Here is a 72089-nt window from a genome sequence, read left to right on the forward strand (position 1 = left end):
AGATCCACCATAACATATGAAGATTAACTAAAACAATGCAAATCACATGAAATCACAAAGATTATACCATCACATGTCCAATAGAGTTTTGATCTCCATTCTTCCTATCTCCATTGATCTTGCTTGATATATTTGCTCTCAGATTTTATGTGCATAAGAGCTCAATAAAGAACGGAATGTGGTTGCAAGTAAGATCGTAGTGTAGTCAAGTCCTTAAGATGATTCATTAGAATGATTGATTAGGGTTGATAATGAAGAAGGCATCTCCTTAAATAGAAGACACAATATGAAATGGAGGGATAAGATTGTTAGGTGTAAAAAGGAGGTCGGCTATGATTAGAGGGCAGGTAAAAGAAATAGTAAAATAATGAAAGAGGTAGGTAGTGTAGGAATTAAGAGATGAATGACATGTGTCATGTGTAGAAAAAGCTAATGAATTAATTAAATAAATAAAGATTTATTTAATTAATAGAAGAAGTAGGATAATTAAATAAATAAGATATTTATTTAATTTAGGAAAAGGATAAATTAAATAAATAAATGTATTTATTTAAATGAGAAATAAGGCTAGAAGAGGATAAATGAATTAATTAAATAAATAAGGATTTATTTAATCAATAGAAGAATTAGGCTTAGATAATTAAACAAATATAGACTAGACAATTTTAGGTGTCTACATTTTGCCCCTCTTTGAGACAATGCGGCTTGTCGCGTTGTTTCAAAGAAGATAAGATGAACTAATACAGAGTTGCCCCAGGATGGGAATGATATGCCCCCTCGAGAGATTGGATGAAAATGTCTAGAAAGATCCCAGACAATCTCTCGATAAGAAAGAAAGGCTAGAATGGACTGACCGGATAAAGTGACAAAGTCACGGGATAAAGAAGACTGACTCGGGAAATGAATGCGAGGCTAGGGTAGGCTATAAGATAGACCACTGGGGAAAAGACATCCTCATTGTCATCTACACCCTCACGAGATCACAGTGCAGAGCGAGAAAAAGAGCAGCAGCAGTCAGCAGCGATGGCTTTCGCTCACAGATTCGACCGCGTTTGCCGATTTCAGAGACCAGCAGAGGCAGGAGAGCCGGTAAGTACCACCAAACCTCCTCGTACTTTGACGCATTTGCTTTTGTCATTAATGCATGTCGAATAGAGCAATAAATGCGCCTAGGAATAGTGTACAAAAAAGTGCAAAAATGTGAAATCGCGTCTGCGTCAATGCCAGGCGCGTCTGTGTCGGACAGGCGCGTCTACGTCTTTCAGGGGCGTTTATGTGCCAAAGTCGCGTTTATGAATAATGTAGGCACGTTTATGTCAAACAGGCGCGTCTGTGTTTTTTAGGCGCGCTTGTGCAGTCAATAGGCGCATTTGTGAGTTAGAAACGCGTTTATGTCTGAAAATGCAAGGTTTTGGTCTTCCAGGTCAAATCGGCAGTTCTGTGATGAACATACGCTGTCGATTGGATAAGCTACTGAGAGGATACACTCAAGCAGGTCCTCTAGGAAGACTAGGATAGATCAAGGCACTTTGTGATGAACAGGGAGCACCAAGATAGAGTACTTTGTGATGAACAGGGAGTACCCAAAGTATGAGCAGCACTTTGTGATGAACAGGGAGTGCAAAATGTGAGTAACACTTTGTGATGAACAGGGAATGTCACACACGTAGTACTTTGTGATGAACAGGGAGCACTACTAGGATAGATGGCAACACTTTGTGATGAACAGTGAGTGTCACTGAGATAGATGACCATATGCATTTAGATAGCGAGTAGCATTTTGTGATGAACAGTGAATGCCACCATGACTAACATGATTGATTTGTTTGACTGCAGGAGTATTTGCCTATGCTAGAGTCACGGGAGAGATTCCCGTCCACACAGAGGTTGCGACCGGAGTTGTCTTTTCAGGATAGAGCTGCCATCGAGGAGATGGGTTTGAGACACGTATTGTATGTGCCTGAGTTTCGGGCAAACATGGGTTTGCTGACTGCGCTGGCCGAGAGATGGCATTTAGAGACATGCACATTTCATTTGCCGATGGGTGAGATGACAGTCACCCTTGAGGATGTCTACAGGATTTTGCGGATACCGATCGATGGAGAGTTGATTCCATACGATCGGGACGGAGACAGAGAGGCTTTGAGATGGGTGTTTCAGGATCCCGGCCTAGAGATGAGAGCAGGACATGTGGCATGGGATACCATGACTGCGACAGGGTTAGCTTTGCCAGCTGTGATTGGAGGAGCTATCAGTGGGTTCCTATGTCCGGACAGAGCGACACGGGGGTTGGCAGTGGGCTGGGGAGGAGCACTGGAGATATTGGTGACACAGCACACTAGATATGCATGGGGTCCATGTGTTTTGGCCCACCTATATTATGAGCTTCACCAGTTTGTCTACCATGGATCAGTGGGACTGGGTTGTGGAGTGACACTACTACACGTTTGGGCATACGAGCATCTACCTATCACGTGGCCGATACATTTCAGAGGCAGGGGTCATGGACGGAGTTTTGTTCATCTGTACGACATGATCACTTCACAGCCTCGGATTGGCAGGTTAGAGTATTGGCGGCGAGTGATAGATGACATTGATGTCGTCATCTGGAGGCCGTATCTGGGATGCAAGGAGTGGGAGGATGATGCAGTGGAGCTGCCTTACACCTTCCGGAGTAGGTATTTTATTGGGTGGACGCCCTATATACTGGAGAGGTAGCTGGTAGACAGGATTGGCCGACAGTTTGGCCGGATCCAGAGGATGCCACGAGGCTCAGGTATGTATACCCGTACAGTTAGGGATCAGGTGCAGTTCGGGCCTTTATTGTCATATGATCAGGCAGTCACACAGCTGGCAGAGATGATACCTCTTCCTTGGGACATGTGGCCTGAGATTGAGGACGCCAGAATGGATGCAGAGTATACAGCGTATTGGGTAAAGCATCCATTCCCCCGATTGACAGATCCAGGAGAGCTACTGGATAGAGATGGAGGAGGAGATGATGATGATGATGGTGGGGGGGATGGGGGTAGAGGCCGACGACGATGGAGGGGAGTAGTTGGGGAGAGGAGGGTGGCACCTCGGAGAGAGGGTGGACAGGAGGGATAGGCCCAGGTGGTGAGGGGTCGCGGTGGAGTGCCCCTGCAGGTACCAGCAGCACAGGGTCCTAGAGCACAGGGACAGAGACAGGTGCAGGGATAGGTGCCAGTACAGGCACAGGGATAGAGACAGGTACAGGGACCTAGGCATGTACCGAGACAGGTACCCGTTCAGGCACTAGTACAGGTACAGGGACAAGTATAGGGGCAGGCACCCGCAGAGGGAGAGCCACGGGCAGAGGCAGAGGGTGGGGATCCAGAGGAGGATGAGCTGATTGAGCTCAGGGAGATCTGCCAGGGCCAGGCAGACGAGATCCAGGAGCTGGAGAGGGAGAGGGAGCGACTCAGGATCAGGCTCAGGGATACTGAGCGGGAGAGGGATCAGACGATTCAGCGCTACACTGAGGCTGAGACAGCGCTGAGGGCAGGGAGGCAGGCGACGGAGAACACAGGAGCAGGCTACGCATATGTCCTGCGAGCCGGAGAGGAGATTGCCTACTGGAGGGACCTATATTATGGTGTCGTGCCAGCAGATCAGCGGGCGAGGAGCTTCCATAGACCATCGCGGACAGCGACAGCTACGGGAGGGAGCCGGAGGAGACAGGCATCGAGTGGTGGGGTCATGGGTCCTCCACCACCACCAGACAGGCAGGGTGATCCTGGAGCGGGTCCTTCTAGGGCTCAGATTCCATCGAAGCCAGGCAGATCCGAGGGAGGGAGTTCATCATAGCCATAGAGGGCTCCCTTGTATCAGTATTTGTACCATTTTTTGTATTGTAGACACCTGCGGGTGATTGTAGCCATATGATTTTTTGACATCATTGTATCATGACATTTTTGATTATATATATGAGAGATGATTCATTTTTGCGGCAGCTATATGCATGTGTACCTATGTGATGAGATGTTCTTATGTGATGCTTATGATATGGATGCAAATATGTACATGATGCAATGCACTGTATATTTTTGTTCTTTTATGTTGTATATGCAAATGTGAATATAAGTAATGAAAATGAATATGATAATGCAAATGTAAATTGTGCTAACAGGTGTTGTGTGCAGGATGTGATGCAGTTGTGATATCTATATGTATGTATGAAATGCTTATATGTGGTAATGCAGGTGCAGCTACATGAAATGCAAATGTTTTTTGTGTGTCATTATACTCAGTCATGTGATAGCAGGCTATGCGGACTCGAGAAGGACGATGGAAGTCAATCAAGAAAGGGGGGATGAAAGATAGAAGATATGAAAGTGAAAGAACTTCTTGTGCATTATCATCATTGAGCTTTATTATGGCAAAATAGGTTATGACAATCGAGGCATATGTTCGACCCAGAAAGTCATTGTACCTGTTTGCATGGAGATAAGACAGTCACAAACAAGGAATGCCCCAGTTCACACTAGACTCACAGTGTCCTCATATCCTTGGACAAGTCATAGCATTACTAAGAGACAATCCACAGACAGCAAAGAAAAATAGGTGACGATACCCCATCCTCGCCTTTCTAGTCAAAGACATCCTGGAGATAGAATCTCTAGTCAGAGACATCCCGGAAAAGCTAAAAGACATGTCACCAAAAAAAAAAAAATGAAATCAAAAGAAAACCAAGACTCGACACCAACATCCACTGTAGTCCTCAAGTTTAGTGTCTCTTGTCACTTGTATAAGTCTTATTTGATTGTGGTCACAATGTTTACTTTCACAGAAAGGATAGATAGCACTGAACCATATTGTTGTCTGAGTCTGTTGAAAGATTTGATTTGTTGAAGCCCATTGTTACTGCTGTGTCTCATCTGAAACTGACTGAATCCATGAAACTGATACTTTATTGCGGAGATGATGAAACTTTATTGCGAATCTGTGATGCAAATGTTGCTTTATTGCGGATTACGGGCGAATAGACTGGAGAAAGCTGGAAGAAACTGTACTCCTCGAAACATGTGGTGTTCTCAGTTCCACACCCATCACTAGATGTAGGATTTGCCTTAGCCACAGATAGGATTTGATTTATTATGGATGGAAAGGGAGGTGAAAAGGGAGGTTTATTATGAATGGCTAACCAATCTTGGGTAGATTAATAACAAGCCATGATGGGAATGGGTAAGTTTATTATGAACGAATAGGTTGTGAGTGTGTGCAAAGTGAAGCGATGAAAGTGAATCCTGAAGGAGGGAGGAGCAATGTCTCTACGCATGGCGCTGGTGACCCAGTTTTCACCATGGTACTTGCCCAGGGCGCCACTGAAGTGGTTTTCACCGTTGGACGAAATTATTTCTCTTTACTCTTTTCGAATTTTTTTTTTTTTGTGTCACAAGGCGCCTGTTTGCCAGGTTTTCACCAAGTAACGATTTTTTTGTTTTATAATTTTTTTGTATTTTTGAATTTTTTGATTTTTTTTGTGATTTTAAATTAGGATATTCCGAAGAGCTATGTGTAGAACCTACGAAGGTGCATGCTATTGATAGGATCCTCCAAAGGTTCACCTTCTGTAGTTGAGAGCTAATATGCACCAGATCCATATATTGCTGTGATGATGTAAGGACCAAGCGAGTTTGGTTCGAACTTGCCCTTCTCTCTGTCTTGCTGATTTTTGGGATTTTCTCTGAGAACCAAGTCACCTACCTCAAATGTGCGAGGCTTGACCTTGTGATTGTAGATGCACTGTTCCTTGACTGAATGATGTGTAGCTTGAGTGTCTGTCTTCCTTGATGAAGGAATTGAGATAGAATTACTAGTGTGTGGACTACACAGGCCCGTATGCGTGTCACCTTAAGAAGTTTGGGCATCACTGATAGCAAAGTCCTTCGAGGAAGCTCCATTAAAGGTCCGTGATGTATCACCAAAAGGGGATGGATGTGTGGAACAAGTGGAAGAGTTATGAAGGCTTATGATTGTAAAAAGAAGTGAAAGTAGGATAGCATGATGGAGACTTAGGATCAACAAGTATGCTTTTTGACTTAAAATTTTAGAACTTTTGCCCCAGTTATTTTGACATTAAGGGAGATCAACTCTTGCTCTTTTTGCTTCATAGGATTTTTATCCTTGACTTTGATTTTTGCAGAGTCCAATAGCTTTTGATTTTGATTTGGACTAAAGGATTTTTCTTTATTTTTGACTTTTAGATTTTTCCTTTCAAAGCTTGATTTTTGATCCCCAATTAGTAAGGGCTTTTGTAATTCTTGTTGATCCAAGTCTGGAAGCGGAGTGGAAATGGAACGAGTGGATGAAATGGTAAGGCTATGTGAGTTATCAAGAGGGATGGCGATATGCTCAATAGATTCTTCGCTAGAACCGCTCTCAGGACTATTGATATCAAGAGTTGCTTGCACTACTAGAGGAGATTTGCATTCGGACTTAGTAGCCACAACACTAGGTGGTTCACACCCAATTCCTTGGCATTGCAATTTTTTTGTAGGATGTTCTTGTTGACTGAATACCTTAGGAGATAGTGGGAGTTGATCAACATGAAAGATATACTCACCACATCCCATGTCTTTAATCTTGAACTTTTCTTTGATCTCTGCTTGTTTTGATGTAGAAGCTTTCAATGATTCTGGATCCACATATGCTGATGAAGGAATAGCTTCTCGATTAGCTGGAATTGTTATTTCAGATCGAAGTTGCAGATTGTTGCAATATATGAATGGATTTGGATCCGCTTTGATGGTCACTTCAACTCCATTGTGTGGAAACTTGATACATCGATGGTATGTAGATGGGACTGCGCTCATTTCATGAATCCATGGGCGTCCTAGCAATATGTTGTATGTGAGATCTAGGTCTAGGACTTGACAAACCACATCCTTTGTAACTGGCCCAACTCTGAGAGGTAAGGTGACTGTACCCTTGGATGAACGCTCTTCATCATCATATGCTTTGATGGTGATTTTGTTTGTAGAATTCACAGCTTTGTCGGAATATCCCAATTGTTTAATAGTGCTCAATGTACAAATGTTCAGACCTGCTCCTCCATCTATCAGGACTCGTTTTATTCGATGCTTGTGTATGAAGGCTTCAATATGTAATGGTGCATTATGAGGCTGACTTATGGAGGCGTCATCAGCTTTTGTGAATGTAAGGGAATGTGGAATGGAAAGGTATCCCACCATGGCTTGAAACTGGTCCACGTTCAGATCAGTAGGAACGGCGGTGTCTCTCAAGATTTTGTCAAGAATAGCTTTATGAGCAGGGGATATGCGTAAGAGCTCAAGGATGGAGATGAGCGCGGGTGTCTTCCCTAACTGTTCTACAAGGTCATACTCAGGTTTGGTTGATGAAGAAGCCGTATTTTTAGTGGAGGCACCTGGCAACGTAATCTTACCTCGACGAGTTGTAACATGACATTCAGAGGTAGGTTCGGAAGAAGATCCAACACCTCTTAGAACAATCTTGGGTCGCTAAGGATGATTCTCAGGGTTTTTGTTCTTGATGGTAATAGTAGAGATATGATTGTCCATTGAGATGTGATTGATAGTTGAATCATAGTTGTAAGGTGCTCTAGTATAGTTGGCTTGATCATCTGTGACTTTGGCTTTTCCCTTGTCATGCTTTGGGAATGGTTCCTTAAACATCTCATGTTCTTGATTGGATGAATGTCCTTCAATCTCAATGTCACCTCTATCAATGAGATCTTGCACAATGTTCTTCAGTCGATGGCAATTTCCTGTCTTATGACCCTTGCTCTTATGAAACTCACAATACTCATCATCATTCCACCAATTTGGTTTGACCTTTGGTTCATATGGAGGAAAATCTGGAACTGTGATCACTTTGTTTGCCACTAGCTTTTTGAAGACTGATTCAAGTGGTTCTCCCAATGGGGTGTACTTCCTTCGTAATCTAGAAGTTGTTTGAGTATTCACTTGATTGTTTGTAGAACTTGATCCCGAAAAGATGAATTTGGGTCTCACTGTATTGGCATCAACAACACCATCATTGACTGTGTTCTTGTTTTTATTCCAAAATCTTGGCTTGTCTTTTCCTTTAAAGTCATCTTTGTTTTCCTTGAATAGCTTGATGACTCCTTGTTCAATTAAGACCTTTTCTGTTGCTAAGCCCTTTTCAATAACATCCTTGAAGGTGGACAAACAAGCTTTCCTTAGATCATAGCCAATATCCTTGTTAACGTTTTGAGTGAACATTTCTACCATTTGTTTCTGTGGAATTTTATAGGAGCATCTGCTAGCTAGATTTCTCCATCTTTGTAAAAATGACGCAAAAGATTCTCCCTCCTTTTGCTTAGTATTGCACAAAGTAGTGACTGATATGTCTGTTTCTATGTTGTAGGAGAAATGTTGAATAAATGCCTCTGCTAAGTCACCCCATGACTTAATACCAGGAGGTAATTGAGAGAACCATTCCATAGCTTGATCGCCTAAGCTTTGCTGGAACAACCTCATCAAATATGTTTCTTCTGCGGCTACCTCAATGCAAGCTGTGAAAAATTGTCTTATGTGTGCCTTGAGGTCTCCTTTTCCTCTATACTTGTGAAATTTTGGCGTCACAAAGGGTGCCGGAAATGGAGGCATTGGAATGCTCTTATCAAATGGATAAGGACATATGTCTCTCATAGTGTATGTTGGTTTTGGTGTACTCATGTCCTCCATTTTCTTTTGTAAATCTCTGATTTGTTGCTCCAAATTATTCTTAGGTGGCGATCGATTTCTTGTAGCATACCCCATGTTTGGGACACCAATTTGAGGAGGAGCTTGTTGCATGTATGGATGATATTGATCATAGACATGTTCATATGGAGGAGGCTTATATTGATGCGGCATATAGGGAGCACTTGATATAGCTTCATGTTGAGGAACCCCATATCTATTTTGTGCATATATACCATATTCCATAGGCACGTCGGGTTCTATTGTGTTGCCCCCAAATTTGACATGAGGTTTCCTTATGTCCAAATTTTGAGCATGCCTTTGAGTGTCCAATTGTTTTGATTGATCCATAGCTTGAGCATGTGATTGAACATATCTATCTGCATAAGGCTTCCATAATGGTCTTCGAAGGTAAGTATCATATGTTTGACCATGTGTATGTGGGACTTCTAGTTTTTGAAGCAAAGCTGATGGTGATTCAGGTACCATATGCGGTCCTCTATTTCCTCCACTATTGGGTCTCCTTTGATCCATGTTGGAGTGAGTTTGTTGCGAGGGTCGGTTTTCCATAAGTTGAGACATGTCAAAGTCATGAGGTATTTTAGCTCCACTTTGTGCCATCATGTGTAAGAAGTATTGTCTATCCCTCTTCATTATCTCTTCAACCAATCTATTGAAATGAGGATTCATTATGGATTCTTCTATATCTGCTGATTGTATTGAAAAGTTGTCCACATTGTCATTGTGTGTAGCCTTGTTGTTTGTAGTGTCTGTGTTTTCCACTTTTGGAATGTGTCTATAAACATCCATGTCAGGCAATGTAGTGTGCTCAGGATTGAAAAATAAATCATTGTCATACTTATAAGAACTCATGTTGGTGGACTCTTGAGCTTCTTTAGCTTTTCTCCTAGATTTTTGAAGACGGGTTTCAACCATGAACTAGGTGTTTGACCAAGATGTGTAACACTAGATGAAAAATGGAAAGAGTATGGAAGACCAAGAGTTGTATGGAGTGTAAATGAATCTGAAGTTTACTTGCAATGTCCAAAGTGTAAGACCAAGTATGTAAGTAGTGGAGTAGGTGTGACTTCCAAAGAGAGGATAGTTTCTCTTGATGAGGTAAGCTGACCTTGACTCTAAGTAAAACCAAATGAGACCCAAAGGTAAGAAACCTTGATGAGGGACCACTTAGCAAAGTGTAGTTGTATGTAGTATGTTGACAAAGTATGATGAGGACAAGCAAGTGACCTTTTGACTCAAGTTTAGACAAATGTGAATGTAAAATGAGATGTGAAGCAATGATGGACTGTATGAGACCCAGAGACAGGTTGAATGCTAGATGAAACCTGAAGAAACAACCTAGGAAGCTCAAGTATTCCGAAACTGATTTCTCTTGTTTGCCGGACTGTAAAAATTTTCAATCCTGGACACAGACGCTTCTGTATACTTCACAGACGCGATTCCCAGACACAGACGTGTCTCTGTTCGACACAGACGCTGCTAGACACACAGACGCGCTTAGATGACTCAGACGCGGTTAAAACAGACACAGACGCGTTTCTGTAAACTTCGTGCAATTTTTCCAATCTGTGAAGTTGTTTTGTTGTGACCAAATCTGACTGTTTGACTGTTTTTCGTGACAAGAGGACACAATGCTGATGAGGACTCAATGTTTGCAAGTGTTTAGACTCCAAAAGTGTGTTGTTTGATGTAAAATGTTTTGCATACACTTGAAGACACAAAAGACACAATGTTTTGTTGTTTGGTCTTGAATGTTTGAATGTTTAACATAAGACAAGCACAATTCTTATGGCTGGCCAAGACAATAGTTGTTGATCCCACATAGGGTTTTACCCCCGAGGCTACGCTATTCATAGCGGATACTTAGATGCTTGACCTCACTGGCTCCACCCTCGGCACTCACTTCTCGGGTCAGCCAAGCATCAGTCCCCATGAAAACTCCCCATGGCGAACTTTGTATCTCTACTAAGAACCGTATGTGTGTGGGCCGCTACCAGAGGTCCGACCTCCTGCCTCAACAACTAGAAGGATTTGGGCTTCTAAAACAAAAAGGTGCTAGTAAGGGCATCCGCTCGTGTGGCCATACATGTGGCACTTTCAGCTCTGTAAATACAGAAGGCTCCCAGCTGGTAGGGGTTACGCCCTACAAATGATCAAATAAATTTGATCAAACGGGTTTGTGGGGAGACATAGTGTCGGTATGAACTAATCAGCACACGTTATTCATAGTTTTCACCATGAATACATTTGATTATAGTGGTTTGGATGAGGTGGGTTTTCCTCGCTACCACTTGGGTCGTTCTCTTCTCACTAGTAGTCCTAATGACCACACAGGAAGACAGGCCCTCTAAAGATTAAACAAAAAGAGCCTATTGCTCAAGACACAAAAGACAATGATTCAATTTTAGTGCACCGATTGAAGTGTTTGCTAGTCTATGAAAACAAGGCACACAATAAAAATCAAAAACCTTTGCCAAGGACCTACACCACAGATTTGTTAGTAGTTTGGGTTGTTTGAAATAATCACCCCTCCCTGCAAGCACACAAGTTAGGTAAATTTTTAAAACCCAAAAAACTTTGTGAAAATAGGGGCCTTCAACCAAACGATTTTGCTTTCAAGACAAGCTGCACCAATTTTGTTAGCTAGATTTGAAAATGTTAGCTCGAAATAAACCAGATCTGAAACATTAAATGCAAGACAAAATGGCGAAAAAATGAAAACCTAAATTTTTTTATTTTTTTTTATTTTTATTTTTATTTTATTTTTACATAGACGTGATTTTACCTTACATAGACGCGATTCTGCCCTACACAGACGCGATTCCACAACACAGACGCGATTTAACACCTCACAGACGCGTTTCTGCAAAAAAATGTAAAACAGAAAATCCTGCAAAGCACAAACGCGATTAAAATGATCACAGACGCGACTTCGTGACACAGACGCGGTTCTGTGAGGCACAGACGCGCTTCACAGACACAGACGCGGTTAAAAATGACACAGACGTGTTTCCGTAACACAGACGCGCCTTTCGGAAACCTGCAAAATAAAATTTTGTCGAAAACACGGACGCACTTCAAGATGTCATAGACGCGCCAAAAAATAAAAAACGCGATCCGAAAGTATGCAGACGTGAAAATGTCAAAAATGTTGTCGGAAATGCCAGATCTGCAACTTCAAACACAAAATCTGCAACCAAAGGTTAAATGCAAAAGAGACAAGAGTCCCACCGGGCGTGCCAAAATGTATATGGTGATAATGGATAACAATAATAACAATATTGAAAGGCTAAATGAATCCAACCACAAAACCCTAGCCTAACAATCAACAAAGATCCACCATAACATATGAAGATTACCTAAAACAATGCAAATCACATGAAATCACAAAGATTATACCATCACATGTCCAATAGGGTTTTGATCTCCATTCTTCCTATCTCCATTGATCTTGCTTGATATATTTGCTCTCAGATTTTATGTGCACAAGAGCTCAATAAAGAACGGAATGTGGTTGCAAGTAGGATCGTAGTGTAGTCAGGTCCTTAAGATGATTCATTAGAATGATTGATTAGGGTTGATAATGAAGAAGGCATCTCCTTAAACAGAAGACACAATATGAAATGGAGGGATAAGATTGAGAGGTGTAAAAAGGAGGTCGGCTATGATTAGAGGATAGGTAAAAGAAATAGTAAAATAATGAAAGAGGTAGGTAGTGTAGGAATTAAGAGATGAATGACATGTGTCATGTGTAGAAAAAGCTAATGAATTAATTAAATAAATAAAGATTTATTTAATTAATAGAAGAAGTAGGATTAAGAGATGAATGACATGTGTCATGTGTAGAAAAAGCTAATGAATTAATTAAATAAATAAAGATTTATTTAATTAATAGAGGAAGTAGGATAATTAAATAAATAAGATATTTATTTAATTTAGGAAAAGGATAATTTAAATAAATAAATGTATTTATTTAAATGAGAAATAAGGCTAGAAGAGGATAAATGAATTAATTAAATAAATAAGGATTTATTTAATCAATAGAAGAATTAGGCTTAGATAATTAAATAAATATAGACTAGACAATTTTAGGTGTCTACACCATGTATAACATATATTAAACCTATAACATCTAATGTTATTAAATTAATCATGACACCCAAAGATCCACAATTATTTAGTAGTATACCCTAAATGCCACCATAAACTACTAAAAAGACCATTAATAAACTATATTAAAATGGAAAACAAATATGAATGTATTTTATCATAAGATAATACTAAAATAACCACAATATTTTTCCTTGCAAGCATATAGAGAAAGGAGAAAGACTATGATTGCTAATCTAAAGAAAGCTAAACACCTAAACAACTAAAAAATGCATGCCAATCCCTCCACTTTGTCAATGCCACCATGTAATCTATACATGTCTCAGAGGATAATTTAATACAACTCTAGATTTTTCTTTAAGCTATATGGGAATACTGCACATCAAAGAAAACACAAAAAAGACAATAAATGACATTTGCCAACACCAAACCTTTCTAGAAAAATATGAGCTTTGGAATAGACCATGGACATCTACTATAACATAATGATTTTTGGTGGGTTTTTATAATACCATAATAAGACGAGAATGCTTAGACAAAATAAACATGTAGCAACAATTCTTTGCACTAAATCCAATCTAGTCACACAAATCTAACAAAGTAGATTGTGTTGCTTAACTAAAATTTATTGCCATCATCTATTGGGATTTGCACAATGCAACATGCATCAATACATACCCCACACAAAGCTTGAGCGATGACCATTTGTAGCAATACATGCCTTACAATTGATTGGTCCACTCCGCGAGCCATGTACCTAACAATAATTAGAAATAAAACATTTATTGTGTTAAAGTTTGTGTATTTTTTCACATGCTTTGTGATTGTTTGAGAGGGAAAAAAATTACAAATGACCCATACATTGTTATTGATTGGGGATAATCTATTTGTCCTTTTATTTAAAATGAAAAAATAGAAATCTCCTTATGAAAAAATTAACAACCAATATTTTTGTAGCTCCTATTTCATAAATTTTAAATCCCTTTAAATGAAAAATATCATGAAGTTATTGAAATGTTTCTATTGGTACAAATTTTAACCAAAAACAAAAACTAATATCAACAGTGATAACATGAAAACATAAGTTCACCACTTTATAGGGGATTAAAAATAAACTATTTAAAATTCATAATTCTTATTAGTGATTAAATGTATTGTTATTCCATAGGTGAGAGTAAAGTAATGCAGTGTTTGTCCAAGATAATGCCACTCTTTATGTAAAAATTATCTACATGACATTAACAAAATAGGTGGCCATAAATTTTTTAAGGGATAATGAATTTAAATTTATTTAAGAAATTGCTTCAACAAAACTCAATCTTATCAACGAACTCATAAATCCTTCTTAACAAAAGATCCCACTCAAATTTCAATCAATTGAAGATAGTTACTAATAAGCAATAAAAAATGACTGTATGCGGGAAAAGCAGGTCGATAGAACTCAATATGTGGAAAACAGAGTCTAAGGAGCCTTGCTCACACACCCACAGGACTTCCTGGTGCAAGCTATGGAGTCATGAAGTATGGTTCAACTTCCCAAGGTTGGTTCCATGGTTCTCTATCTCACAAGGTCTCTCAAACCAATGTCTTTGTTCTCAGATCACTGAGCAAAGTGGTTTAGGGATGACAAATGCAAGAACGAGAGATGTTTTTGTTGATTTTAAGATGAAATGCATCCTAAGTTATACATGGTCCTATAAATGCAATAAACTAGTTATAAGATGACAAGATTAGTAACAAGACTATCCTAGCATGCTATATTAGTTTATGATTAAGCTAAATGATAAGGAAAATACTCTAAACATGCATATTTAGATTAATTCCTATTGAAAAGAGAGGCTAAATGATGAGCACAAATGATATATTAAAGCTTGCATGGATTTGAGTATAAGTGTGATGCTAAAGACTTGGATCCTGAAAATGGAGGAATGAGAGCTCTATTTATAGCAAAAATAGGGCAATGGATGGTCAGTATTGAAAGAGTTAATCAAGGGTTGAGTTTGAAAGTTGGGAATCCATGTTTGCAATTGGCACTAATGAAATGGTGACAAATGTCAACATAAGGTTGGTTGAGAGAAGATGTAAGAAACATTAAATGCTTGAGAAGACCTCATGGTTACCCTAGGGGTTAAGGGTTAAGGTTAAGTTAGGGTTATCCATTGGATAAAGCTTTTACCCAAAGGATAAACTCTTGTGCAAAAGATTAAGGATAACCATGGTCAAAGCAATAAATGCTTGATGAGACCCTTGGGTTACATGGAGGTTGAGTTTAGGGAAATTCTTTGATCATGCTAGAGGGTTGAGTTAACCATTAATGGTTTGGGAGACTTTCAAAGTTAAGTGGTTGAAGCCTTTAAGGGTTTTCAAAGACTTTGAGGGTTTGAGAAGTGACTTGCCTTTGTTTAGGGATGTGACAAAGTTTAGGAAATGGGTTAGGTTAATTTAGAAGTGATTAGAAGAGTCTAGAAGGGGTTAGGAATAGGGTTTAAGAAGCAAGTGGGAGATGTAGGATTTTGCAAGTGGATGAAGGGATAATAGGATTTAATTGAATAAAATTAATTTAATTCAATTTGGTTGCAATTTGGGGAAATCAAATAAATTAGATTTATTCAATTTAGGGTAAAATATTTAATTAAATTTGAATTTAATTAAAAGTGGATATAAGGGATTTAATTGAATAAAATGATTTATTCATTAAATGTCAAAAGAGGCCTAATGAATTTAATTTAAATAAATTGAGTAATTTACTTAATTTAAATAGAGGAATGTGGGTGATTTAATTAAATAGAGAAATGAACATAAAATATTTATTTAGGAATATGGTCATTTTTATACGTCTACATTTTGCCCCTCTTTGAAGTGACGTGTGTGCACATGTTAATTCAAAGAAAATGATGTGCTATCGTGATTTATGATCAAATAAAAAATTTATGTCATTTTGAGATATGTCATGCCCTAGTTTTGATAATTGATGTTGATAATGCCCCCTCGGGAGATAAATCAAAAATTCGGAAAAATTTGATGTGATTTGATAATTGTGTTTGCTTGGCAAAATTTTGGCTATGTGGAATGCTTAAATTGATTCATCTTCCAATAAGTGATGTGTGCGAGGGTATGAGGAAGACCACGAGAGAATTACATGTGCAATCCCCTAACCCTAATTTTATTTCACCCTATAAAAGGGGAAAAGTGCATTGTTTTGTCTCATTTGTGCTTGTTGACTTCAGAGAAAGAGACTTTTGGAGAGAAGACAAAATGCCTATTCCATATTCTACGCATCGATTTGAGTGCATTCGGAGGTATCAGAGGCCTACCACGTATGGACCACTAGTAAGTCAACCTTTTTGACCCCTTTTTGATTTTTTATTTTGTCATTTTGGGTACTTTTTGGGAATTTTGCACGTGGGTTTAACGTTTTAGCGCATCTAGGTCGTCGGTGAGCGCATACGAAAAAATTCGTAGCGCATAAGGTTGTAGATTTAGGTTGCGTCCAAAAAACGTAGGGTAGCGCATAGGTTTGCTAGGTTAGCGCATTACTGCACATTAGCGCATTAGGGACATAGGGTAGCGCAGAAACTGAAATAGCTAGCGCATCAGGTAAACCTAGCGCATAGGGTAGATAGAGAGTCGCATGGGTAGGGGTACGTAGCGCGTAGGTTAGACCTAGCGCATAGGGTTAGATAGGTAGCACAGCCGCAAAATAGGTTAGCGCATAAGATAGGTTTTTGCGCTTAGGGTAGTTTAGATAGCGTATTGGAAGAAATAGGTAGTGCATAGAGTTAATCTAGCACATGGGGTAGATAGGATAGCGCGTGGAGAAAACAGGTTAGCGCATAGAGGTAATCTAGCGTGTAGCCAAATTTAGTTAGCGCATGCGATCAGTTTTGTGAGAAAAGATGAGTTATGAGTGAGAAAAATTGATAGGATAAGGTCAGTTTGGTTGGGATAGGTGTAAAATGTTTCGTTTCTGTGTTTGCTATCATGGTTTTGATAGTTTGTTCAATATAAGTGTTGATATAACTTGGTTTGATTTGCGATTTGTCAAGTTATTTATAGATATCGATGTGGATTTGGGATAAACTTGATTTGATTTGCATTGTTTCAAGTTAATAAATGTGGAGCCTGATTTGTGTTACAAGCTGATATGATTGTGAAACTTGAGTTGTTTTACAAGTTGATATGGGTTGGAAACTTGAGTTGTGTTACAAGTTGATGTGATATGGGGACTTGATTTGTGTTACAAGTTTGATATGGTTTTTGAAAACTTAAGTTGTGTTACAAGTTGATATGGATAGATATGATGTGATTTTGATTTTGATATCTATGTTTTTATGAGGAAACTGATATGAACTTGTTTTGCTGTTTGACAGGAGCGATTGGGAGTGGTTCAGTCATGCGAGCGGTTCCCGAGACCATGGGCATTGATACCACGGTTGGCACAGGCTGATCTGGACATTATTGAGAGATGCGGCCTATCTTCCCTATTGGATATGCCTCAGTTCACTGTGAACCGGGGTTTACTGACAGCGCTTGCAAAGAGATGACACAGTGATACGAACACCTTCCATTTTGCCACAAGGGAGATGACAGTGACCCCTGAGGATTGCTACCGGATCCTGTGCATACCTGTAGTAGGTGCCCTACTACCTTATGAGTAGTCAGAGGAGGGTGGGACAGAGGCACTTCGTCGAATTTTTCATGATGAGACAGTGTGTGGATATGAGATTCCGTGGCAGGAGTTTCTGGATTTGGATTATGCACCTCTTCCATCAGTACTGACAGGGTTTGTAGGTGGTTTTCTATGTCCCGACCGTAGGTCAAAGGGACTATCTGTGGGATGGGGATTGGTACTGGAGGAGATGGTGACACAGGGCCGCAGGTTCGCATGAGGATCGGCTATGCTAGCCCATTTGTATAGGGATTTGCATGAGGTAGTATACCTGGGTTACGACAATTTGTCAGCTGGTGTTACACTTCTACAGGTATGGTGCTGGGAGCACATTCCTGCAGCTAGGTCACTGGTGGACAGAGATAGGTCGGTTGGACATGCCTATGCATATGGATACAGGGGATTAGTTGTCCAGCAGAAGCTGGGCAAACTGGAGCATTGGAGAAGGGTGTTGGATGATATTGATATGGTCATATAGCGACCGTATACAGGTTGCGAGGTTTGGGCTAAGGATGGGCTGGAGATGCCATATGTCTTTATGACCTGATTTTTGATAGGGAGGACCCCTTTTGTGATTGAGAGATTTTTGGTTACGAGAGTTTTGCGGCAGTTTGGTCGGCAGTAGGGGATACCATAGGGGACCTGTTTGTATGCACGCCGGAGGCAGGACATACCAGATTGGGGTCCGACTATTGATAGTGCGACGACCGTGGAGGAGATTGTGCAGCTAGCGAGTGAGATATAGGATTATGCTCCAGAGATTTTGGATGCTGGGATGACGGATGAGTTTGCTAGAGTGTTTGCAGCTCGTGCCGTGGTGAGGATATCGGATCCAGTGGAGATGCGGCCTGCTTTTGATGATGATGAGGATGAGGGAGGGGGAGATGGGGATGAGGGAGGAGGTGGAGGAGGTCGGGGTAGGAGAGGAGACAGAGGGAGAGATAGGGGTGATAGAGGGGTGGAGAGAGCAGTTTGACGAGCTATGATGGATAGAGGTAGAGGAGGTTTGGCGATTGGAGCAGGGGGTGAGGGGATGGTGGGAGAGGTGATAGCAGCAGTGGGAGGGACTGACGAGGTGAGACGAACAGCCTAGAGGAGGAGGATTGATGTGCTACCTCCACCAGCACCGAGGACCGGTAGAGTGACAAGGGGTACCCCTATGGGTCTAGGTTCCGACTCATGTGGAGGATGCCCAGATTAGGACCTTACAGGTGACAGTGTAGCAGCTACAGGCACAACTATTAGTGCATCAGCGTCAGATTACACGGCTGACCACTAAGCGTGACACTGAGATAGAGCGGCGGGGTCGAGCGGAGGAGCTTGCAGTGAGCATGCAGAGAGCAGCAACAGGTGGGCCGATGAGGGACACCTTGAGAGAGCTAGCCTTGAGAGCCCAAGAGGCGGAGTGCTACCGTCGTCAATATGAGGCTATGGTGCCCAGGAGCGTCGAGTGCAGAGTTTTACGTAGTCAAGATCGAGACGATCTCGAGAGACGGGATCACAGTCAGAGAGCAGAGGTGTGACAAGGCCACCAAGACATGATCCACCTAGAGATCCAGGGGCTAGGACTTCTGCGGCGAGACCATTTCCTTCCGGAGATAGTCATACTTGAGAGATGTTGTCTCTATTGTATTTTTTATCATTGTATTGGGCCGATACATGACATATATTGTACATTTTGATCATTTTTGATATATATATATATATATATATATATATATATATATATATATATATATATATATATATATATATATATATATATATATATATATATATATACGCCATTTTCTTTGATCATGTGATGTGTCATGGATGCATGCTCTATATGCTTTTACTTTATTTTATGATGATGCAATGCTTAGATAGATGATATGATGAAGTGAAATGCATGATTTAAATGTATGATGTTTATGAGATGTATCTTGAAAATGAGATGAATGATTTGATATGTAACTAATTGTGAAATGATATGCAATTAATTGTTAAATGATATGCAACTAATTGTTTTTGATATGCAATTGATTGTAAAATGATATGCAACTAATTGTAAAATGATATGCAACTAATTGTGAAATGATATGCAACTAATTGTAAAATGATATGCAACTAATTATTTTTGGAGCATCCTCATTTGTGCATTTGTCATCCGATATAACCACATGTTTATTTGCTTTCGATATATGTATCATCATTGAGTATGGATTGATTTTTGGATATGTTGAAAATTTATACAAGCATAATGGTATAATTGAACCATGATGACCTGAGAAAAATTTACATGATGTTTTGATTTTGCAAGATAGCACAAGCGTCAAGGTATGATTGAACCAGGACGACCAGAGTGCGGATTGCATATAAAAAGACAAGATTAAACCATTTGTGTGTAAAGTGGAATCATGTCTTCAGTGATATTCGTTGTATCACGTCTCGAGACAAGTATCTACACAGTATAAATGATCGCCTCACAGACAGAAGACTAAGAAAATATTGGAGTTTCTCGATGTTCTCTAGCTTGGAAGCATTGTTGAGAAAATTTTAGAGAATCCAATAATTCAAAAAGCTTATATGCAAAAATAGTCAAAACTTTTATGCAAAATGCAACATTTGATACTTTAGAAAATCAGCCATCGTATTTCTCTTGTGAATTTGTTATCGATCGATGTTTTGATTTGGGGTTTTGTGTAAGTTTTTGCTTTGCTGGACATGATGCTCTGAGTTTGCAACTAGTTTTGATGGCTTGAACGTGCTACAAGTGTTGATGAATATTGCCCCTAGCTAAGTGTACCTCTCGATGTAGATATGTACAGTGATTACCAAGCCATGGTGAGATGTGGTGAAAAGATATACGGATAAACCAGGATAGTGACTATGCTAAGTATGTCCTGAAATGATATTTGCTAAGTGTCGGGCGATGGCCAATAGTGTTTTACTATGGAGATAAGGATATGGATATAGATAAAGGAGCTGTCCTTTCACAATAGCGCTTGTTACCAGGTTTTCACCAGTTGCTTTTATTGTACCTTTTTATTTGCTTTTCCTTTATTTTTTGAAATTTTTTTAATTGTTTTTGACTTTTTCCGTGCATTAGACTACTCAAGTGTAGTATTTCTTCAGATGAATGTTGTTAGTTGGTTCATCGAGCACATCTCCTTCTGAAGTGGTTAGCTGATAAGCACCTAATCCATAGACTGATATGATGACATAGGGACCTAACCAGTTAGGTTCAAATTTCCTTTTCCTTTCTCGATCTTGCTGATTTCTAGGATTTTCCTTGAGTACTAGATCACCAACTTTGAAATTTAGAGGAATGACCTTGTGATTGTAGCTCCTGCACATACGTTGCTGATATGCTTTGAGATGAGTGTAGGCATGTTGACGTCTTTCATCTAGTAGTTCCAGTTCTTGTAGTTGGTTGACTCGATACTCTTAATTTGGGATTAAGCCTTTTAGAGAGACTCTGAGAGATGGAATTTCTACCTCCAGTGGTAAAATAGCTTCTGATCCATAAACCAATGAGAAAGGTGTTGCTCCTATAGGTGTATGGATGCTAGTTCTGTATACCCAAAGTGCTGGATTGAGTTGTACATGCCAATCTTTGCCTGCATCATTGACTGTCTTCTTTAAAATTTTCAATATTGTTTTGTTGGATGCTTTTGCCTAACCATTTCCCTGTGGGTAGTATGGTGTAGAGAAACGATGTTGTATTTTGAATTGTTCACATAGTTCTCGGACATCTTGGTTTTTGAACGGTCGTCCATTATCGGTGATGATGGAACTTGGAATACCATATCTGCAGATCAGATAGTTTAGGATAAAGGAGACAATTTTTTTTCCAGTTGTTGTGGTCACGGGGACTGCTTCTATCCACTTGGTAAAGTAGTTTGTTGCATTTATAATGAACTTGTGTCCATGTGAAGATGAAGGATGAATTTTGCCGACCAAATCGAGTCCCCACTGACAAAAGGGCCAGGATGTTGTAAATGGCTGTAGTTCTTGTGCTGGTGCATGTATCAGATTGCTATGGATCTAGCATTTAGGACACTTTTTGGCGAAGTGGTAAGAATCTTTTTCTATTGTAGGGCAGTAGTATCCCATCCTTAGAAGCTTTTTAGCAAGAGTAGTTCCACTTGAATGTGTGCCACAAATACCTTCGTGAAGCTTGTGTAAAGCGGAATCAGATTCATTACGATCAAGGAAATGAAGAAGAGTACCATCTAGACCTCGACGGTACAAAGTATCAGTAGTAAGGGTATAACGGGCGACTTGTCAAATAAAGTTACGTTTTTGGTTTCGGGATAAGTCAATGGGTAGGATGTTGTTCTTTAGATAATTATATATCGGTCCATACAAAGGGGAATTTGAACCAGTCAATGCATAGACAACATGGGATTCAAAGTGGTCATAGGCTGAGGAGAACAGTTGCTCTACCAGAAACTCGTAACGACTCTGTTGCTTTGGAATCTGTAGCAATGAAGCGATAGTAGCCATTGCATCGGCTGCTTTGTTGTTCAACCTTGGTATTTGCTTGAAGGTGATGTGTATAAAATACTGTTTGAAGTCATCCACCATTCATTTGTAGGGTAGTAGCTTGTCATATTTTGTTTGATAGTCGTTGTTGATTTGATTGACGACTAGTTGTGAGTCTCTGTAGACCTTTAACTCTGTGATTTTCCATTCTACAGCCATTTTGATGCCTATAACCAATGCCTCATATTCAGCCACATTATTTGTGCATGGGAACATAAGCCGATATGATCTTGGTATAGTGTGTCCTTCAGGAGTGATCAAGAGAATGCCAACACCCGAACCATGTTGTGTTTAGGATTCGTCAAAGTATAGGGTCCATTGCTTGGTAGAAATAGCAAGAACGTCTCTATCCAAAAATTCAATCTCCATAGTTTGTTTTCCTAGTAGCGGTGCTTCAACTAGTTGATCTGCAATTGCTTGTCCTTTGATAGCTCTTCATTCTGTGTAGTGGATGTCAAATTCACTGAGAATCATGACCCATTTAGCCAGTCAGCCTATAAGAGCTGCCTTGCTGAGTAGATATTTAAGAGGATCAATTTTTGCCACTAGCTTAATTGTGTGTGCTAGCATATAATGTTGGAACTTTTGAGAAGTGAAGACTACTATTAGACAAGCCTTCTCAATGAATGTATAGTTGAGTTCATAGTCATTCAATGTCCTGCTGATGAAGTATATGGCTCGCTCCTTTCCTTGTTGATCTTCTTGTGCCAATAGTGCCCCCAGTGATATATCTGTTGTTGAAATGTATAAAATGAGTGGCTTTCCTGCTATTGGTGGTACTAGAACTGGTGGGTTTATTAGATACTGTTTGATTTGATAAAAGGATTCTGCACACTTGGCTTCCCATCTGAAAGGTACATTCTTATGTAGCAAGTGATTGAATGGTAGACTTTTATCAGCTAGTTGAGCGATGAATCGCCTGATTGATTGAAGTCGTCCTTGTAGAGAGCGGAGCTAACTGATATTCTTTGATGGTGGCATCTCCATAATGGCTTGTACCTTTGCTGGATCTACTTCAATACCTTTAGTTGAGACTATGTAGCCTAGTAACTTGCCTGATGTAACCCCGAAGACACACTTCTTAGGGTTGAGCCTGACTTGGAATTTTTCCAATTGATCAAAAATCTTTGTTAAGATGTTGAGGTGTTCTGCTCTAGTGAAGGATTTAGCTAGTAAATCATCCAGATAGTCTTCCATGAAGGTATGCATTGTGTCATGAAAGATTATTGTCATTGCTCGTTGATAAGTAGCTCCTGCATTCTTTAAGCCAAAAGGCATAACATTCCAACAGTATGTTCCCCAAGGACAGGTAAACATTGTTTTATCTTGATCCTCTGGGGCTATTTTTATTTGATTATAGTCTGAAAAACCGTCCATTAGTGACAGCATTGCGTGGTCCGCTGTGAGGTCTACAATTATGTCGATACTGGACAAAGGAAAGTCGTCCTTTGGACAGGCTTTGTTGACATCTCTGAAATCAGTGCAGATTCTGATATTATCGTCTAGTTTTGATACTGGTACTATGTTGGAAATCCATTTTGCATAGTCGATGGGTCGAATGAATCCGACATCTAATAGTTTCTTCAATTCAGCCTTGACCATGAGTGCTACCTGTGGATTCATCTTTCATAGTTTTTGCTTGACTGGCTTAACTCCTGGAGAGATGGACAAGTGATGCATGATTAAGTGTGGATCAATTCCGGGCCTATCTACGTATGACCAAGCAAAGTTAATTTGCTTTTCTTTAAAAAAGATGATAAACGGTGATCTTTCCTCCTCTGTCAGAGATTCTGCCAGGTGTATGTTTTTGGTTACTTCTATAGTACCAATGTCGATTGATTGAGTGGGCTCAATCAATATGGGTGATCGCTCATGAAAATGTTCAGGAAGAGTGTCAAGTCTCCCATCTTTAGGTGCCTTAAAAAGGTTTTCACCCTCAAATGTGTCCTTTATTTTTACTTTTTTTGTGATCTAGAGCTACCATTGACTGGTTTTGAGCACTGGATCTTTTGTTTGGTTTACTTTTGCGACTGAGAGACTTGGCACTCCCTGGTTTGCAGAAATCGTTACTTTATTCACTGGTAGAGCCTGTTTCCGGGTTAACGGTGTTGGGAAAAATGGTGTCTCAACCTTGCATTTATGTGAGGTTACTATTTATAGTAAGTTTTTATTTGAGCACGAAATGGTGCGAAACTCTCCCTGAAGCTTCTGGTTGGCTAGATAAGCATTCCGGTAAAGTTGCGTCGCAAGGTCACAGCTAGTTTTGAAGATATTAAAGTTTTCGTCTTGGAGGGGTGCAATAAAATGTTTAAACTTAATTTTGGGGACTTTAGAGGCTCCGAAACGCCCTGAAAAGTTGTCGTAACCGGCGAAGCCGGTTACGAGGTGATAGAACACTTCGCGAGCTTTCCGGCGCTTCAAACGGTTCGTCAATCGGACACCCGGTTCTCAAGTTATGGCCTCCGGAAGTTTGTACTCCTGAAATAGGAAAAATAATTTGTATCGAATACATAAATGAGCTGTAAAAAGGGAGCGACACGTGTTGATGTGTGCTTTAACATGTCATAGGGCATCTAGAAGGGAGATAAGGTCGGCTACACCTTATTAGGTGGTTTTAGCCCATGGTTTTGTAATACCGTTTGACGGTTTCTTGTATTGTATCTCCTATTTATGAGGTGTGTGAGATAGAGGTTGTGTATAAGAGTCTTATGGCTATTGAGTTGCCTCTGAATCTCTGATTAGTGGTACTCCTGCGAAGAGCTTGCTCTGCAAGTATTTTGTAATCTGTTTTTGATTGCTGAATAAAATATTGAGCTGCTTTTGGAGGGTGGGGTTTTTCTCCCGAAAGGGTTTTCCCCACGTAAATCATTGTGTTGTGGTATGATTGCTATTATATCTATTTCTATTTTTTGTAACTGTTGTAATGATCTGAAAAAGTTTTGCATTACCCTCCTCTCAAGGTTAGTGTAGGAAGTTGTTTCCGCTACTTAACTTCCTTACAAGTGGTATCAGAGCCTGATCACCTTTGGTTTCAATTGTGGGCAGTTGGGTTTTTTGAACTAATCCAGATTTGAGTGGGAGCTTGTGCAGAAGACACTTTTTGATCTTGTTGCAGGAATATTCAGATGGCGAGTTCGTCAGGGAGAATAGAGGTGGAGAAATTTAATGGAAGTAATTTTGAGATGTGGAAGCTGAAGATGGAAGATCTGCTAATAGATCGAGATCTTTGGGATGCTGTTGATGCGAATGTCCAAAGGCCCTCAGATCCTACTGCGGCAGCTCAGTATGATGTTATGGACCGAAAAGCCAAGGGTCTAATCAGACTGTGCCTGGCAGACTCTGTTCTAATCAATGTCCATGAAGAAAATTCTGCAAAGAAGCTATGGACTAAGCTTGGTGAGATGTATCAAGTGAAATCTTTATTAAATCAAATTTTCTTAAGAAAGAAATTGTATTCCTTGAAGATGGAAGAGGGTGGACGAATTGCGGACCACCTGGAAGCATTCAATATGTTGGTGGCTCAATTAGTATCTGTCGGTGTTAAGATGGACGAGGAGGAGAAATGTCAGATCTTGCTTTGTTCTTTGCCTGATTCGTGGGATTCTCTTGTTATGGCTATCGGTAGTACTTCTGTTGTTTTGAAATCTGAAGACGTTGTGGGTGCCCTACTCGGTGAAGAGATGCGAAGGAAGGTATCCATCAGTTCAAAGGAAGCCCTAACCGTTCGTGGAAGACCTAAGGAGAAAGGCAAGAAGAATGAGAAGCGCGACAAGTCCAAATCCAAAGGGAGATCGAAATCTCCTGGAAAGTCCAAAGTCATTTGCTGGAATTGCGGTAAACCGGGTCACATCCGTAAGGACTGCAAAGAAGAAAAGAAGAAGAAGAAAAAGAAAAGGTTCGATTCTGATTCTGAGTCCGACAAGGAAGATGGCGATGCATTTATTGCGGCTTTGGCGACTCATACAGGTAATGATGCCTGGCTAATTGACTCAGGTGCATCTTTTCATATGACTTCCAATAGAGATTGGTTTTCTGAATATGAAAAAATTTGATGGAGGTAAGGTGTACTTGGGTGATGATTCACATCTAGACATTGTTGGTCGAGGTAAAGTTAGAATCAAGTTTTCTGATGGTAGAATAAAAAGGATTAATGGTGTGCTGCATATCCCTGGATTAAAACGAAACCTGTTATCTGTGAACAAACTGATAGATGCAGGTGTGCAGGTAGTCTTTTCTGAAGCAGGATGTAAGATGATTAAGGGTGCTATGGTAGTTGCTAGAGGTGTCAAGTTTGGCACTTTGTATAAGCTTGAAGCATACACTATTGAGTGTAATAGCACTTCTGTAAAAAGTAAATCTGCGGATACTTCACTGGAAGATTTGAAGGTTTCACCTTCAGCAGATGGAAATGGTTTTTGGGTACCTAAGGGTGCTCTTTCGTCTGAAGCAAAGTTACTTGCAAAGAAGACTATGTTATGGCACCAGAGACTTGGCCACATTGGAGAAAAAGGTCTAAGGACCTTGAAAAATAAAAACCTTGTTGAAGGTTTGAATGACTGTAATCTTGACTTTGATTTCTGTGAGCATTGCATTTATGGAAAACAAAACCGCTTTCAGTTTTACTTGAGTTCTCATAAAACTTGTGGTGTTTTGGATCTTATCCATTCTGATGTGTTTGGTCCAGTAGATGTCTCTTCGATTGGAAAATCCACATATTATGTTTCATTTATTGATGATTTTAGCAGAAGGACATGGGTTTATTTTCTAAAGAGTAAATCTGAAGTTTTTAGTCGTTTTAAAGAATTTAAAGCAATGGTTGAGTTGCAGACTGGAAAGAAAATAAAATGTTTGAGAACTGATAATGGCGGTGAGTTTTGCTCTAATGATTTTGATAGATTCTGTAAAGACTGTGGAATTAACAGGCAGAAGACAACTCCGTATTCTCCACAGCAGAATGGAGTTGCAGAAAGAATGAATAGGACACTGATGGAGAAGGCTAGGAGTATGTTGAGTGGTGCTGGTCTCGAACAAAATTTTTGGGCTGAAGCTGTTGCCACTGCTTGCTACCTGATTAACATGTCTCCTACATCAGCTCTTGTTGATAAAACACCTATGGAAGCATGGTCAGGTCACAAGCCTTCATTGAGACATCTTAGAGTTTTTGGTTGCGAGGCATATGCACATGTGCCAAAGGAGAAGCGAACAAAGTTGGAGAACAAGGCTGTGAAATGTATCTTCATCGGGTATAGTTATGGTGTGAAAGGATACAAGCTTAGGGACCCTGTTGCACAAAAGGTAATTCACAGTAGAAGTGTTATTTTTAGAGAAATTAAGTCTCCTTCTGTTACATTGCAGCCAGAACAGACTAAAAAAGAAGATGTGATTCAACTTCCTTCTACACCTGAAAGAGTTGAATCGAGACCCCTAGATAGGCAAGAATTTGAGGAGAGCTCGTCTAGCTCTGAATCTTCAGAAGAGGAGGAAGAACCTCCAACTCAGCTTGTTCGAAGGTCTACAAGACATAGACAACCACCTGAAAGGTATTCACCTGATGATTGGAGATGTATTTTTGCTCTGAATACTAGTGTGGATGAACCGAAATCTGTAGAAGAGGCATTAGGTATGAATGATGCAGAATCCTGGAAGATTGCTATGGAGGAAGAAATGGCAGCTTTGAAAAAGAATGATACATGGGATCTTGTACCATTGCCTGAAGGACGAAAACCTGTTGGTTGTAAATGGGTGTTCAAGAAAAAGATTGGTTCAGATGGAAGCATTGAGAAGTATAAAGCAAGGTTAGTTGCAAAAGGCTACTCTCAGGTTGAGGGTGTTGATTACGGTGAGATATTTTCTCCTGTTGCAAAAATGACGTCTATTAGATTTTTACTTTCTATTGCTACTGCTTATGATTTAGAGGTTGAACAAATGGATGTGAAAACTGCTTTCCTTCATGGTGATTTGGAGGAAGATATTTATATGACACAGCCAGAGCACTATGTGGTGAAAGGCAAAAGTAATTTGATATGTAAATTGAAGAAATCTTTGTATGGCCTCAAACAAAGTCCTAGGATGTGGTACCAGAAATTTGATACATATGTGTTGAGTTTGGGATTTGAACGTTCTAAATCAGATCACTGTGTTTATTATAAATCTTATGGTGATCATTTCTTATTCATTGCATTGTATGTTGATGATATGTTATTCATTGGTACAGGGAAAGGTATGATTTCAGAACTGAAGTCTCAGCTCGCTGCTAAATTTGAAATGAAAGATCTTGGTGCAGCAAAGCACATTCTTGGGATGGAAATTAGAAGAGATAGGGCGAACAGAAAGCTATGGCTAGGCCAGAGTAAGTATGTGAATTCAGTGTTACAGAGGTTCAACATGCAGAATTGTAGACCATTGAGTGTTCCTTTTACAGTTGGAACAAAACTATCTGTTTCAGATTGTCCTACATCCCCATTGGAGATGGAAGACATGAGCAGAGTGCCTTACCAGAGTGCAGTTGGAAGCTTGATGTATGCTATGGTCTGTACTAGACCAGATATTGCCCAAGTAGTGGGAGTACTTTCTAGATATATGTCTAATCCTGGTAGAGTTCATTGGGATGCAGTCAAAAGAGTCTTCAGATATTTGAAGGGTACTTCAGAGTATTCTTTGTGTTATCAAGGTAATTCAGTTGGAGACATGACTTCCCTTGATATCCATGGTTATGTGGATTCAGATTGGGCAGGTGATATTGATAGCAGAAGATCCACCAGTGCTTATGTGTTTACTTTGTTTGGTGGTGCAATTAGTTGGATGAGTAAGCGACAGGCTGTGGTTGCTTTATCCACTACTGAAGCAGAGTATATGGCAGCTACTCATGCTTGTAAAGAGGCCATTTGGCTTAAGAGACTGTGTTCGGATATTGGAATAAAACAAGGTACAATGACAATTTACTGTGACAGTCAGAGTGCAATTAGCCTAGCTAAGAACCCGACATTTCATGCCCGGACCAAACATATTGATGTTCAGTATCATTTTGTTAGAGATATGGTCGAAGATGGTAGGGTGAAGCTGGTTAAGGTGGACACTTTGATGAATGTTGCAGATGCTTTAACTAAGGCTGTGAGCACAGAGAAGTTCAGATGGTGTTCAGAGTCTATGGGCCTTATGGCCCCTAGCAATTGATTCATTGTGTTGACATTCCCTTCCGCTCATGCAAGGTGTTCGACAAGTGGGAGATTTGTTGGGAAAAATGGTGTCTCAACCTTGCATTTATGTGAGGTTACTATTTATAGTAAGTTTTTATTTGAGCACGAAATGGTGCGAAACTCTCCCTGAAGCTTCTGGTTGGCTAGATAAGCATTCCGGTAAAGTTGCGTCGCAAGGTCACAGCTAGTTTTGAAGATATTAAAGTTTTCATCTTTGAGGGGTGCAATAAAATGTTTAAACTTAATTTTGGGGACTTTAGAGGCTCCGAAATGCCTTGAAAAGTTGCCATAACCGGCAAAGCCGGTTACGAGGTGATAGAACACTTCGCGAGCTTTCCGACGCTTCAAACGGTTCGTCAATCGGACACCCGGTTCTCAAGTTATGGCCTCCGGAAGTTTGTACTCCTGAAATAGGAAAAATAATTTGTATCGAATACATAAATGAGCTGTAAAAAGGGAGCGACACGTGTTGATGTGTGCTTTAACATGTCATAGGGCATCTAGAAGGGAGATAAGGTCGGCTACACCTTATTGGGTGGTTTTAGCCCATGGTTTTGTAATACCGTTTGACGGTTTCTTGTATTGTATCTCTTATTTATGAGGTGTGTGAGATAGAGGTTGTGTGTAAGAGTCTTATGGCTATTGAGTTGCCTCTGAATCTCTGATTAGTGGTACTCCTGCGAAGAGCTTGCTCTGCAAGTATTTTGTAATCTGTTTTTGATTGCTGAATAAAATATTGAGCTGCTTTTGGAGGGTGGGGTTTTTCTCCCGAAAGGGTTTTCCCCACGTAAATCATTGTGTTGTGGTATGATTGCTATTATATCTATTTCTATTTTCTGTAACTGTTGTAATGATCTGAAAAAGTTTTGCATTACCCTCCTCTCAAGGTTAGTGTAGGAAGTTGTTTCCGCTACTTAACTTCCTTACAAACGGTACATAGGTAGTGGATAATATATTTATCGTATGGGAAAATTGGTATATCATGCATTTCGGGTTCATCCCAGTCAATGAGGTCAGGAAAGATAAGTGGTAAGGAATCCTTTGGTGGATCAAGTTCTACTACTGTAAGTGTCAAGACAAAGGTTTCATCATGATTGGTTCGGGTGCTAAAGAAGTTCAGGATTTCGTCGAGGTCTTCGATGGTATCATCCTCCATATAGACTTGTTCATAATGTTTCTGCTTGCTTTCCTTAGCGTCATAGATATTTTGTGGTCTAAATTCAGGTAGTTTAACTATTGCGTTATGCTCTTCTTGAGAAAGGGATATGGAACTAGTATTGTCAGCGGTATCTCCAGTAGCATTTGAGCAGCTACCCCATTCATATTCATTGGAATCAGTCTTAGAGTTATCATCCCAGATCTTTTCAGTGCTGTAAACAGGTATGTTGTATGGTGAAAAGAGATCTTTGATGATTGATACTAGTTTGATAGTTTTCGTTGATTCTGTGTCGGATCCTGCTTCTACCTTTTGTATTTGCTCATACATTGTTCCTCCTTGGGGAGGAATAATGATATCAGGAGGTAGTTCTGCTTTTTTAGATATTGGTGCTTGAATATGAGCTACTACTGCAGATATGGCCTTCTTGTGATTGAGGAGTTTCTCCTGATGTTGCTTTTGTTCTTTACGTTCACAGTCCTTGTGGATTGTTTCTGCTGACTCAAATAGTGCTTCTTGCCAGGATTCTTCTTTGTACTTCTTCTTTGCTTTCCATTGAGGTTTTGGAGTTATGCGGGGTATCTTTCTTAGTAGGAAAGTGAGTTTACAACCCAATCCTATTTTGTCTCTACTGAGCTGTGAAGGAAGGTCTATTGGTTCAGTGACTCCTTCTTTGCATTTTCCAATGGGTCCTTTACCATCATATCCCATTTGTTGCATGATTAAGTAGCCCTTTCCATATAGGTGTGTTGGTAGAACTATGTCCAGAGCAACTTCTCTGTTATCTTCTTCCTCATCTTTGTATAACCAGCTGAGGATGTCCTTTTCCTCTGATTCATGCGCTAAAGTGTCGAGTTGGATGAAGGTACCATTAAATTTGGTGATGGGCTGAGTTACCTGATGTGTTGATGTTGTAGGTAATCCATGAGATTTGGGTGATGTTGGTAAGTTGGCCAAACACATGGGTTCCAAAGAGTATTCCCCCATGCCGTGTTCTCTGATTTGCATTTTCTGCTTGAAATCTCCAGGTAATGATTCAGACTTTGCCTTCTGTAGATCTGATGTTGAGGATTTCTGTTTTTTCCTATTATGGGGAACCAAACCATCCTGTGCTGCCCCTATCGCATTGCAATGTTGAAATGGATTGTGATTAGTTGATATAGAAATTTTTTGTCCGTTGTAAGGAAATTTTACACATTGATGATACGTAGAAGGCACTACTTGCATTTCATGTATCCAGGGTCGACCTAATAAAATATTGTACGTGGGGTCTATGTCTAAGACCTAACACATAGTATCCTTTTGCACTGGTCCAACTTGAATGGGTAACATCACGGTTCCTTTAGATGACCTTTCTTCATCATCATATGCCTTTATGGTAATCTTTTTACGTGGATCAACAGACTCCTCAGAGAAGCCTAATGCACGGATAAGTTTTAAGGTACATATATTAAGTCCAGCTCCTCCATCTATCAATACTCTTTTTACTCGGTGCTTATAGACGATGACTTCAATATGGAGGGGAGTGTTATGCGGATGACTTAAGGAAGTATTATCATGCTCTGAGAAGGTGAGATTATGAGGCCCTGTCATATGAGCGACCATGGCTTGGAATTTGTCAGCATCCAGATCTTGAGGTACATTGGTTTCCAACAGCGCTTGTTCCAATATGTCTTTGTGTTTTGGCGACAGTTTCAGCAATTCTAGTATAGATATTTGAGCCAGAGTTTTGCATAGTTGGCTGACTAAATTATCTCTTTGCCCGCAATCAGCAACTATGAACCCCAAATCAAACCACCTTGGTGGAATGACTCACACTTTTGTGATTTTCATCACAACAAAGGTCATCGAATGAACGATTGCATGAGATTGAAAAACATTGTTCAGGACATGATTGATAGAGGTGATTTAACGGTGGATGGTCTCAAAACAAATGGTGACCATGGAGCCTTTAAAAATCCTCTTCCAAACTACAACAAAGATGGAGCTTCAACCTTGAACGATACACGTGGAGCTTGTATCAATCACATCTACAATAACACCATCAATCACATATCAGCTGAAGACAATCATGTAAACGTCATCACAATCCGAGACCAGCATAATCGTGAATCTGTCAATGTAACAACCAGAGCTCAGAAATATGTCTTGAAGGGCCACACAACAACAACAAACACTACACCAAAAATCCAATATGATTTAGTTAGCCAACTACGCAAAACTCCGGCTCAAATATCTATACTAGAATTGCTGAAATTGTCGACAAAACACAAAGACATATTGGAACAAGCGTTGTTGGAAATCAATGTACCTCAAGATCTGGATGTTGACAAATTCCAAGCCATGGTCGCTCATATGATAGGGCCTCATAATCTCACCTTCTCAGAGCATGATAATACTTCCTTAAGTCATCCACATAACACTCCCCTCCATATTGAAGTCATCGTCTATAAGCACCAAGTAAAAAGAGGATTTTTAAAGGCTCCATGGTCACCATTTATTTTGAGACCATCCACCATTAAATCACCTCTATCAATCATGTCCTGAACAATGTTTTTCAATCTCATGCAATCGTTCGTTTGATGACCTTTGTTGCGATGAAAATCACAAAAGTGTGAGTCATTCCACCAAGGTGGTTTGATTTGGTGTTAATAGTTGTTGATTGCGGGCAAAGAGATAATCTTGCTGATTACTGACTCCAGTGATTGTCCCAGTGGTGTGAAGACACGTTTTTGGAAATTGTTGGTTTCATCTCGCGAATTATTATTAGGTCCTTGATTTGTGGTTTTGTTTTGAGTATCGTTGGTGTTGTTTGTGTTGGGTTGACCTTGATTGGTATTCGGTGCGTATGTGTTAGCATTTGGGTTAGCACCTTTAGGATTCTTTGCAGCTTGAGGATTTCCTAATAATGCGAGCAATGGTTGTTTAGATTTTGGATCATGTGATTCATTGCCGCCTTCGTTTCCATTGTTTTTGTTTCGAGTCCAGAATCTAGATTTGTCTAAGTTGTTGTTATCTTGATTACTGCAGTTTGATGAACTTGTTCCTTCTTTGAAGAATTTGAGCGTTCCCTTTTTGACACATGCTTCTTCTACTTGAATGTCGTTTTCAATCAGTTTAGCGAAAGATGGTATGCATTGGAGTTTGAGCCTGTAACTCATCTCACCACTCAAGTTGTTGATGAAAATTTCCATTTTCTCCTTTTCAGGAATGTCTCGAGGATATCGTGAAACCATACATCGCCAACGTTGAAGGAATACCATGAATGTTTCATTGTTTTTCTGTTTGGTGTTGCAGACGTCTAATATGGTTATAGCATGTTGAATGTTATAGAAATATTGTGTTATGAATTTGTTGACCAATTCATCAAATGATTTGACAGGAGGTGTAATCTTGGATAGCCATTCCATTGTTTGTCCTCCCAAGCTTCTGGGGAACAACCTCATCAGATAGGTGTCATCACGAGCAAATTCAAAACTCATGGTACAAAATTCTCTGACATGATCACGGGGATCGCTTTTTCCATCGTACTAGTCAAATTTAGGAAAATCTGAGTTTGGAGGAAAAGGGATCATGTGCAATCTTCTGTCAAAGGGATAAGGACAAATTTCGTTTAATGAGTACCGTACTATCGTCCCTTGTTGCATGTCTTGCATTTGTCTTTGTAACATTTGCATTTGTTGAGTAAGGGCAACCAAAGGCGCATTGTTTTGCTGAGGGAAGATTTCTTCCCTTGCATTAATCATGGGTTGAAATGGTGTATGGAACGGTATGTTTTGCTCGGGGATGTGTTGCTCAGGGATGTTTTGTCCTGGTGTATGTTGTTCTGGTATGTTTTGTTCAGGAATATCTTGTTCAGGGTCGTGTGCTTCCCCTTCTCATTGTCGTTCTTGATATTCATAATGTTGAGATCTCGTTCTAAACATGTCTGTGTCAAAGTCTTCAGGGAGTTTAACCCCTTTGCTTGTGAGCATGAGCAAGTATTTTTCCTTGTCATTTTCCATGAGTCTTTCCACAAGTTTTTGGAATGAACCACTTTCTTGGCATTCCTGAAGAAGTTCTTCAGAAATTTTAGTATCCTCTAGATGTGGACCTTCAAAAGGATTTGATAACCTTTGATTCATACTGGATTTTGCTTGTGCCTCGCTTTGTTTGTTTTGTTGAGAGCAAGTAACGGGCATTTTAGTAGAAGTTTTCTGTGACAAAGGGGACAAAATCCTCTTCGATATGTTGTTCCGGGGTTGGTGGTTCAAATCGGGGTGTGTTGTAAGTGATGCACTCATCAGGAAAGAATGTCAGATTGATCTTTCCTCCACGGTTTATGATTTGACTGAATGTGGATTTTTGACAATATGCCCTAGTCTTCAAAGGCTCTTTGTCAAATCCGTTGGATTTGTTCTAGATATACAGTTTGACGTGATGAAGGAATGTTCGATGAGATTTGAAGAGTTGACGATTGATGTATAAAAATTTATTTCTTTTGACAAATTTGGAAAAACTTGGTTGTTGTTTCTTCAACATGGTGTTGCGATAAATATTCTTTCTTCTCAGAATATGGGGATTAGTCATGCATAAGTGGTTCAATGGTTTCCTTTGATTTGTTTTGGATTTATTTGATCTTGTTTTGGAAACTCAAGTTTACTTTATCAAAGTTAAGGTTTTAGATGCCCCCTCACGACAAAGCATGTCAAATGATATGGATAAAGTCTCCCGATATGGAAACTTGATTTGACAACCTGAGATTTTGAACAAGTGTTTTGAGATATAATAAGTGAGATAATAAAGGACCTGTTCGTCACTTGCGATGATGTTTCTCGATTTTGATAGGATAGATATGTTTTATCGTGTGATTAGTTTTGGATTCTGGACAACTTTTACTTTGACACGAAATTTGCTTAAGAAATAGTTTTTAACGCTTTGTTTTTGATACTCTGGTTTGATGAAGATGAAGTTGATGAAAGGATGGTCTCAAAAATGTTTTCTAAAATTTCTAAATTTTCCATTGTTTTGCCCACTGTTTTTCTGGGTTTGATCACGCGCTAAAACAAAGATCGAATGCGCTATAGAAACTTCTTCACGCGCTAAGGAAAAGACCACACACGCTAAGCTGCCCCTGGCTACGCATTAACTGTTTTAGACTGCTTATCTAGTTTTCTGTTTTGTTTAAATTATCATGCGCTAATATGGGTCTTCCACGCGCTAATTGATAAACCTAATGCGCTAATTTTTGACTCCTACGCGCTAAGCTGATGCTTCAATGTGCTAGGCTGTTTTCCAGACGCGCTAACTATCTCTGACTGTTTCTAGATTTTGATGAAGCGCTACTATGAATACTTTACGCGCTAAAGATAGGCTTTGATGCGCTAAAGGATGGTTCTGAAGCGCTAAGAAGTTGCTTTTACGCGCTAAACTATTTTGTTTTGACTGTTTTCTGTGATTTTAGTGTTTTGCCTTAGGTTTTCAATGTTGATGGATGATTTTCTGAAGTAATAAATGCAAACACAACACAAAATACATAACCATTTTTGCCTAATCTAAACAGTAAGTGTATATTCTGCGAGGATGTGTTCAAATCTCCAATGTTTTAACAGGTTTGGTTACAATGAATACACTTCAAAAAGACTTTTTATTCAAAGGTCATAAGTAATACCATAGCCCACTAGTCTTGGTACTTCATCAGCTCAAACAGCCGTGTCACCCTCTAGAGGGCGCTCATTTTTTTGCCTTTTGCGAGAAATTAACTCAAAGTGAATTGCTTCACAATTGAGTAGTTATCTTGGGAGATATATGGTGAGCGATCTTGGAGGCGGATTCTTCCCTACCCTTGCACTATGATATTACAAATGTCTAGTTACTGACTCGGCTCAAGGTTTCTATTTCTAAGGTTCGTAATCAGGCTTCATGTTCGGCCGTCAGTGATAAACTCCCTCAGGAGGCTTCCCAACCTTTAGAACAAAGGCTTTACGTATCTCGAGGATACTGGGGGAAGGCTAATCGCTGCGCGCAACCGTTGAAAAGGACTTTCGTCACTTTTCACTTTTGATTATAGTGGGTTGGAACACTTGGCGTCAAAGTCGTTTCCCACTTAGGTCGTTCCCTTCACACTGACCATAAATGACTCTTAAGAGTTGAGTTCAACCCCTTGGGAAGGCAGACCTGCTAAAAGATTTATAGCTTGAAATACTGCAAGCGTAAGAGTAGTCTGGCTTTTTGATCACCCAGTTAAGGGGAGAGCATATACCTTCTACTTTCGAGACAAAGCAATCAAGTTGTTCTTTTTATCTTGTCAATTCAATGATTTTCTAAGATCTATATGGAGATGTTGCTCCACAAAAACATGGTGTTTATTTTATTTCCTCAAATCAGTGATTATCTAATCTAGGAAAAGAACCTGGTCAACAAAGCAAAATTTTGATTTGGTCAACAAAAGAAAATCGGCAAAAGGGGAATAACTTCCCTCTTTGATTGTAACTGACTTTTGTGACTTGGTGTGATTCTTTACTTTGCCCAAAATTTAAAGGTGGATCCTTTTATGCACCAAAGGATAGTGAAATTCTTTTTAGGCTTTTTGCAAAAATGAAAATTTGTATTGTTCTTTTTAGAGCCCAAATTGATAAATTTTCTCCTAGAAAAGCAAGAAAAATTTTGATTGTTGTTCGTTTTACTTGCCCAAAATGAAAGTGAGTTCAGTTTTACTTAAACAAGGAAAAAAAAGAAATTTGAATTTTGCCTAACTTAAAAAGTTAGTAAAAATTTAAACTACTTTAATTCTAGCCTTAATAGATTTAAAACCTACAATCAAAATGTTAGTAACCTGCAAAAAAAACTAGTCAGTGAGTTATCAAAAAGATGAATTCCGTGGACTTCATTTTGATTTCTATTACAAATTAGCTCTCTGTTTTCTGTTTGTGATGCGCTATAGAACAGATTGTATGCGCTACAAGATGGCTGTGATGTGCTACTCTGTTTCCCTAATGCGATGTTCTGTATTTCTGATGCGTTGTTATGTATTTCTGATTCGCTACTCTATTTTTCTCCCGCGCCGAGACCTACAAAAAAATGTTAGTGAGGACTATGCGCTAAACTAAGGATGTCACGCGCTAGATGATGAACCCCACGCGTTGAACAGAAAACGGGATGCACTATATTGTTAACCAGATGCGCTAGGAAATGTTTCCCACGCGCTGATTCTTGTTTCCCGCGGACCTGCAAAGTGGTTAAATTCAAAAACCGATTTGATATATGTTGTCGGGCCCCATGGTGGGCACCGGAAATGTATGCGGGAAAAGCGGGTCGATAGAACTCAATATGTGGAAAACAGAGTCTAAGGAACCTTGCTCACACACCCACAGGACTTCTTGGTGCAAGCTATGGAGTCATGAAGTATGGCTCAGCTTCCCAAGGTTGGTTCCATGGTTCTCTATCTCACAAGGTCCCTCAAACCAATGTCTTTGCTCTCAGATCACTGAGCAAAGTGGTTTAGGGATGACAAATGCAAGAATGAGGGATGTTTTTGTTGATTTTAAGATGAAATTCATCCTAAGTTATACATGATCCTATAAATGAAATAAACTAGTTATAAGATGACAAGATTAGTAACAAGAATATCCTAGCATGCTATATTAGTCTATGATTAAGCTAAATGATAAGGAAAATACTCTAAACATGCATATTTAGATTAATTCCTATTGAAAAGAGAGGCTAAATGATGAGCACAAATGATATATTAAAGCTTGCATGGATTTGAGTATAAGTGTGATGCTAAAGACTTGGATCCTGAAAATGGAGGAATGAGAGCTCTATTTATAGCAAAAATAGGGCAATGGATGGTCAGTATTGAAAGAGTTAATCAAGGGTTGAGTTTGAAAGTTGGGAATCCACGTTTGCAATTGGCACTAATGAAATGGTGACAAATGTCAACATAAGGTTGGTTGAGAGATGTAAGAAGCATTAAATGCTTGAGAAGACCTCATGGTTACCCTAGGGGTTAAGGGTTAAAGTTAAGTTAGGGTTATCCATTGGATAAAGCTTTTACCCAAAGGATAAACTCTTGTGCAAAAGATCAAGGATAACCATGGTCAAAGCAATAAATGCTTGATGAGACCCTTGGGTTACATGGAGGTTGAGTTTAGGGAAATTCTTTAATCATGCTAGAGGGTTGAGTTAACCATTAATGGTTTGGGAGACTTTCAAAGTTAAGTGGTTGAAGCCTTTAAGGGTTTTCAAAGACTTTGAGGGTTTGAGAAGTGACTTCCCTTTGTTTAGGGATGTGACAAAGTTTAGGAAATGGGTTAGGTTAATTTAGAAGTGATTAGAAGTGTCTAGAAGGGGTTAGGAATAGGGTTTAGGAAGAAAGTGGGAGATGTAGGATTTTGCAAGTGGATGAAGGGATAATAGGATTTAATTGAATAAAATGAATTTAATTCAATTTGGTTGCAATTTGGGGAAATCAAATAAATTAGATTTATTCAATTTAGGGTAAACTATTTAATTAAATTTGAATTTAATTAAAAGTGGATAGAAGGGATTTAATTGAATAAAATGATTTATTCATTAAATGTCAAAAGAGGCCTAGTGAATTTAATTTAAATAAATTGAGTAATATACTTAATTTAAATAGAGGAATGTGGGTGATTTAATTAAATAGAGAAATGAACATAAAATATTCATTTAGAAATATGGTCATTTTTATACATCTACAATGACTATCATAAAATTTTATTGTCAATTGTAAGCATTACAAAAATGTAAAACTAAAAATAAATAGTATTAATTAGCCGATAGGCTATATAGCGTGAGGTTTCTCTCCAAAACCTGTCTCGCACCGTAAACTTGACTCTGCCTCGGTAAACTTCCCAAAAATACAAGCTAGTAAATTTCTCAACATACAAGTTAAAAATTGAATGCATTTTCATATCAGAAAAGTGATTTACTAATTACTGATCAATGTGAAATCTTTCAAAAAAATCTTGCACCTGTAAAACATATCAATTCCAACGAAACTTACAGTTGTAAAACATATCAACTCCAACAAAACTTGCACCTGTAAACAATATCAAATTTGACCATAAATGCATTAATGAATAACTTCCCCTTTTCGCTTACTATTTAATTTAATTTAGTGAACAAGTTGTAGTCGTAAATGGAGAAGTAAATGCATATTTGGTAAAAAATTCGATTTGCAATATCTTATTTGATTAAAATTTGATTTTGTTTGATCTCTTCTAAGATACTGTACTACATAGCCGCTTCGGAATGTGTCAGTGGCCTGCAGAGTCTATAAATACATCAGTCTGTATATACAATGTATTTCCAGACAAATATTCATCCACCGCTTGCAACACACTAGTTTGACGGATTAAAGACCACACAAACATCAAGAGTGAGTACTCTTCGAACAATATATGAAATTGAACTAACATGAAATTGACTTTCAGAATTGATTTGTATTCAAATATTTAAATTTCATTTCTAAACAACAAAGTAATAACTATTTTATACTCTGCCTTCACTCAGTCGTTCATGTCTCCCCTCCCTGTTGTAATAATCTTAGGAGACATTGTGTTAAGTCCATATTTGGTACTTATGGTGAAACAACCTCCTACAATTTCGGGTTTTCCTCCTCAATTAAAAAAAAAACGTTCAACAGGCCAACGCACCTACCCACCAAAATAGCAAAAAAAAACAAGTGGTTCAGAATACTTATTTTGAGGTGGCCCAATTATTTAGGCTCATGCATCTGACCATCTACAAGAAGGAAGAGTTATGGAGATGCTAACAAGTATTCCTTCCTACTTCCTCAACATGTTGTCCTTCATGTAAATTTCTCATATCAAACGATATTTTAGTGTAAAGTCGCATGTGGGCCAACTTATTTGTAGTTTGTTGCAAAATAAAATAAAAAAGCCAATGTATGATTATTTCCATGGAATCCTTGTACCAATGCAAGAATCTCTCCCTGACAACATAGAATTTGCAATTTCAAATGTTCATTGTTTAATTGGTTTCTATTATTTTGTAGTTTTTTTAGTTTCTGGAAACATGTAGTTAATCAAAGTATCTTCTGCGTCTTATATTGCGTACTCCTAAACCCCTTATTTTTGTCGATTTTGTTTATGTTATTATAAGAAAAACCCAGTTATTGGGTTTTGGTGTTTTCGTGATTCTTGTAGAAGTTGTTTGAAGATTAGATAATTATCTTTGTCCTGCCTGCAAATTGATGATGGATCAGCGAAAGTTTACAAGTTTAGTAATTTTATAATGGGAATTTTATAAGTGTTACTGAACCTACTCAACATAACATTTGCTCAAAATAATGAAAGACACACATGTATCTTGTCTACCACATCGTGACAAATTATACCTTTATAACCATGTGTCTTTCCTAGATATTGCCACCAACAATATCCAAGGCGGTTACATTATAGCTATCACGGTTGCTTACAACTGCTAACAACTGTCCAAAAAGCATGTAACCTGAATTTTAAATGCATGCTTTTGAACTAAAAAAATAGAAAAGCATCCGACAAACATCAAATTCTATTTCCATTTAATTTTACAGCATCTTGGATGTATTATTTTTGGATAGTATCATCCCTGAATAGAAAATTGGACATTTCCAAGGAATGTAACAACCATTCAAGTGCAAGAAATCACCATATTATTGATAATTCACAAACAAAATAAAAGAGTATATGTTCAGTGAGAATCACTTATTTTCATCTCAATTCCTTCAAATGAGTTTATAACTTGGTGCATCCAAACTGGAACTTGATTGCATCCGACATCTTCTAGACTTGGGATTTTCTAATGAATTTTTGAGGTTTGCATTTATGTTTTACTTTTTTTTAAGTTCAAAAGAACTTTAAAATTGTTTACTAGAAATTTTTTTAGGGGCAATAAAATTGTATAGGAATCTCATGAGCATTCAATCTCAAAAGGGTCCAATTCAAGTTTAGATGTCTACCTCCTCTTCTGAACCATGTATTACCAACCTAAAATTATAGGAATCATTGAAAGTGTACTAAAGTGCACTAAATTATGCCCATATCTATAATGGAAAGTTTCCACTTATGACCACCAGACCACGAGATATCTCATTCCTTATGAACTGAAATTCAGTTTTTCATTCATTATTCTTAGCATTGTTTCTTGCATTTAAGTTGTCTCATCTGCGACTCCTTCTATCTATCAATATTATTAGAGAGCTAGGATTCTAATAGGATTGCAGTGCATGCTATTAAGATATCTTCAAGGGTGTTGATTGTACTTAGTAGTTGGTAGCATTTTAGGGTAGGTTGCTTGACTCTATAAAAATTTTATTGTTTTTTCTCTTAATCTTATTACTAGTATAAAATTGTGAATGGCTAAGGCTTGTAATTGCTAACAAATAGGAAAACTCAATTTACAGTAGTACTACAGATTCATTCTAATCACATCATGGATATGAGATGGTATCCCACAAGTGTCAATATAGGTGCATGAATGGAAATGAGGGCAACAGTGGTATCTCAACATCAAGTATTAGAAGAGATTCAATTTCCAATTTATTGGTCAAGAAAGACTTTAGAGTTGGTTTTATCACATGAATCACAACTTTATGTTAACCTTTACATAAAATCACTCTTTCGTTAAAACTTTAGCTCGAGTGTATGCAAAAAAACTTCAACTGCAGGGTTGTCATGAATATCACATGAACATTTTTCTTACGACTCTAGGTATTGAGCTATTGAACCATGTAACTTTTTTTGTTTGTTTATTTCAATACTTATATATTTCCAAAGATGACCGTTAGTATCGTGTTCCTATTTGGAGTTTATTTCAATACTTTTTCTAGCCCTACGTCTATAAATTCCATTTGTTTTGTTGGAGATGCTTGCAAGTTTTGTCTGGCATTCCAACAGAGATTAAGAGACCCTCTGCATCCTTGTTATTTTCCAGGCTCTATGACTATTTGAGTCCAATTGTTAACTTTCTGAATTCTGCTATGTTAATTTGGATGCAAGTTTGGTAATTACTTAATTTTCTCTTAAAGACTACTTACAGTTTATATTTTATGGGATTCATCGGACTTTTCAATTAAGAATTATAACACTTTAGGCTACTATCTTCAAACTTACTTCATTCTTCATTATCTTTTAAATATTTCAGTTTGTGAAGAGATGCCTAAAACATATTGTATACGGTGAAAATGGATACAACAATAACAATATTGAAAGACTAAATGGATTCAACCACAAAACCCTAGCCTAACAACAACAAATATCCACCATAACATATGAAGATTACCTAAGACAATGCAAATGAAATGAAATCATAGAGATTATACCATCACGTGCCCAATAGGGTTTGGATCTCCATTGTTGCTATCTCCATTGATCTTGCTTGATATATTTGCTCTCAGATTTTATGTGTACACAAGAGCTCAACAAAGAATGGAAATGTGGTTGCAAGTAAGCTTGATCGCATATGAAAGTTTGAATGCTAGGATGCTTGATTAGAATGCATATGTCCAGAGGGTTGATAATGAAGGAAGCATCTCCTTATATAGAAGACACTATAAGAAATGGAGGGATAAGATTGAGAGGTGTAAAAGATAAATGGTTGGCTATGATTAGAGGGTAGGTAGAAGAAATAATAAAATAATGAGAGGGTAGGTAGTGTAGGAATTAAGAGATGAATGACATGTGTCATAGGTAGAAAAGGATAATGAATTAATTAAATACATAAAGATTTATTTAATTAATAGAAGAAGTGGGATCAATTAAATAAATAAGATATTTATTTAATTTATGGAAAAGGATAATTTAATAAATAAATGTATTTATTTAAATGAGAAATAAGGCTAGAAGAGGATAAATGAATTAATTAAATAAATAAAGATATTTATTTAATTAGACAGGACAATTTTAGGTGTCTGCATTTTGCCCCTCTTAGAGACAATGTAGCTTGTCGCAAATTTTTCAAAGAAGATAATATGAACCGATACAAAGTTGCCCCAAGATGGGAATGATATGCCCCCTCTAGAGATTGGATGAAAATGTCTGAAAAGATCGCAGACAATCTCTTGATAAGAAATAAAGGGTAGAATGGACTGACCGGATAGGATAGAGTGACAAAGTCACAGGATGACGAAGACTAACTCGGGAAATAAGGGCTAGGGCTAGGGCTATGGCAGTCTATAAGATAAACCACGAGGGGAAAACATCCTCATTGTCATCCACACATCCAAGAGATCAGAGTGCAGAGAGAGAATAGAGCAGTAGCAGTCAGCAGCGATGGCATTGGTTCACAGATTCGATAGCGTTCGCTGATTTTAGAGGCCAGCAAATGCAGGAGAGTCGGTAAGTACCACAAAACCTCCTTGTACTTTGGTGCATTAATTGTTGTCATAAATGCATGCCAAGTAGTGCATTTAATGCTTTTTAGAATATGTCAAGCGTGGTCAAAAAAACACTAAGGCGCGTCTGCATCATGAATGCACGTTTATGTCTTCAAGGCCGAATCGACAGTTTTGTGATAAACATATGTTGTCGATTGGATAAGCTACTGAGAGGATACACTCAAGGAGGTCCTCTAGGGAAGACTAGAATAGCAGATAGGGCTAGGATTGACAATTTTGTGATAGAACATACGTTGCCAATTAGGAAACTACTCAAGAGGATACACTCAAGCAGAGGCCCTAGGATAGGATAGGTCAAGGCAGTTTGTGGTGAACAGGGAGTACCAAGACATAGTACTTTGTGATGAACATGGAGTACTAAAAAGAGCAACACTTTGTGATGAACAGGGAGTGCAAAAGAAAATGCAGTACTTTGTGATGAACAAGGAGTACCACTATGATAAACAACAACACTTTGTGATGAACAGAGAGTGTCACTAGGATAGAATACCATAAGCACTAGGATAAAAAACAACATTTTGTGATGAATAGGAAATGCCACTATGATTGACATAGTTGATTTCCTTGACTGCAGGAGTACCTACCTATGCTGGAGTCATGGGAGAGATTCCCATCGACTCAGAGTTTGCGAGTAGAGCTGACATTCAAGGATAGAGAAGCAATTAAGGTCATGGGTCTACGATATATTCTGTATGTGCCTGAGTTTCGGGCAAACATGGGGTTGCTGACTACACTGGCTGAGAGATGGCACTTAGAGACTTGCAGTTTTCATTTTCCGATGGGTGAGATGACAGTCACCTCAGAGGATGTTTATAGGATACTGAGGATACCGATTGATGGGGAGTTAATACCCTACGATCGAGACAGAGACAGGGATGCACTAAGACGAGTGTTCCAGGATCTGGGATTGGAGATGAGGGTTGGACATGTGGCTTGAGACACTATGACCGTGACAGGATTGGCGCTACCAGTGGTGCTTGCAGGAGTTATCAGTGGATTCCTTTGTCCGGATAGAGCGACACGAGGGTTGGTTGTGTAGCCATATGATTTTGACATCATTGTATTATGACACATATGATCTTGGTATATATATATATGAGATGATTCATCCTTGTGGCAACTATATGCATGTGTACCTATGTGTTGTATGTTTCTATGTGATGCTTATGATATGGATGCCAATATGTACATGATGAAATGCCATATTTTTGTTCTTTTATGTTTTATATGTTATGCATATGCAATTGTGGATGTATGAAATGCAAGTGAATATGATAATGCAAAGAACTATTTACATGATGAGAATGTAAAATGTGCTAACATGTGTTGTGTACAGGATGTGATGCAATTGTGATATCTATATGTATGTATGTATGAGGTGCTAACATGTAATAATGCAGGTGCAAAACTACATGAGATGCAAATGTTTTGGGTGTGTCATTATACTCAGTCATGTGATAGCAGGCTACACGGACTCAAGAAGGACGATGGAGGTCAATCAAGAAAGGGGGATGGAAGATAGAGGATATGAAAGTGAAAGAGCTTCTTGTGTGTTATCATAATTGAGCTTTATTATGGCAAAATAGGTTATGACAATCGAGGCATATGTTTGACCCAAAAAGTCATTGTACCCGTTTGCATGGAGATAAGACAATTGCAAACAAAGAATGCCCTAGTTCATACTAGACTCACAGTGTCCTCATATCCTTGGACAAGTCATAGCATTACTAAGCGACAATCCACAGACAACAAAGAAAAAAAAAGGTGACGATACCCCATCCTCGCCTTTCTAGTCAAAGACATCTTGGAGATAGAATCTCTAGTCAGAGACATCTCGGAAAAACTAAAAGACATGTCACCAAAAGATAAAATCAAAATAAAATCAAGACTCGACACCAACATCCACTGTAGTCCTCGAGTTTAGTGTCTCTTGTCACTTGTATAAGTCTTATTTGATTGTGGTCGCAATGTTTACTTTCACAAAAGGATAGATAGCACTGAACCATAATGTTGTCTGAGTCTGTTGAAAGATTTGATTTGTTGAAGCTCGTTGTTGCTGTTGTGTCTCATCTAAAACTGACTGAATCCATGAAACTGATACTTTATTGCGGAGAAGACGAAACTTTATTGCGGATTGATGATGCAAATGTTGCTTTATTGTGGATTATGCGCAAATAGACTGAAGAAAGCTGGAAGAAACTATACTCCTCAAAACAGGCGATGCTCTTAGTTCCACACTCATCACTAGATGTAGGATTTGCCTTAGCCACATATAGGATCTGATTTATTATGGATGGAAAGGGATGAAAAAAGGAGGTTTATTATGAATGGCTAACCAATCTTGGGTAGATCAATGACAAGCCATGATGGGAATGGGTATGTTTATTATGGATGGATAGGTTGTGAGTGTGTGCAAAGTGAAAGGATGAAATGGAATCCTGAAGGAGGGAGGAGCAATGTCTCTACACATGACATCGATGACCCGGTTTTCACCATGGTACTTGCCCAGGGCGCCACTGAAGTGGTTTTCACCGTTGGACGAAATATTTTTTTGTTTTTCAATTTATTTATTTTTGTGTCACAAGGCGCTTGTTTGCCAGGTTTTCACCTAGTAACGATTTTTTATTTTTTATGATTTTTTTTTGTATTTTTTTTTTAATTTTTGAATTAGGATACTCTGAAGAGCTGTGTGTAAAACCTGTGAAGGTGCATGTTATTGATAGGATCCTCCGAAGGTTCATCCTCTAGAGTTGAGAGTTGATATGCACTGGATCCATAGGCTGTTGTAATGATGTAAGGACCAAGCCAATTTGGCTCGAACTTGCCCTTCTTCTCTCTGTCTTGTTGATTTTTAGATTTTTCTTTGAGAACTAAGTCACCCACCTCAAATGTACAAGGCTTCACTTTATGATTGTAGTTGTGTTGTTCCTTGACTGAATGATGTGTAGCTCAAGTGACTGTCTTCCTTGATAAAGGAACTGAGATATAATTACTAGTTTGAGGACTACGTTTGCCCATATGTGTGTCACCTAAAGAAGTTTGGGCATCCCTGACAACAAATTCCTTCGAGGAAGCTCCATTAAAGGTCCATGATGTATCACTAGAAGGGAAAGGATGTGTGGAATGAGTGGATGAGTGATGAAGGCTTATGACTGTGAAAAGAAGTGAAAGTAGGATGGCATGATGGAGACTTAGGATCAAAAAGTATTCTTTTTGACTTAAAATTGTAGAACTTTTGCCCCCAGTTATTTTGATATTAGGGGAGATTGACTCTTGTTCTTTTTCCTTCATAGGATTTTTATCCTTGACTTTGATTTTTGTATAGTCCAATAGCTTTTGATTTTGATTTGGACTGAAGAACTTTTCTTTAGTTTTGACTTTTAGATTTTTCTTTTCAAAGCTTGATTTTTCATCCCCAATTAGTAAGGGCTTTTGTAATTCTTGTTGATCCAAATTTGGAAGTGGAGTGGAAATGGAAGGAGGGGATGAAATGGTAAAACTATATGAGTTCTCAAGATGACTGACGATACGCTCAATAGATTCTTTGCTGAAACCACTCTTAGGACTATTGATATCAAGAGTTGTTTGCACCACTGGAGGAGATTTGCATTCAAACTTAGTAGCCACAACACTAGGTGCTTCATACCCAATTCCTTGGCATTGCAAATTGTTTGTAGGTTGTTCTTGTCAACTAAATGTGGTAGGAGAAAGTGGGAGTTGATCAACATGAAAGATATACTCACCACATCCCATGTCTTTAAACTTGAACTTTTCTTTGAGCTTTGTTTGTTTTGATGTAGAAGCTTTCAATGATTCTGGATCCACATATGCTGATGAAGGAATAGCTTCTCGATTGACTAGGATTGTCATTTCTGATCTATGTTGAAGATTGTTGCAATAAATGAATGGATTTGGGTCAACTTTGACGACCACTTCAACTCCATTGTGTGGAAACTTGATACATCGATGATATGTAGATGGTACCGCGTTCATCTCATGAATCCATGGACGTCCTAGCAATATATTGTATGTGAGATCTAGATCAAGGAATTGACAAACCACATCCTTTGTAACTGGCCCAACTTTGAGGGGCAAGGTGACTGTGCCTTTGGATGAACGCTCTTCATCATCATATGCTTTGATGGTAATTTTGTTTGTAGAATTCTCAACTTTATCAGAATATCCCAATTGTTTAATAGTGCTAAATGTACAAATGTTTAGACCTGCTCCTCCATCTATCAGGACTCACTTTATTCGATGTTTGTGTAGGAAGGCATCAATGTGTAAAGGTGCATTATGTGGCTGGCTCACGGAGGTGTCGTCAACTTCTGTGAATGTAAGGGAGTGTGGAATGGAAAGGTATCCCACCATGGCTTGAAACTAGTCCACATTCAAATCAGTAGAGACGGAAGTGTCTCTCAAGATTTTGTTAAGAATAGCTTTATGTGCGGGGGGTATGTGTAAAAGCTCAAGGATGGAAATAAGTGTGGGTGTCTTCCCTAATTGTTCTACAAGGTCATACTCAGGCTTAGTTGATGAGGAAGCGGTGTTTTTAGCTAGAGCACCTTGCAAGGTGAATTTACCTCGACGAGTTATAACATTACATTCAGAGGTAGGTTCAGAAGAAGACCCAATACCTTTTAGGACATGTAAAGCGGAAAATCGCAATCGAACCCTAGTTGCTCTCCCCTCTTCCAACTCCAAGGAGAGAGAAGGGAGGTCGCTAGGGTTGATGGTTTTCACTTAAGGGAGAGACTTTACATTCAAAAGAGGGGTTGAAACCCACAAGATCCAATCCCACACAATGCAAGATTGGATGCTAAATGCGTTTCAAGGGTTAAGACAGCAAGGCTACCCTCTTTTGTAAAGAATGTTGATAGAAGAATTAAGCTAGGAATGCATAAAAAGTGACAAAGATTCGCTTATAAACTGAGATAGGGATATAGGATGAAGCTGCGGACCTGGAATTAGCAGTAAAATGTCGATACGGCGCTGTCCTGCAAATTTGAGCAAAAGTTGTCGGGACGATGGCGCCCGGCGCCACGGTCCTCCGAAAAATCCGCGAAACGAAGGGGGATCTGTTCGTCTTTGCACAAGGATTCCAGATCTTCAATTTCAGTCGCGTACCTGCAACCTACACACAGAAAAGCGAAGACGATTGGGGGGTTAGGGATTAGGGGTTTGCCTTTAGGTCAAACCCCAGTTTTGGAATTAACCAAGAAATGAGAAATGCTTGTAAATGTAAATGTATGTAATGTAAAACAAGTACTAATACCTTGTTGTAAGGATGTTTGTATCCTTATGTGCGAAGGTATAGATGTTGTTGTTTGATGTATGTTGTATGTTGTATGTAGCATGTAGTAAGTGATCTCCTCTTCAATGGTTGAATCCTTGTCTTGAATGCAACACTTAGCCTTGAATGGAGACTTAGAATGATCAATTGCTTGAAGGAATGCTTGAATACTTGAATGTTTGAGTATAGTTTCCACGCTTGTACACATATGTCCTTCTTACCCCCATGGGAGAGGAAAAATGTAATTTATATACTTGTCAATTAGGGTTAATAGACTGTTTTTCCCGACCTTAGGCCGACCGGGAAAGTTAATTTCCAATTTGCAAACAAAAAGACCCGAGACCCCATAGGAGACCGGGCCCAAAATAGGCCCAGGGACCAGGGCGTTGGGCGCTCTGGTCCCACCTCCCGGGACAGCAGGGTGCAAAGGAGGTTCAGGCCAGGGTGCTTGAAAAATGCAGTTTTTAGTGTCGTAATCAGGTTTCGGGGTCTCCATTCAGGTTGCGTGTTGCGTCGCCATCGTGAAGACCGAAATGCAGTCGAAATTGCAAGTGTCACAATTTTAGGACGCTACATTTAGCCCCCACTTTAGCGGGAGTATGTATGCTCATACTTCTGGTAAAGTACAAGGAAACAACATTGAAAGACTTTCACCACATCAAGGAGGCAAGACACACCAAGCCCCCAGTGGACTAAGGATCTTACGACTTCGATTGACAAAGTAAAAGGGAAGATCACGAGGGAGAACCATGACTGTCAGTAGTAAGGTTCCCTCACTATGAGTCATGCAAAAGAAATACCAAAAATTTTCAAGGCAAGGCTAAGTTCGCCAAGAAATTTTCAAGTATCTTGAAAGGATAGACAGGGTGTATGCCCCCCTACGTTAAAGCGATCGCACACGCCTCACCGGGGGTGATTGCTTTAAGGTAGTGATACATATAAGAAATGAGAAAGGAAAGGAGCACGTTATCACAAGGATTTAGCCCCCAAGTGTGAGATAAGCCCAAGGATAATAGACACAAAACACAAAGCACGAGGTGACTTCGCTTTCCTTGGGGTCAGTATGCTGTATGATAATTCATGTATATCATATGTATGTATGCATAATTGTTCTTCATTCCCCAATCAAGGAAGGTCACCTAGAAGAAGGGAACACATGTGTCTTTTGAGTCAACATGAGAGAGACCAAAAGAGATCTCAATGTTTTGCATCGTCCTCAAGTAGACAACACTAAGGACAACAAATAGAAGAATGAGAATAACATATAGAAGAAGTAACAAAAGAGAGGGGGAGAGAATCTGCCATGCTAATGAAACTAGTCTAGCACGTCATCTACCCCCCGATCTTGCTGATCAATGTTTCGGGAAGGTAGGGAACACGCTAGAGGAGGAACATCCAACACAGCAGATGGAGCTATCACAAGATCCAAACAAGGGCTATGTTCATATCCCAAGCCACGGTGTTCTTGTCTAGGAGCTAGGATAAGTGCTTTAGAAAATTCGTTAGATAAATGGTTATCAATATCAACAAGTGCATATTCACTATCAGAATGAACAAGAGTAACATTTGCATCATGAATAACATTTTCATCTATATCATCATCAAGATTTATAAAGATAGGGTCTTTAACTTGCACAGGATCAAGACCATCATGTATCTTATGTTTAGGAGATTTCGGCTCAATCGTCGGCTGAGGAGAAAATGGAATAATGCTTGTTGAAGGTGTTTTTGGGGATTGCAAAGTTTGAGAAGCAGCTGCCTGAGCTCTAAGACGACGTTTTCATCGGCGTTCACGTGCAGAAACGATTTCGTCTAGTCTTAGTAGGAAGTGGAGAAGATTGAGGAGGAGGAATGTTCTCATCCTTATCACTTGGGTGTTTAGGTTGTGGTCTCTTAGGCTGGATAATAGGAGAAGAGGAAGGTCTCTTCTCTCCATAAGAGGAAGGAGGAGGAACTGCTCCATATAAGGGAGAAATATTTGGTTTAGGAAGGAGACCAAGTCCATCATGACGAGGAGGTATAGGTCTACTCTTAGGAAGTTTATTAGATATAGGCATAGTCACATCCATAGGAATGGGTTGGGAATCTTCTTGAGGAAAGACATTGGTTTTATCTTTCAAAGGAAGAACTTCCTTCTCAAGAATGATAGGAATGTCAGGTTTGGGTGTTCTAGGTTCACTTAGAGATAGGATCATATCTTTTTTCCACTTTTGATAAGATTTGAAAAGATGATCACTTCGCGGAGGAAGAGATTGGAATTGTTTAGGCCAAAAATAATCAATAGGAACGCTAGAAGTTCTTTCAGCTAGTTTAAAGAGACTATGATTGACAGTAACAACTTCACCATTATGGGGAAATTTCAAACACTTATGTATAGGAGAAGCAATAGCTTTCATGGAAGATAGCCAAGGATAGCCAAGCTTCACACGAAATTGTTCGGATGAAGGAATAATAGCAAAGTTCACATCAAGAGATTTGTTATGGACCTCAATAGGTAATGTAATAGAACCAATTGCAGGAGAAGAAAATGCATCAAATAATTTCACAACCACATCTGTGTTGTCATAGATCACTTGATTCAATTGCAAAGTAAAAAGAAATTCTTCAGTAATAACATTAACCATGCACGAAGGATCAATAAGCACTCCACGGCAAGGTGTATCCTTAACTTTTGCAACTATGTATAAAGGACCATCAGGTGCCCTGATAGTTTCACTAGAATCAAATGTGATGGAAGGTTCTTTAGGGATTTTCTGTTGCTCCACAAAGTTAATCATGTAGTCACATAAATTTGTCCACTTAATTAAATGAATACTTAGTATTTATTTGATTATTTAACCATCAATTAATAATTAATTAAATTAATATATTTAATTAATTCATCTTAACCCTATTCTCCTATTAATTAAATAAATTATTCAATTTATTTGATTTAATTCACTTAACCAAATTCAGACCATTAATTAAATAAATAAATCATATTTATTTAATTAAATCTTCTCTCACATTTAAATAAATTAATATTTATTTAAAACCCCCAAAATCCCACCTCTCACATTTAAATAAATAAATCATTTATTTAAATCACCTTTATCCTCCACCCACTTGCATTTTCCTACAAATGCAAGTTGCACAATTATTTTAAATAAATAATTTATTTAAATCACCTTTATCCTCCACCCACTTGTATTTTCCTACAAATGCAAGTTGCACAATTATTTTAAATAAATAATTTATTTAAATCACCTTTATCCTCCACCCACTTGTATTTTCCTACAAAAGCAAGTTGCACAACTATTTTAAATAAATTATTTATTTAAAATCCTATTTATCCTCACCCACTTGAAACCTTTAATGGTTTCCCTTAAAGTAGTCAAACTTGATGGCTTTAAAGTCTTCAAACTTGATGGCTTCCTTCTATAGTCTTCTTAAGACTTTAATGGTTTTCCTTAAAGTCTTCAAGCCTTTAATGGTTTCCCTCAAAGTCTTCAAGCATTTTAAATGCTTTATCTTCATTTTTCTCATTTAAATAAATTAATATTTATTTGAATATTTATCCAAATGCAAATTACACCATTTAATTGAAATAAATGATTTTATTTTAATTGAAAATACCAAAATTTCTCCCACTTGCATTTTCCTACAAAATCCACTTGCATGCCTAAACCCCTTCTAAATTCTTCTAAACCCTTCCTAATTAGCCTAAATCCATCCCTTAAATATTGTCACATTCCTAAGCAAATTGGAGTCACTTCTCAAAGACTCCAAAGTCTTTGAAAAGCAATTAATGCTTTGTGTGTTCAACAAATTAACCCTCAAAGTCTTGGATAACCTTTGAAAGCTTCCAACCTTCAACCACTAAATGGCTCAAAGTCTTTGATAACCATTGAAGGCTTTCAACCTTCAACCACTTAATCCCCAAAGTCTCCAATAACCATTAATGGTTACCTCAAACCCTCCCACATGGTTAAAACATTTGTTTTGACTCAACCTCTACCCAACCCAAGGGTCTCATCAAGCCTTTAATGCTTTGACCATGATTATCTCTTAATCATTTGCACAAAGGTTTATCCTTGCATTAACTCCTAATCTAGTGGGTAATCCTAATTTAGGCTTGACCCTTACCTTCTAGATAACCATGAGGTCTTCTCAGGTCTTTAATGCCTCCAACCTCTTCTCTCAACCCAATCCTATGTTGAAACTTGTCACCATTTTATTGGTGCCAATTGTGCACATGGATCCCCAACTTTCAATCCTAACCCTTGTTAAGATTGCTCAATCTTAACCCTTCATTTCCCTATTTCTTCTATAAATAGAACCCTTCTCCTCAAGCAAAAAAGAAGCATTTTAGAGTATTGTTGTTATACTGGCATTAGCATAGAGCTTTTTCATAGCATCACTATCTACTCTTGCATAGTATTTTCTTATCATATTCAACCATCTTGAATCTCCATATGGCATCCATGGCTAGTGCTAAAAGCTGAGAGCTACACTCGTTTGGGACTTGGAGAGGAGAGGAACAAGGGAGGAGCAACTATGAGCATCTTGATTAGCTATTTCATTTTATGTTTATATGCTTTCTATTTCATGCTTAATATCTCTCTTGATATGCCTGTTTAGGATAATCTTTTGTTGCTAACACTAACGTTTGTTTCTTGTGCTCTTGTGTGTGTTGCCATCAAACAGATTTTCTAATCCTTTTTGCAGAGCATCATTTGGTGAACCCGACGTGAATCCAAACACCAAAAAGATCATTTTTTTTTTTTAACCAATAACATGTTTGAATGTTGAAAATGTCACACAGGTTGCGATTTTGACACTGTTTTGGTGCGTTTGGCATTATTTTGGCGCTATTCCCCCTGTTTCAGTGCTTTTCTCTTCTCTGTCTTTCCCTTTCTTTTAATACGTTTGTGTTAAATAGTGCCTCTGTTCAAACGCAGACTAGCACTATTGTAACAAAACGTTGTACAAATCACCTTGTAACCAAAAAATAAAATAAAAAATTTAGGCTTGTAGAAGCCCACCAAATAGGCAGATTTTACTAACTATTTTTCTCTTTTGTGCAGATTTAAATTAGATTAAAAAGTAGATTTATATTTTTTACTAACTTGTTTTTTGAAGTTGGTTTTAAAAATGAATTCACTTTTTATTTTGGTTTAAAATTAACTTCACATTTCAAATTTGGGCTTTTGAAAAAGAATCACACATTTGTTTGGGGCTCTTAAAAAGAATTTCATTGTTCAAAGGTAAAAAGAACCACAAACTTATACAAAAACAACTTTATTTTTTTTTTGCAAGTTAGGAAACAAACTTCGTTTTGGTGCTTAAAATCAACAAGGCAAATTTTATTTCTTGCATCAAGATAAAACTCACAATCCACACTTCCATTTTTGGTGCAAATAAAATTCACAATCAACTTGTCTCATTTTTAAAGCAATATTACTTCATGCAAACGTGTTTTTCATTAAGTTGACCAGGATTTTCAAATTCTAGTTTACTCAAACAATTGCCTTTGAAAATTAAAAAGAACACCATGATTGTTGGAGCAACATCTCCAAATAGTTAGATCACATTGCAATGATAGATTAAAAAGAACAGGTGTTTTTCGTGCTTGGCACACTTGTGCAAAGAGTTGGTCGAGTGGTCCTACTTCTAACACACACTATCCTCTCCCTTGGCTTTCGTGGTCCTAGGTGCAAGAGAAAAGTGTTAGTAACACTCACATTTTATCTTTTTAAGAGAGGCCTGCCAAGGGATCGATACTCTTGGGAACGACCTCGAGCGGTAAATCCTTCGAGACGCTATAGAAATCAGGTGAGAGCGAAAGCTGTAGCCTTGGGTATAGCTGTTCCTACAGTGTAACTGGCCGAAAGGACAAATGGGCCCCACCACCAGTTACAAGGCTCTTAAGTGAGTCACTGCAGAATGAACTTATGTCCAAAGCCATCGAACATGACTAAACACCTTTAAGTAGTAGCTCACCCGTTCTATTGATTGAGGATATTTGAGATACAATTTAGTGCAAGAGCATAGAAGGTTTTGCTCCCAAGATACTCACCATACATATTTCCTTGAGTAGAAACATAGCTTTTTGAAAAGTCACTTGTGACTTGATAAAAGTGGTGACTCCCCCATCATAGGGATCATCTATTTGTTATGCTCGTGCAAGACTTAGTATATCACATCCTTACCTGCCACGGCGGGATTCATAAGGTATGTAGTACCAAAGTCGAAGAAATATCAAGATGTGGGCTAAATTTATCACAACTGGCCATTTGACCTTAGGGATAAAAAGTGTTTGAAGTGTGTTCGTTTTACAGACCTAGTGCAAATTGAGCCGACTTCAGGCTTTGGAAATACACCTTAAAATAAATCTAAAGGAAGGGTCAAAAACAAGTCCAAGGATTGGGTTGATCTAGACCCATACTCATTTGTGCCTTTGAGGCTACAATTTTGTGTTTGTGTGCTTGCTTTGTTTTCTTGTCAAAGAAAAATCAGAAAATCAATCCCAAAAACAAAGTATTCATCCAACATTTCTCAAAAACAACCAAACACATCAAAAACAAAGTGCAAACAACACAGAGTCACAACTTTTATGACCATTCTTCACATCTTGTGAAAGAAGAAGTGTCATCAGAATATTACCTTGAAAAGAAGACCATTAAGCTCAAAGGCTTTGATCAAAAGGAGGAAATTCTTCTATCTCAATAGACAAATCTTTGTCTCACATAGAGTCTTTCTACATCGCATGCGTCTCTATCTTCAAGGTAAAACAAACGAGTTTGATTCTGAATCATTAAACCGCAGAGCTTTTATGCAATATAGAGCTCTGAGTTATCACAAAAAAATCAAGGAGGAAAGATTAATCCCAATTTCTTCCCAAACATTTGTATCACCTACAACATAGCTCGAGAAGTGCCACCAACACCTGAAAGGGAAGAAGAAGAGTTTGTTCCATTTGTGACACAAAGTTTTTATTGAAAGTTGAAAAACAAAACATCCATCATCTCACTCATACATCATCATTTCATCATCAATCCATCTCAAAACTCTCAAAACATTAAGAGGTTCTTGTCCCAAGATTCCTTTTTAGATATTGCTTGAAATCAAACACATCACATCACTTTTAGATTGTTTCTACATCTAGGATAAGCTCATCCTAAGAGACACATCTACGCAGGTTAAAACTAGTTCATGAGTGAATCCTCTCATTGCTAGGTAGTCAAAATCTGTAACACATCTCAGATTTCTCTACACCTTATCACATCCAAACTCCTCAAAACAAACAAGCAATTCAAAGAAGGAATTTTGGTTACATCTACCTTAAAGTGCTAGAGATCCCCATACAATACAAATCACCAATCATCAATCTTTCATCAATAACTCATCATCATCTTCAATCAACTTCAACACAAACTTACAAACAAAATGGCTCAAACCCGATCGCGATCAAGGCAACGAGAAATAGAAATTGAGGAAGAAGAAGACAACCTCAATGAATTTCAAGAAGCACTTGGAGGAACTGTAACTGATGAAAACCCAAGTATTCCCACTCCTTCAACAATTGAAAGGGCTCAGCATAACCCTCACTTCAACAAATTATTTGATGAAATATTAAGGAGCAATGCGGATGCTCACTTCTTAAAACTCGCTCAAGAAGGAGCCAAACTCCCCTCAGACTTTGATCTTGCCCAATTAAGACAAGCATCAGAAAGACAAAGTCACCATGAGGAGGAAAGGGGTAGAAATCACATTAGATATAACATTCCTCGAGGTAACCCACCACCTCCTCCTCCAAATGAAATAGAGATGTTGCGGCAACAAGTCGAGAATCTCGCCCAACAACTTCATAGTGGTGTTAAGACCAATCAATTCTCACTTAACGACATTTGTCCCTATCCTTTTGATAGGAATCTTTATATGCCACCCTTTCCACGCGGGTTCGAAACACCCAAATTTGAAAAATATAGAGGAAAGGGGGATCCCCGTGATCATGTCCGAGAATTTCATTCCGCTTGTCTTGAAGTGGCTTATGAGGACACATACCTAATGCGCCTTTTTCCCCAAAGCTTGGGAGGAAGCACCACATCATGGTTTTCCCGATTACCAGGTGGCATTAGAACATTTGAGGAACTCATCCAGAAGTTCCTATCTCATTACTCTCATAATATTGAACGCGACATCACCATGGCTGATCTATGCAACACCAAACAAAAACCAGGTGAATTATTCTCAGTATTCCTGCAACGATGGCGCCAAATGTCTAGCAGACATTCTCTTCAGTTACCTGAACGAGAACTAGTGGAAATTTTCATTTCCAACTTAAACGAAGAAATGGAATTTCACCTGGATGTCAAAGATACCGATTCTTTTAACGATATGATCACCAAAGGTATAAAGTGTGAACGGGCACTCATCAAAAAAGGACTCATCAAAATCTTTAATGAACCCAAAGATGGTCCTCGCCCGCGCTTCAATAGTGATAAACCAAACTTCTGGAACAAGAATAAGAATATCGTCAACGATGGGGTTGTGGATGCTCGGACTGTCCAAAATGCACAACCTGTGGTTCGGTTTGCAGGACAAAATCCTCCACCTCAAAATAACACAAATGTTCCTCTTAATCAAGGTCGCATCACATCTCATGATGAACCAAGACCTCGTCCACAAAAACAAAAACGCACATACACTCCCTTAGGGGAACCCATTGAAACAGTGATGCGACAACTCATTTCTCAGAATTTGATCACTTTACCTAAGTTATCAAATTATGAGCCTCAAGTCAAACCGGCATGGTGGAGAGATACTGAACACTGTGAGTTCCATCAAGGAAGAGGACATAAGACAAGTAATTGTCATCGATTGAAAGATCTCATTCAGGATCTTATTGACCGAGGAGAAATTGAAATTGAAGGACATGACCCAAAAACAACCAATAATGATCATCAGATGTTCAAGAATCCACTTCCATCACAAGATCAAAGGGGTCCTTCCACTTCCAGACGAGGTCCTGATACCACTGATTATACGCAGGCTGCGTATAATTACACTGTCAATCACCTGTATGATGCCAGTGAACAAATTGCAACTATCACCTTCAAAAATCCCACCTCAAATTGCAATGTTGTTACACGTCGTGGCAAGGTCACCATCAAGGCAGCTCCACAAGGCACCACCTCCGTCCCAAAGCAGTACAATCTTGTGGAACAATTAGACAAAACCCCTGCACTTATATCCATTTTGGAGCTTTTGCGTCTGTCACCCTCTCATAAAACAATCTTGGATCACGCACTCCAAGAGGCGTCAGTCCCTGCAAACCTAAACACGGACCAATTTCAAGCCATGGTTGGAACTCTAAAGTCATCACCTTGTCTCACTTTTTCCGAAAGTGACAACTCTTCCTTCCAACAACCTCATAACGCTTCGCTACACATTGAAGGATTTGTCAACCAACACAGGATCAAGCGAGTCTTGATAGATAATGGAGCAGGCCTAAACATTTGTACACTACAGTTGGTCACAGCATTGGGATATGCACTAGAATCAGTGGATCCTCGCAAGAAGATCACCATCAAGGCCTATGATGATGCAGAGCGTTCATCCAAAGGAGCTGTGGTACTACCCATCCGAGTGGGCCCTGTGGTAAAACACATAATTTGTCAGGTTCTGGACCTTCCTCTGCCATATAATCTATTATTAGGGAGACCTTGGATACATGCCATGCAAGCTGTTCCATCTACCTACCATCAATGTATCAAGTTCCCACATAATGGTGCAGAGATCACAATCCTGGGCGATGCAAATCCCTTTGCATTTTGCCATAATATCAGCCATCAACCAGAAATTACTGTTCCTAATAATAGGGAAGCCATTTCCTCCACATCATATGTAAATCCCGCCTCTCTTGCTAGTTCAAACACCCCTATGCCCAAGCAAGAAAAGCTTAAAATGAAAGTCGCAGAGGAAGGTCCTGGAGAATACAACTTGAGTCAGCTCTTTTGTGTGGGACAAATGCCCACTTCTCCTAGAACACATGGTAAACCACAGCAGTTGCTCCAGCAACCACTAATCACGCCAGCATGTGCCTTAACGCCTTTCATCCTTGGAAAGAGTCAAGAGGAAGAAACACAAGATGAGGACCTAGCGGACTGGATCTATAAGGATCCCATCACCACTGATAAACCGCAAGTTACACTTCCTACGGAACAGTATGGTAAAGGCCTCCTCATTATGCAAAGAATGGGGTATGATGGTCAGAGTGCTTTGGGATACTGCAAACAAGGACGACATGAACCACTGCTGCCAGAGTTCAAGCCCAAAGGTAATACAGGCCTAGGCTTTGAAAAAGAGATCCTTCCTAAACTCAGATTTAAAGGAAAACCTAGCAAACCATTTTGCCCACCTACTGTAAAGAGGACACCTTTCATAATCAAAGCACCATCAAGCACTATCCCCACTGCCCCCTCAAGGCTCACAACTCCACCATCACCAATGTCACTCATCCCATCAAACGATCCAGTAATCCTATCAGCAACACCATTTGTAGCAGCAACTATATTGGAACCCGCAGCAGCATCTATGGCACCAGTAGTTCCAGCAAAAGCCACTGAGTCACCATTACCGATACTTCCAGTGACAAATCCATTAAACCCCATCACAATTCCTGCAGCACCGATCACTACAAGGATACATAAACCAATCACACCTGCCGTGTTTAACTCCAAAGACATCCCAGTATGGTATAGCAATCGGATGCTGGAGAGTGATTCAGAGACCGACTCACATGAGTGGGAATTCGATTCAGTGCAACTTAACACTTCAGATGAGGAAGACACATCACCACCTCCACCCCGCAAAGACATCCCTGTTTACGGAGAAGCACAGATAAAGACCACTTGGGTACCTGAGCTGGAAACATCTTCCACAGACCCTACGTCTCATCCTACGCCTGATTCTGACAGGGAGAGTACCATCAACGACCTTCACCACACTGTCTTAACCCTCACTGATACATCTCCCGCACTTAACTTAATCGATGAAGTAATGCCCATTATCCACCCTGAACTCATCGAATGGAACCAACCAAATCCCCCATGTCTTGACCTCTTCCAGAACGATGAGGCTATCATTGACTTTTTGGAATTAAGGGATAATCTACCAAGCGGGGATCACAAAGCTGGATTCGCCATTGAACTTAATAGCGCAGCATACTTCGGGGCGGATGCCAAACCCTTCAGCTGCAAAAATATAACAATAAAACATGGATCTTCCAGTGAAAACCACACTGTGGCACTATTTGATCCGACAAAAGTAAAAAGAAAGAGCGTATCCAATGGTGAAAACCTCTCTGAGGTGCCTGAGGATGAAGGGTTTGACATCCTCCCTGCTAGTACACAACAGGAACGATCGACGATTCTCATTGAGGAGACTAAAGAATACAATGTGGGGACTCCTGAAAACCCTCATATCATACATCTGGCATCTCTTCTCACTCCAGAGGAACAACCTCAATTTATAGAGTTCTTCCAACAGCGTCAGATCAACTTTGCATGGTCATATGCAGACATGCCTGGGCTTGATCCTGATTTAGTCATGCATCATCTCACAGTAGCAAAAGGAGCCAAACCTGTCAAGCAGAAGCTTCGTAAGATGCATCCTCAAATTGCCGTGCTAGTCAAAACAGAACTCAAGAAACTCCTGGATGTTGGTTTCATTAGACCAATTGATTATGCAGAATGGATCTCCAACATTGTACCAGTTGGCAAACCAAAAGGGGGCATCCGCATTTGTACAGACTTCAGAGATCTAAATAAGGCATGTCCTAAGGATGACTTCCCTCTACCAAATATCGACATCATAGTAGATTTGACAGCAGGACATGCCATGCTTTCACTCATGGATGGCTTTTCGGGATACAATCAAATAAAGATCGCACCAGAGGACCAACATAAGACAGCCTTCACATGTCCATGGGGCACATATTGCTGGAATGTAATGCCTTTTGGTCTAAAGAATGCAGGAGCGACCTATCAAAGAGCAATGACCACCATCTTCCATGACATGATGCATACTATGATGGAAGATTATGTGGATGATTTACTAGCAAAATCACTTACTAGAGAAGGACATCTTCACATCTTAGATAAAATCTTTGATAGACTGGAACAATACCATGTTCGACTCAACCCAAAGAAATGTGTCTTCGGAGTGACCTCCGGGAAGCTTCTAGGATACATTGTCTCAAGCAAAGGTATTGAGGTCGATCCAGCAAAGGTAAAAGCTATCATGGACATGCCACCTCCAAAGAATATCAGTCAGCTAAGAACACTACAAGGACGACTTCAATCTATCCGCAGATTCATTGCACAATTGGCTGATAAGTGTCACCCATTCACACACCTGCTACACAAGAACATCCGCTTTCAGTGGGATGACAGATGCCAGCAAGCATTTCAGGCGCTTAAAGATTATCTCATGAATCCACCATTGCTGATGCCACCAGATCCAAGTAGACCATTATTGCTCTATATCTCAGCAACAAGTACAGCATTGGGTGTACTACTGGCACAACATAATGCAGAAGGAAAAGAGTGTGCTATTTACTACATCTCTCGCACACTTGTGGGCTATGAACTCAATTACACACCTATTGAGCGAGCTTGCCTAGCAGTAATCTTGGCAGCCACTAAACTGAGGCACTATCTGTTAACACACAAGGTGCAACTCATTGCAAAGATTGATCCACTCAAGTATTTACTTAACAAAGCAGCATTGACAGGTCGCTTGGCCAAATGGGTGATGATTCTAAGTGAATTTGACATTGAGTATGTGGACCGTAAAGCTATCAAAGGGCAGGTCATTGCAAATCAGTTGGCCGATGCACCTCTCATAGGTGATCATCCTCTCATTTCCAATTTTCCAGACGAAGAGATATTCATGATCACAGAAGTACAACCATGGAAACTATATTTTGATGGTTCATACACTAGGCACGGCTCGGGGGCAGGCATTCTGTTTATCACACCTCAAGGTGATAGCATCCCGAAGTCTTACAGGCTCTCATTTCCATGCACAAACAACATAGCAGAGTATGAGGCCTTGATCACAGGACTCAGGTTAGCCGTACAATGGAAATTACAAGAACTACAAGTATATGGCGATTCCCAACTAGTCATTCGACAAGCAACAGATGAATATCAGACCAAAGATGATAAACTCATGCCATACAAGCAAATGGTGGACAGTCTAAAGACATCATTTACTACTATCACTTTTGAGCAGATACCAAGAGATCAGAATCGAGCTGCTGACGCCATGGCTACCATCGCATCTCTACTAGATCTTCCACAGAATTCAACACGCTACGAGTTCTTGGTAGAACAACTTTGGATCCCGGCTTATGATATCCCCGAATCTGAAATGATATGTTGCCTTGTTGGTTCTGAATCCCCATGGTACGGTGAGTTCTACACCTATCTTTGCGATCATACCCCTCCTCCCAACCAATCGAATAACCAACGTAAAACCTTCATTCGCCAAACTGCTCGATATACCATTATTGCCGAAACCCTATACCGACGCAGTCTTGATGGTACTCTCCTTCGATGTCTAGAACAAGGTGAGATAACAAAGGCTTTGGAAGAGGTACATGAAGGAATTTGCGGGACTCACTCAAGTGGTCCATCACTAGCCAAGAAGATCATGCGAGCTGGATACTATTGGCCATCTATGGAAAAGGATTCCTACTACTTTGTTAGGAAGTGCAAAAAATGTCAAGTTCATGGCGACCTAATACATGCACCAGCTCAAGAACTGCAACCAATCACAACACCATGGCCTTTTTGTCAATGGGGTCTTGACCTTGTGGGTAAAATCCATCCATCTTCATCCAATGGCCATAAATTCATTATTACCGCCACCGAATATTTCACCAAGTGGATCGAAGCTGTTCCACTTACCCAAGTCACCAGCAAGCAGATCGCCTCATTCATCCTCAATTACATCATCTGTCGGTATGGTGTGCCCATGTCCATTGTCACAGATAACGGTCTTCCTTTCAAAAATCAGGATGTCCGTGAGCTTTGTGAGAAATTTCATATCCAACACCGCTTTTCCACTCCCTATTACCCACAAGGCAATGGTCAAGCCGAAGCATCCAATAAAAACATATTGAGGATCCTAAAGAAGACAGTCAATGATGCCGGTCGTGATTGGCATGTTCAATTGAATCCAGCGCTATGGGCATATCGAACTAGCATTCGAACCCCTACAGGTGCAACTCCTTATTCATTGGTCTATGGTGCAGAAGCTATCTTGCCTATTGAGGTTGAGATACCATCATTAAGGGTTTCCTTGCACAATCTCATTGATGATGACGCATACAGAGTCTCACGCCTTCAGGACTTGGAGCTACTTGATGAGAAGCGACAAGCTGCATACAACCATCTCAAAGCCTATCAGCAGCGCATGAGTAGAAGCTACAATCACCGAGTTAGACCTCGTACATTTGAGGTAGGTGATCTTGTTCTTCGAGAGAATCCTCGCAACCAACCAAACAGAGAACATCAAGGCAAGTTTGAATCAAATTGGCTAGGCCCATATGTTGTCACTGCTGTATTTGGGTCCGGGGCATATCAGTTGGCTACATCAGACGGAGAACCGCTCGCAGATCCAATCAACAGCATGCACCTCAAACTGTTTTACACATAAGCTGTACAGAGCATCAGGCTCCCCTGCCTATCAGAAAATACCAAAAAACATTCAGAACAATGTCCTGAAGAAAATATAAAAACATTCAAAAAAGTAAAGAAAAATCATGCATCCAAACGGTGAACAACCACTCCGGTGGCACCTTGGGTAAGAACGATGGTGAAAACCTGGCAAACAGGCGCCACTCGTAAAGGCTATGGCTCCATTATCTTTCAGACTTGTGGCGATCACATCTACTTCATACATACATCCATCCATCCATCAACCATGGCTTGTTATTCCTCTGCAATTATGATAGTACTCCATACATCTTGCATCCCGCTTTTTCATAGTCATGTCTAAAACTAGGGGCAATGCCTTTAACCTATTGATGGAAGTGGATTCTACATTGTCTTATGATTCATTAAGTTCTTCATTCAAACAATCATCAAAAATCCAAAAACATTCAAAAATATCTCGCAAAAATACCAAAAACATTCAAAACAATTCAAAATCCAAAAACATCGACAAACCATTGAAAAATCCAACAAAAACACGACAATACATTGTACATACCCATCTGAGTAGATCCCAAACAAACATTGCGACATACTTAACAAAATGACCATTTATCAATCAAACCAATCAACATCAAACAATCAGAAACTGTCTTTAAACAAGGATGCATCCTTCCTTACAAAAACAAAGACAAGATGACATTTTCTTTGACAAGAAAATTCTGTTAGGCTGTCAAATACTTGGTTGATTTGTGAGTAATTCATTTGTTTATCTGTATCGGGATCTTTTCAACATTGTTTTGTATCGTTTGTGCATTATTTCCGATGAAGTTCTGGGGCATGTACTAATGGTGTCTACGTGGGAAGTTCACCAAGTTACGTGATCTTATGCCAAATGCAGTCATAGATCACTACGGCTTGCTGACTACAGCGTATATCTCGACCATATGAGCATGAACCATTACCAAGGATCCTTATTCTTTATTCTTTATGTATATACTGTTTGTTTACAGGTACAATGCTCATTCTTTGGTTCCTCCTCATCCAATTTGGATAAAGGTTTTTATTTCTTAGTACGGTATGCACTTGTCTCAGGATATGATCAGCCTAAGATCAAGGAGGACGATCCAAGTCATGCATGAAAGGAGATAATCCTTATCTGTTCCGCAAGCAATACTCAGGTCAACTTGATCCATTATATCAAGTTGCTTGTATTAACTTGCTATATCAAAATCCATGTAAGAAAGACTCTGGTCATCTTGAATCTTTATGTCAAGTTGCTTGTATTTTCTTACAACATTTTAAAGCTCAATGATGAAAAATAATGCACCATGGATCATCATTCCATCTCATTTGTATATATTGCATTCTGTTGCATTCCATCCATCCATACATTCATAAATAGCTGCATATCATTCATACATAGTAATGACAATGGATACTCTATTTTCCTCTTCTTCCATAGGAATGTAATAGGTCCTCCATTTCTTCTATCTAACATTGCACCCCCCCCCACCCTCCCCATCTCAATAATCAACATCACATACCCTACATCGTGTCCCAATCAGCCTAATCAAGCCACGTTCATCACCATCCATCTCTAACTAGGAGGGATTGTGTTTCCTATCCTAAGTCATCCAATAAGTCAAGAAAGTTACTCTATCTGCACAGATACATCGTCTCACACACACCTAGACTATCAACAGATACTCTGATCAAGTATCTTCGGGTCTCAACAGGTAATCGATTATGGTAATCCTAGACTACATCAGGCATTTATCATAATGACCTAGTCTCAACGGGGCTGCCATGATTCCCCACAGCCATCCATCACATGCACACACTATCAATTGATCAACCAATCAAACACAATCCAACGGACAATTACATCAATTGTCTACGTCTCAACGAGTATTTTGCTTCATATACCTTGACTTCATCGGGCAATTACATCAATTGTCTAAGTCACCATCAGGTCACTTTGATTCACTTACTCAGACTTTATCATGTCCAAGCGACCAACTGACATCAACTGTCACGCTTTGACTTGACCGGGGCAATTCAACCGATTGCACCAGATTGTCCAACCAATTTTGATCAATTGTATAGCATCAATCCAAACCCCACACTACATCTGCTATGTATCTCTTGCATGACCTCAGGGTACTCGCTGGCTTGTTGTTTCTTCATATTCACTCCATTTTCTCCCATTCTTTCATCATTAGTTCTAATTTCTTCTATTCTACCTCCCCTCCGCTTTTCATTCTTTTTCGAGAGATCGCCCGATTTTTCAACAAAAAAATTGGCCCATCTCTCGAGGGGGCATACCACCCATTAAATTTACATTTTATGGGGCATTTCTTCACACCTATTTTTCTTTCTTTGAAACGATGCGATAAACTGCACCGTCTCAAAGAGGGGCAAATGTAGTCACATAAATTTGTCCACTTAATTAAATGAATACTTAGTATTTATTTGATTATTTAACCATCAATTAATAATTAATTAAATTAATATATTTAATTAATTCATCTTAACCCTATTCTCCTATTAATTAAATAAATTATTCAATTTATTTGATTTAATTCACTTAACCAAATTCAGACCATTAATTAAATAAATAAATCATATTTATTTAATTAAATCTTCTCTCACATTTAAATAAATTAATATTTATTTAAAACCCCCAAAATCCCACCTCTCACATTTAAATAAATAAATCATTTATTTAAATCACCTTTATCCTCCACCCACTTGCATTTTCCTACAAATGCAAGTTGCACAATTATTTTAAATAAATAATTTATTTAAATCACCTTTATCCTCCACCCACTTGTATTTTCCTACAAATGCAAGTTGCACAATTATTTTAAATAAATAATTTATTTAAATCACCTTTATCCTCCACCCACTTGTATTTTCCTACAAAAGCAAGTTGCACAACTATTTTAAATAAATTATTTATTTAAAATCCTATTTATCCTCACCCACTTGAAACCTTTAATGGTTTCCCTTAAAGTAGTCAAACTTGATGGCTTTAAAGTCTTCAAACTTGATGGCTTCCTTCTATAGTCTTCTTAAGACTTTAATGGTTTTCCTTAAAGTCTTCAAGCCTTTAATGGTTTCCCTCAAAGTCTTCAAGCATTTTAAATGCTTTATCTTCATTTTTCTCATTTAAATAAATTAATATTTATTTGAATATTTATCCAAATGCAAATTACACCATTTAATTGAAATAAATGATTTTATTTTAATTGAAAATACCAAAATTTCTCCCACTTGCATTTTCCTACAAAATCCACTTGCATGCCTAAACCCCTTCTAAATTCTTCTAAACCCTTCCTAATTAGCCTAAATCCATCCCTTAAATATTGTCACATTCCTAAGCAAATTGGAGTCACTTCTCAAAGACTCCAAAGTCTTTGAAAAGCAATTAATGCTTTGTGTGTTCAACAAATTAACCCTCAAAGTCTTGGATAACCTTTGAAAGCTTCCAACCTTCAACCACTAAATGGCTCAAAGTCTTTGATAACCATTGAAGGCTTTCAACCTTCAACCACTTAATCCCCAAAGTCTCCAATAACCATTAATGGTTACCTCAAACCCTCCCACATGGTTAAAACATTTGTTTTGACTCAACCTCTACCCAACCCAAGGGTCTCATCAAGCCTTTAATGCTTTGACCATGATTATCTCTTAATCATTTGCACAAAGGTTTATCCTTGCATTAACTCCTAATCTAGTGGGTAATCCTAATTTAGGCTTGACCCTTACCTTCTAGATAACCATGAGGTCTTCTCAGGTCTTTAATGCCTCCAACCTCTTCTCTCAACCCAATCCTATGTTGAAACTTGTCACCATTTTATTGGTGCCAATTGTGCACATGGATCCCCAACTTTCAATCCTAACCCTTGTTAAGATTGCTCAATCTTAACCCTTCATTTCCCTATTTCTTCTATAAATAGAACCCTTCTCCTCAAGCAAAAAAGAAGCATTTTAGAGTATTGTTGTTATACTGGCATTAGCATAGAGCTTTTTCATAGCATCACTATCTACTCTTGCATAGTATTTTCTTATCATATTCAACCATCTTGAATCTCCATATGGCATCCATGGCTAGTGCTAAAAGCTGAGAGCTACACTCGTTTGGGACTTGGAGAGGAGAGGAACAAGGGAGGAGCAACTATGAGCATCTTGATTAGCTATTTCATTTTATGTTTATATGCTTTCTATTTCATGCTTAATATCTCTCTTGATATGCCTGTTTAGGATAATCTTTTGTTGCTAACACTAACGTTTGTTTCTTGTGCTCTTGTGTGTGTTGCCATCAAACAGATTTTCTAATCCTTTTTGCAGAGCATCAAATCACATTCGGAGTCATAGACACAAGATCATCAGGTGAGACAGAGGAATCAGTAGTATCAATCGCATTAGAGGTATGAGAAGGCAATGGATCAGTAAAAATCTGAAGATTTTGGTTAGGAGGAGCTACAGATGTGTTGCCTTTATCATTCACACCAGAAACAGAGATAGTATTATTATCAATCAAATCTTGAATTTTACCCTTTAAAGAAAAACATTTTTCAGTATCATGCCCAGGTTGACGATGAAATTGACAAAAAGATTTGTTATCAAAATAAGGTGAAGTAATCTTTGCAGGATCGATTTGCCTTATAGGAGGAAGAGTAAGCACATTTTGTTCCAATAACTTATTCATAATACTATGCAATGATTCATTCAAAGGAGTATACTTTCTTTCTTTCTTGAAAAATTTAGAAATAGGAGGCACACCTGATGCTGCATTCACATTGTTGTTGATGATGTTTTCATTGAATTTAATGGACTCTCTGTTCGGTTTAAACTTCCCAAAGGGTTGTTGACTACTATCACCCTTATCACTCGGAGCCAAAGGATGTGATTGTTCCATTTGACTCACAGTCAGTTGATAATTGTGAAGAGTTGCGCACAACTGTTGGAAAGAAGTAAACTCAGAAAACAGGAGTTTTTCTCTAATGTCTTTTTGTAAATTAGAAATAAAGATTATTTGAATATCATTGTCAGGCACTGGAAAAGAAATTTGAGCATACAAATGCTTATATCTACCAATGAAATCAGTCACTTTTTCCTTAACACCTTGTTTACAATGCATTAAATCAATCAAAGTAACCTTAGGACTTATATTGTTTTGAAATTGTTGAATGAAAGCATTTGCAAGTTGTTCAAAAGAAGTAATAGAATAAGAAGGCAACGAGCAATACCATTGTAGGGCTTTGTCTCTTAATGTTCTAGTAAACAGTTTTGCAAGCAACCTTTGGTCATAAGCAAAATCAGTACATATTGTTTGAAAAGTCTTAATATGTGTTAGAGGATCACCTTTACCATTATAAAGTTCCAAATGCGGGACTTCAACATGTTTAGGAGGGATAGCTCGAACAATGTCAAGAGAAAGTGGACTCGCAACATCAAATGTGGGCACACTAAACTTAGATTGATTCATAGAGGCAATTTGTTGCTGTAAAGAAGAGACAGTTTGTGCAAGATTATTAATGGTCGCTTCAGTCGAAGAGTTCATATTAGACACGTTAGATTGTGATGGAGGTGTTATGTTATTGAAAGAAGGTAGAGAGTAAGGTGGTGGGACACTATGATAGTTAGTCATAGGGGATGATTGGACAGGAGGAACACTACAAGGAGGAATGGAAGGGTTAAATGAATTGCCCCCTTGCGTCATGTTCATTTGTGGAGATATAATAGGAACACTCATTGAAGGAATGAATGAAGAAGTTGGATTGAATGAAGGAAGAGGGTTGATTGAAGAAGAGGGATTGCCCCCATGACTGGTGATCATAGGAGGAATGTCTTGTGTTGAAGTAGTCATTATGTTTGATGTAAAAGTAGGTATACTAGCAATAGGAGTCGTCAAAGGAATAGAATGATTGTCTTGTGTAGGAGGTTGTGTATAACCTAAGGTTTCGGCACAACTTTTCATAGGCATCACATTCGAATCCACAATGTGTGCAATACCACGCAAAATATCAATTCCATTCTTATCACTTTGAAGCATATGTTTTAGACCCTCAATTAAAGGAAGAGCTTGACTATCGGGATACTCATGAGACATCCATTGTCGAAAATCGTCAAATTGGTTATCCAATTTTGAAAGTTGTTCTACAGAAACCTCATGGAGAGCTTCTTCATCATTAAGAGGATTAGAGGAATTACCCATGTCCTCGTTAAAAAGACCATTCAAATTAGGTTCCATCTCCTCAGTAATTAAACCTTGGAAAGACTTAATTCTAAGGCTTCGTCTAACGGGAATAGTGTAAGTAGGGCTTATTGTTGTAAAACTCATGCACTAGAGAGAGAGAGAAGATTTTGAATTTTAGAGGTAGCAAATTTCAGTAAAACCAGCCAATCTTCTAGATTTAAGCTGTTAAATACAATCAGGACAATCTCCCGAAATTTCGGAAAAAATGTCCGGGACCGTGGCGCTTGGAGTGCACACGGTCCTCGCAACTTTTTTCGAAATTTTCAGGGATGAAAGTTATGATGATTTTACAGCTAACCTAAAAAAATTGAGTGATTTTACGATCTGTAGATAGGCCAAATTAAAGTTGCAATCTCAAAATTGAACCCTACCAAGATTGTCGAAAAATGCAAAATTTGAATTTTGAAAAAGAGAGGGAAACTGAAATTTTGAATTTTATGATTTTAGAGGGAATACCAAAAGCAATGCAAGTTTTGAAATTCAAAAGTTGACTCAATTTCACACAAAGTTCAATTTTGAAAGCGGAAATCAAAGTTGTTGTAATTAAGCACTTAATTTCAAAAGTCACAAATTGCAAAAATTTGAATGAATCACTGAAATTTCGAATGAATGATAACACACTTTTCAGATTTAGGACTGTAAGAAACACAATTTTGACACAAATTTCAATTTCAACAATTTTTGAATGATTAGAAGCCTCAATCCAAGCAATCGCTAGACCAACTTTGACTGTAATTTTGAAGGTGTTAAAATTGATAAAATCAGCCAAAATTCTGGATTTTAGCAGGAAAATACAGTAAGATCTCGCTCCCGAAATTTCGGAAAAAATGTCGGGGACGATGGCGCTCGAGTGCACATGGTCCTCGCAACTTTTTTCCAAATTTTCAGGGATGAAAGATATTATGATTTTATTGCGGAATCCAAAGTTACAGCGGATTTGGAGATGTTTTGATCAGTGAAATTGTCGGACAAAGGTTGAATCAAGAGGGTTTCAAAAATTAGGGTTTTGACACTTAACCACTTAATTTTCAAAATTAAAGCACAAATATGAATTGATAATTTGTAATAGAAGGGCAGATCTGAAACAAGCATCAACAATTAAACATTTCACAAGTTTAATTACTTAAAAATAAAATTTAGGGTTTTTATGCAATTAACCTCTAAAATTTTGCCAAAGATCAAACATGGAAATGTAATCAAAGAATCCAATTTTCAGATCTAATTATGAATAATCAGAAGGGATGTTCACGTCGGGTTCACCAAAATGTAAAGCGGAAAATCGCAATCGAACCCTAGTTGCTCTCCCCTCTTCCAACTCCAAGGAGAGAGAAGGGAGGTCGCTAGGGTTGATGGTTTTCACTTAAGGGAGAGACTTTACATTCAAAAGAGGGGTTGAAACCCACAAGATCCAATCCCACACAATGCAAGATTGGATGCTAAATGCGTTTCAAGGGTTAAGACAGCAAGGCTACCCTCTTTTGTAAAGAATGTTGATAGAAGAATTAAGCTAGGAATGCATAGAAAGTGACAAAGATTCGCTTATAAACTGAGATAGGGATATAGGATGAAGCTGCGGACCTGGAATTAGCAGTAAAATGTCGATACGGCGCTGTCCTGCAAATTTGAGCAAAAGTTGTCGGGACGATGGCGCCCGGCACCACGGTCCTCCGAAAAATCCGCGAAACGAAGGGGGATCTGTTCGTCTCTGCACAAGGATTCCAGATCTTTAATTTCAGCCGCGTACCTGCAACCTACACACAGAAAAGCGAAGACGATTGGGGGGTTAGGGATTAGGGGTTTGCCTTTAGGTCAAACCCCGGTTTTGGAATTAACCAAGAAATGAGAAATGCTTGTAAATGTAAATGTATGTAATGTAAAACAAGTACTAATACCTTGTTGTAAGGATGTTTGTATCCTTATGTGCGAAGGTATAGATGTTGTTGTTTGATGTATGTTGTATGTTGTATGTAGTAAGTGATCTCCTCTTCAATGGTTGAATCCTTGTCTTGAATGCAACACTTAGCCTTGAAT

Source organism: Cryptomeria japonica, chromosome 2 (genome assembly GCF_030272615.1).
Source record: "Cryptomeria japonica chromosome 2, Sugi_1.0, whole genome shotgun sequence".
NCBI lineage: Eukaryota > Viridiplantae > Streptophyta > Pinopsida > Cupressales > Cupressaceae > Cryptomeria > Cryptomeria japonica.